We start from the raw sequence: 72,089 nt of genomic DNA on the forward strand, positions 1-72,089 counted from the left end.
CTTTTGTAAATGTGATATTTCAGTTTTTTGGGGGGTTTTTTGCAAAAAAGTCTACAAACCTGTTTTTGCTTTGTCATTATGGGGTATTGTGTGTAGATTTATGATAAAACTGTTTTAATCCAGCTTAGAATAAGGCTGTAATGTAACAAAATGTGGAAAAAGTCAAGGGGTCTAAATACTTTCCGAATGCACTGTATATCCCTAGCTAATATTGGCTGCTAAAATGAATGACTTTCAGCTCCAAAGGCAGGTGTAAAACAGTTTATTTCTGTAGCCTGTCTTGTGTTTCGAAAAAGCATCACGATTTATGGCTGTAATTACATGCTACATTTGATCAGCAATTGTGTGCGCATGTTCGCGCAAACTCCTTTTTGGGGGTCAAGGGTCAAAACGTTTGAAAACATTGATAGTTTACTTGATAGTGGCAACAAATAGAGTTGGGTGGATATTGTCATGATAGGCCACAGTATTTCTGACAATCTTCTATTTTGACTGGAATTGTGTCAGTCATTGTTAATAAGTGCAGCATTTATTCCAGTTCAAAATAGTCTTGCAAAATAATTTACTCATCAGATTGTCCTACTTTACCCTCTTCCTGTAATAATTGCTCAACGAGTCTGTGGGAATTATGGGAATTGTGGGAATTATTTTTTTGCTTGAGCACATGCCCCCCTAAAGGTCTGTGCATGGCCCTGCACACACACTTACACCCTTACAAACACACTAGTGCTGAGCAATTAACTGAAATGTATGCTATTTTTAACAACGAATTGACCTACATCGGTTCAATAATTTGAATTCTATTTATTTATTTTTGCTCAATGTACAGTTTCTCTAGAGATAAATCAGATCAAGCCCGAACTGTGCGATGTAGTAGGGAGTTATAGTTTCCAACAGGCCAATGTTCTACATAATTTAGCGCAGAAAACGTGGTAATTAACTACAATGACGGTAATCCCTTGCGCGCTGGTTTGTGTGGGCACAGAGAGAGCAGTTGCTTTTTGAGGTATCTGTATCTGAAAATGCCTTATTCGCTTACTGTACCACCATATGAATCTCTAAATGGAGTAGCCCTAAAATCCCTCAGGAGTAAATGTCAGTTGGCTTTTCATGGCCAAGCATTCAGAGGTCGAGACAGCAGGTGCGGTATAGAGAGAATCAAAAACAGCAGGTCCGGGACAAGTTAGCACGTCCAGTGAACAGGTCCGGTTTCTACAGCCGCAGGCAGAACAGTTGAAACTGGAGCATCAGCAAGACCAGGTGGACTGGGGACAGCTAGGAGTCATCAGGCCAGGTAGTCCTGAGGCATGGTCCTAGGGCTCAGGTCCTCCGGGATGGAGAGAGGGATTTTAGCAGTCATGTGCATTTTACCAGTAAGCCTAAGGTCTCATGAGTCATAAGTAACCCCTGTGGATAGGCCAAGTCCTAGTAGACTACCCCTGGTTGAGAAACACTGATCTAAGTGATTGATAGTTGGTATTCAGCAGTCATAAAATTATGCCTTATTTACTTTGAAGAACTACTACAATTTAGATTTTGTCAGACAGCATTCACAGCAGCTCTATAGAGATGAGATGATGACTTGGAATGAAATAATAAAGTCATCAAATAAAACAAGTAATAAAGTAAAGTAATGTGAATAAATGATGGTTAATAAGAGATCAGCAGTAATGGCAGTGACTACCATCATTGGACTTTTATTCATTGTTTTATTCTATGTTGTTACAGCATTCAACACACATAATGCATAGTGCATTTAATGTAAAAAAAGATCATCGAAACCGAAATCGAAAACCGTTGTAATAATCAAACTGACACCGAACCTACCTCAAAAAGTACTAATCTCTCAGCACACACACACACACCATGCTTTAATCCAGGAAGCTTGCCGTCTAGCAGAGCTGAATAAATACCCAGTTATATCATGTTGTACTTTGTTTATAGCTCATTTCAAACACTGGGTAGATTTATTTTCAGAGGCGATGGAGGGGAAGGAAAAAATCAATAGGCAGAATAATGATGCGAGTCCCGTCTGTACTACCTTTTCTCCTTTAAATTCAGAATCATCAGTCAAACCAGCGTTTTCCAAACCAGGGGTCGCGACCCCATGTGGGGTTGCCTGATTTGAAAATGGCGTTGTGTGAGAAACTCGCTAGATGCAGTTGTAATAAACAGACCGGTTTCAGTTTTCGTCCTACAAATGTGGCTCTATCTTTTGAACAGTTTAAGATACAAAATATTATGACCCCATCACTGAAAGATAAGACTCTCATGTATGTGTCTTCTGTTTCATTCTACAATGCCCACAAGCCACGCAGGAGTCATTAGAACAGAGTGGATAAGACCAGGCACTAAATCAGATTGGGGGAAAGAAGATCATACAAAATTGTTGCCTGATGATCTTCTGAAATTCCCAATACCTTCCTGACGCATTTCAGTCACTTCAACCCATACTTCCTTCAGATTTAAATACTGTCAAAAGTACTGTCAGACTGATTTGCAATAGACTGTCATAGCCCACATTAAAAAAGATCACATTGGCCATTCATTACATGTAAAAACTTTTTTTTTTAATCAATGGCCAATGTGAACTTTTTAAATTGTGACTATGACAGTCTATTACAAATCAGTCTGACAGTACTTTTGACAGTATTTCAATCTGAAGGAAGTATGGGTTGAATCAAGTCATGAGTTTTGAGGTCCAAAGTCTTTGTCTTCCCTTAAATAAAAAAAAATGTTGTCAAATATGCAGTTTAACATGCGATTTCCACATGTTAAACTGCACATTTGACGTGTGTGTGTGTGTGTGTGTGTGTGTGTGTGTGTGTGTGTGTGTGTGTGTGTGTGTGTGTGTGTGTGTGTGTGTGTGTGTGTGTGTGTGCGAGAAGGAGAGAGAGTGTGATGAAGAGAAGAGAGAAGCCAAGAAGCTGCTCAGTGTGCTTTTCAAAGCCTCCTCAATGTAGCAAAAACAGCAACAGAAAATAAACACAATTTTAGCTAATGAGGTGTTTAGCGGTCCATGGGCTTTCCTCCCTGCATAATGATGGGGGAATGAGGAAATGTATTTACACAGAGGGGAGATAAAAGGATTTGTAAGGGTATGTAAGTACAGAAGAGGAGCCGAGAAGGCGATCAATAATTAATTTACTTTCAGCCAGTCAAGGGCAATTAAAATGCACCCCCCACCACCCATCCACCCATCACCCACTAATCTCACTGACCATTGTCCCAAACAGGGATTACAGCATTTATGGATCGATACTACGAAACACAAAACCCCCCACAAACACTGTAGAGCTGGATTACAAGTGTTTTGATACCATTACAAATGTATAACACACTGTTGTTGATGGATTTCTGTTTACCTTGAGTATGTAACTGGAAACAACACCTATGTACATAGAATGTACTCACTGACTGTTTATAGCCTATATGATGTATATGGTACATCACCACACACACAGGGGCTATGTTACCTTTCTAAAACAGTTGAAATATTTAGTGCACAGTAGTAGGCTAGAAAAAAAGGCAAAACACATTTTTTTAACAGATTTTTTTCCATTAAACACCATGTTCAGCTTTCATGGCATCGTGTAGGCTAGGGCCATACATTTACACCAATGGGAACATAAGCTATCCTAGTGATCTCTAGACTTCTCCCATATGTTCCAACTTCCACCACATAATCTAAATACATTGACATACTATGTGCTGGATATGAAACACCACCACTATCTAGACTAGATATCTGACTGCGTCTGTTGAAGATCAGGGGGATGTACAGAAAGCATTTTCACCGCCTCATCCCAGGCATTACCTGATATAAATGTAACGTGGGGGATATACACATAAAATATCTATTCCTATAGCCATACTATACCATCTTTTTTACATGTGAGGTGAGGTCTTCAGGACTAATCTAAAATACATAGGTTCTTTACATCAGGGAGTGGAGCACTGGAATGATCAGGTCAGAAATATACAAAAATATATGTTTTATTCACAATCTTAATTACTCAAGCAACTCAATGAAAGCTTTTCATAGATGCCATCTTCAGTGCCTAGTGCTCTATACAATCACTGCTGGCACACACAACAGGATTAGATCATCTCATAGTCGCACACCCCCTAGCCACATCGACGGGACCACAGTGGAGAAGGTGGAACACTTCAAGTTCCTCAGCGTACACATCACTGACAAACTGAAATGATCCACCCACACAGACAGTGTGGTGAAGAAGGCGCAACAGCGCTTCTTCAACCTCAGGAGGCTGAAGACATTTCCTGTCGGGCTGTATCCCCGCCTGGTACGGCAACTGTACCGCCTACAACCGCAGGGCTATCAAGAGGGTGCGGTCTGCCCAACGTGATGCGGTCTGCCCAAACTACCTGCCCTCCAGGACTCTTACAGCACCTAATGTCACAGGAAGGACAAAAAGATCATCAAGGACAACAACCACCTGAGCCACTGCCTGTTCACCCCGCTATCATCCAGAAGGTGAGGTCAGTACAGGTGCATCAAAGCTGGGACCGAGAGACTGAAAAACAGCTTCTATCACAAGGCCATCAGACTGTTAAATAGCCATCACTAGCACATTAGAGGCTGCTACCTATATGCATAGACTTGAAATTACTGGCCACCATAACAAATAAAACACTAGTCACTTTAATAATGTTTACATATTTTCATTAATCATCTCATGTGTATATACTGTGTTCTATTATATTCTACTGTATCTTAGTCTATACAGCTCTGACATTGCTCGTCCATTTATATTTATATATTCTTAATTCCATTCCTTTACTTAGATTTGTGTGTATTGGGTATATGTTGTGAAATTGTTAGATATTTGTTAGATTTAGTCGGAGCTAAAAACACAAGCATTTCACTACACCCGCAATAACATTTGCTGACCAATAAAATGTGATTTGATTTGATTTGACATAGGCATTCAATCGTCAATCAATTTATTACGTTCCTGGCCAACACACAAAAGACATACCTAGGGAGGCGTGCCATGGGAGAAGGGGAACGTGTACCAGAGGCCACGGTCGCCAAACCCGTCCTCCCAAGGCACGCCAGCCTGCACATAGTAAGGGGATCCGCTGAATGACACAAACAGGATGGCTTAATTAACAATCATGCCCATAATTAACCATCACGCCCTTAATTAACAATTACATACGCCTGGCACTAGCAGACCAACAAGGGTGCGGTCACATTAGGGCAACGGTTCTACCCAGTTACATAAATATAAAGCACCTTCAAACAACACCAGTGTAAAAGTGGGTCAGAAAATTCTGACTGTGAGATGAGACTCAAAGATGGATGATAGGGGAGGCTTTGGGGAATATATCTCACGCCCGGGGATAGTTGGCTTTCAGCCTTCCACACCATGGCACCAGGCAGTTACTGTCTGCAGACACTGATGAAGGCTCATTTAACTAAGTAACTGCATGCCCCTGACATCTGATCTGGGCTAGTTAATGCACACATCTGTACAGTTATAGATGGAGAGGAAGAGAGGGAGGTGGGAGGGAGAGAGAAACAGAGAAAGAGAAACAGACAGAGAGAGAAAAGAGAGAGAACAGAGGAGAGAAGAGAGAGAAACCAACCAAGAGAGAGAGACAGATGGAGAGAATAGATAGAGAAGCAGAGAGAGTGAGAGAAACAGACAGAGAGAAAGAGAGAGAGAAACATGGAAAGAATAGATAGAGAGAAAGAGAAACACAGAGAAACAGAGAGAGAAACACAGAGAAACAGAGAGGAGAGAGAGAGAGACAGAAAGAAAGAGAAACACAGAGAAACAGAGAGAGAAGCAAAGACAGAGAGAGAAACAGAGAGAGAAACACAGAGAAACAGAGAGAGAGAGAGAGAGAGAGAGAGAGAGAGAGAGAGAGAGAGAGAGAGAGAGAGAGAGAGAGAGAGAGAGAGAGAGAGAGAGAGAGAGAGAGAGAGAGAGAGAGAGAGAGAGAGAGAGAGAGAGAGAGAGAGAGAGAGAGAGAGAGAGAGAGAGAGAGAGAGAGAGAGAGAGAGAGAGAGAGAGAGAGAGAAACAGAGAGAGAGAGAGAGAAACAGAGAGAGAGAAACAGAGAGAGAAACAGAGAGAGAAACAGAGAGAGAGACGCTGAGAAAGAGAGTGGGAGAAACTGGCCAAAAGAGAGAGAAACAGATAAAGTGAGAGAGAAACAGATAGAAAGAATAGATAGAGAGAAACAGAGAAAGAAGCAGAGAGAGTGAGAGAAAGAAGCAGAGAGAGAGAGAAACAGAGAGAGAAACACAGAGAAACAGAGAGAGAGAAAAAAAACTGAGAGAAACAGAGAGACAAAGAAAACTGAGAGAAACAGAGAGACAAAAAAAACTGAGAGAAACAGAGCGAAACAGAGCGAAAAACAGAGCTATATGAACTATCTGTCTAGGGATTTGGGGCAATATAAACTCTCCACCACTCCTTGAATGGAAATGCATTAGTTATTTGTTTCTTTGGAGGTCAAACACTTTTTAAACTTTAAGAGCTTGTGGATATAGGCCTGTGTGTGTGTGTGTGTGTGTGTGTGTGTGGTGTGTGTGTGTGCGTGCATGCGTAATTAGCATAAACAAGCCTTGCATTTTATAAACTGGGACCTATGTAAATGTAGGTCCCAGAACCAGACGTCTCAGTTACAAGATTAACAAGTAGATGTGCGTTTGTCATCCCACAATGAGAGTGAGACAGAAACAGGCTGAGATCATTACAGCTGTGAGAAGCTGTGAGACACTGCCAGCTATGTCTTGGATAACAGTAAGTCTAGTGACCCTCTGGGCCACTTCAATCCAGTCTACCGAGACAGCCAAAGCATAGTGGGACTGAACATCTCACTCTCGAACTGCAAGGCAGGTGACATCCCCTTACATGGGAGCCAGAAGGGGACTTAGGCTACACCTCTTGAGCACCGCTAGACTATAACTACTTGGAGCCTCTTATGTTGAGCATGCCTAGATAGTGTGTTGAGTGCATGGGGTTAGAACTCATCTGTGTTCAATGGACCCATAGAAGAAAAAAAATTGCTCGGAGAGCAGTGCAATGCTTGACTCTCTCTGTCCCCCTTGGTACGCGATACACAAGTTGCCCTAGCAGGAAGTTGATAGTTGCCTAAGGCAATGGGGGGAAATTGAAAAGTGGGACTGAAAAAAGAAAATGCACTCCAGCTGCTATTCACAGATATTTCTTTCCCAGGTGCGTCAGTGGAAATGGAGACAGTCTGTGATTGGAATCCTAATTTCCTTTTTTCAAAGCAAGTCTTCACAATGGAAAGTCATACCAGCTAGAAGAGTACACAGATGGAGTTAGCCGTTGATATAGCAACAGACGCTAACAACTCATCAAAACCCATTGTGACGCCAGGGTGGACATATTTTGGCGAGCGGACACTATTTGGCATTACAGGCCCATACTGCCTCCATGTGGATGATGGAAATAACTTCAGATTTCAGTGAATTTCCCATGATCCAGGAGGATGTCAACACTGGGGGTCTGTTCAGAAGAGTGACTAAACCAGCTAGCCAGCCTTGATGAAGAACTACAACAACAACAAAATATTATATATATGCAGTACCACCTACTCATTCCAGGGCAAGAACAGCTCAAATAAGCAAAGAGAAACAACAGTCCATCATTACTTTAAAACACGAAGGTCAGTCAATCAGAAACATTTCAAGAACTTTGAAAGTTTCTTCACGTGCAGTCGCAAAAACCATCAAGCGCTATGATGAAACTGGCTCTCATGAGGACCGCCACAGGAAAGAACAACCCAGAGTTGCCTCTGCTGCAGAGGATAAATTCATTACCAGCCTCAAAAATTGCAGCCCAAATAAATGGTTCAGAGTTCAAGTAACAGACACATCCCAACCCCGCTCCTCCGCTCTCTCCACTGGCTTCCAGTTGAAGCTCGCATCCGCTACAAGACCATGGTGCTTGCCTACGGAGCTGTGAGGGGAACGGCACCTCCGTACCTTCAGGCTCTGATCAGGCCCTACACCCAAACAAGGGCACTGCGTTCATCCACCTCTGGCCTGCTCGCCTCCCTACCTCTGAGGAAGTACAGTTCCCGCTCAGCCCAGTCAAAACTATTCGCTGCTCTGGCACCCCAATGGTGGAACAAACTCCCTCACGACGCCAGGTCAGCGGAGTCAATCACCACCTTCCGGAGACACCTGAAACCCCACCTCTTTAAGGAATACCTAGGATAGGATAAAGTAATCCTTCTAACCCCCCCCCTTAAAAGAGTTAGATGCACTATTGTAAAGTGGTTGTTCCACTGGATATCATAAGGTGAATGCACCAATTTGTAAGTCGCTCTGGATAAGAGCGTCTGCTAAATGACTTAAATGTAAATGTAAATGTAACATCTCAACATCAACTGTTCAGAGGAGACTGTGTGAATCAGGCCTTCATGGTCGAATTGCTGCAAAGAAACCACTATTAAAGGACACCAATAAGAAGAAGAGACTTTCTTGGGCCAAGAATTACGAGCAATGGACTGAATGGTGGAAATTTGTCCTTTGGTCTGATGAGCCAAATGTGAGATTTTTGGTTCCAACAACCGTGTCTTTGTGAGACGTAGAGTAGGTGAACGGATGATCTCCGCATGTGTGGTTCCCACCCTGAAACATGGAGGAGCTGTGATGGTGTGGGGGTGCTTTGCTGGTGACACTGTCAGTGATTTATTTAGAATTCAAGGCACACTTAACCAGCGTGGCTACCACAGCATTCTGCAGCAATACGCTATCCCATCTGGATTGCGCTTAGTGGGACTATCATTTGTTTTTCAACAGGATGTGTAAAGAGAGTGATGTAGTGCTGCATTAGATGATCTGGCCTCCACAATTACCGGACCTCAACCCAATTGAGATGGTTTGGGATGCGTTGGACCACAGAGTGAAGGAAAAGCAGTCAACAAGTGCTCAGCATATGTGGGAACTCCTTCAAGACGGTTGGAAAAGCATTCCAGGTAAAGCTGGTTCAGAGAATGCCAAGTGTGTGCAAAGCTGTCATCAAGGCAAAGGGTGGCTACTTTGAAGAATCTAAAATATAAAGTATGTTTTGATTTGTTGAACACTTTTATGGTTACTAATTGACTCCATATGTGTTATTTCCTAGTTTTGATATCTTCACTATTATTCTACAATGTAGATAAATAGTAAAAATAAAGAAAAACCCTTTAATGAGTAGTTGTGTCCAAACTTTTGACTGGAACTGCAAATATTATTTTATTGTATTTTTTTTATTGGTCCGCGGGTCTACTAAAGGGGGGCGCAGGTCGCCAGTTGAGGTCAGAAGTGGGAGAAGGTAAGCTGCCTTGGCAAAGAAAGACTACACTGGCCCGCGTACTCTGACTTCTACTTATTTTGCATACATTTATAGCAGGTTACACATTTATAGCAGGTTTCAACCATTGATGTATATAAACCCTGGCTTGTTTATGCTATGTATTGGCCATTGAGAGACTTTGAAGCCACCGGTCGGCCATATTGGCACTCCCCAGTAGGAGCAGTCCTCCATAAGAATGAATGGAATTCTACAGTATTTCAATCAAATGTTTCAAGGACAAAATTAAATGTATTTAAGTACTTTTGTTGTAGTAGGGACAGTAACATTAGCTATCTCAAAAAACTGATATCTAAGGAAATTGAACTTAAAAGTATTTATTAAGGTGTCTAATAGAATAAATGTGTGGATGTGGGTACGCAGACCCACAAGCCACTGCCACTGCTTGTGGGTCTGCGTACCCTCATGATGAGTTGCCTGATAGTTCACATCATTTAAAGCATAATAAAAAAAGAATACATCTGTCTTTTTAAGCTAGAGATATCTATTTTTTTGCATGGGGTACGTCTCAATCTACCGCATTTGTCAGACCAGGAGATATCTTGAAAATCGGTCTTCTCACGAAAACGTCTGTAACGTCCAACTGTTCAATCTGTAACGTCCAACTGGTTTGGTCGACTGGTATTACCCCTCTATGGAAAGAACACAATGGTGATCTCCGTTTTGCTCTACGACCCCCACAAGTGTCAGGGGACCTATCTGAAGGTAACCCGGTACCGGGACAAAAAATGAAAGGACATGAATATGGTATACAGGTAATTCCACTGTAAAAAAAAAAGAAAATCGATCCAGTTTTTTTTTAAATATCTCAGATATAGGACCGATACTTCAAAACATACATCCTTTTGACTACAGTTTAACTATCCATTTTTCCATGCATGAATCTCTTATTCAATTAGTTTTTACGGGTTAATAGCAGTAAGGCCAAATTCAATGTTTCGTCAAATAATTGTTTTATATATATTGTTTTTATACCTACAGGGGTGCTAAATGAAATATAACTCTTGGGGAACATGTCCGTTGGTGCTACGTGTTATTTTTGTCACTGTTTTCAGACTGGGAAGGACACATTTAGCAGAAAGTTGTTCCGTTTGCTAGTTTGCAACATTGCAGAGAATTGAAGAAAACCTGGGGGGAAAAAAGTCATTGTCAGAAGTGCGCTCTATACACAAAATCGACATACCGGTACAATGTTGCACCTACGATACTAATCTGCTGAGCACTAATGGAGCTCCGCTCAATCAAGGCATTTGATAGGTTTGACATGTAGTGAGGCGTCACCAATTTACACAGGGTCTCCATCCCTATTTATCGATTTTTCTGCCATGAACTTCCCCAGGCTTACCCGTATTAGGGAAGCCTGGATCTCGAAGAGGCTAGCTTAGTAGAAACCCAACCCCGGGCCCTTAGAATCTAGGGGGATACAATATACATTTCTTTATTAAAAGACAGGTTCTGCTGATAATACTACCATCGTTATCGAGGCAGAGGACATGTATGTGTAGCCAATGGGTCTGATGCTGTCTGGACAAAAAGAGTATGGCATGTTATACACATTTTTTGGCCAGACAGCATCAGATACATGGGACACATACAGTAAGACAGAGGGGCGCTGTTTCGCGGTGTGTGTGTGTGTGGGGGGGGGGGGCTCAGATTGGCCTGGGGTCTCCAAATCACTAAGTCTGCCCCAGCTCACCGAGGCCACCCAGTTCCAATGTTACTTTGTAGTTTTGTCCATCTAGGCCAACCAGCTCCAACGTTGCTTGGTAGTTTGGTCCATCTAGGCCAGCGATTCCCAAACTTTTTCAGTTACTGTACCACTAACTGTATTTTTTCTCTGCCCGAAGTACCCCCTCATGTGCATTTTACCAGTAAGCCTATGGTCTCATAAGCCTTCTCAATTACCACCTATGAATAGGCCAAGTACACCAAGGGGTCCTAGTACCACTGGTTGGGAACCACTAATCTAGGCCAACCAGCTCCAATGTTGCTTGGTAGTTTAGTCCATCTAGGCCAACCAGCTCCAAGTCGCTTGGTACTTCAATGGTTTAAATTGAGCTGACACAAATACACTAAATACAAGGTCATTGAAAAGGACTGAGGTCCCACATTGGTCCATATAGTCTCCATGAGTAGGAGCACACCAAACCCAAACCAGAGTGGCTAGACAAGGGACTGCCTAAAAACACGCCACTTCGATAGAGTTACAACCAGAAGGGAGTTTTCATAGCAGGTTAGGAGAGAAGTTTTGATAACCCTAACCCTTATCCTAAAACTAACCTAATTCTCCTAACCTGCTACCAAAAAGTAACTTCCTGTCATAGGAGTATCAAAGTGTTTTTAGGAAATCTCAGGTAGACACATCCTTCCTTTTATCAACTCCAAACAGGAAATTGCCTCAGATTAGCCTTGTGAGTATACCTACTGCCATCTACTGGTGTGGTAGTGCTATCTTAACGAAATGCACTCTGAACTGCCAAGCTAGGCATACGTCAAACAACGATGAAAAGTCTTTACATCGTTGGAGCAACTTACATTATGCGAATTGTCTGCATAATCTTGTCATCCTGAAGTCTGTGGCCGGTGTGCTCACATTACACCAATTTGCTCACATTGAGACCTGTCTAGACCCCTCCCTGTCCTGTGCTTTCCAGATGTGTCGTGGCCTGCCTGTACAAGTTGCAAGTCGCATCGTAGTACCCCAGTAGTACCACCCCACTACACAAGATACAACAAACATTTCTGGCATGTCAGAAAATTTATTGGGACCTAAGATGCGGATTGGGACAATGCAAGACCCATAATCGCACATCTTTCACCCGCTCACATTATGCGACCTATGACGTCTTGGTCGGAGTTTACGACCGACGTTAGGATTTAAATTGGCTGTACACTACACGATTTTGGCTCCGATTTAGCCATCCCAGACAGTTTTGGATATTGGAAACAAAATCCCCATGTCTTTGCCTACCCATCACCAACAGTTGTTTTATGTGAGAGGGTCAGAGCATTTTATCAGTACAAAATCTGCAATACTCCTGTAGTGTGAAATGTGCAGTGACAAGATTTGAGAACGATGGTCAGCAACAGCCAATGAGAGCTCGCCAGAGAAAAGCCAGTGAGTTGTTGACGTTGTTTCGCATCACGCAGAATGTGTAGACCAGGGATGGGCAACTTTGATGGGAGTGGGGGCCACAAAAAACCTCAACTCATCATGAGGGGCCGCAGTGGCTCGCGGGTCTGCATACCCACATCCATACCACACCCCAAACAACCCGCTCCCCTACTTGGTGAGCAAAACAAATTTGCGACCCCCCTTGACAGCAGAGACATCCTTTTTTCATGCAATTCTACTCATTTTGACATGGGGCGTAGAGAAAATGTTGCCGTTTTAAAGCATGTTTGCTGCAATTCTACACATTTCATGTAATTCTACTCGGCAGAGAGGGAAATTAGTAGTTTTACAGCTAATTTCCTGCAATGTTACACATTGTTTACATGATATCTAAGTGAGAGTGACTAACAAAATCAATGGGGAACCCCTCAGTCTGTAATTTGACAATGATTAGGCCTACAAGTTTCGATAGCTGGCTGCTAGACTAATTTACCAATCTCCTAAAAAAAAATGTAGCTGACATGGGCTAATTGAGTGACTGTCAGTGACTGACAAGAGAAAAACTGCTAATGCACCACATTTCAAAATTGCACCCTGTGTATTCTACTGTTCTAACACGCAACAGTAAGTTGAGACCTCGACTGCGTCCGCGGGCCACCATTTGCCCATGCCTGGTGTACTCTCAAACTATGACTACTAGTATGCGTTTGTACTTGCCTTTACCCAAAGCATCAAATCGTTACAGCTCTGAAGTTCACAAGCAATGTTATTCAATTCAAAATGTTGGCTAGATATTTCAAGTCTGTATGCCAAGTGTGAATGTTTGACTGAAAATGTTTGAGTCGCATCACTGTTTTCGCGAGTCAACGAGGTATCGAGAATCCTCAATCAATCAAGAATCTTATTAGTGTGTGACATCCTGTCTGTGCCAGATTGTTAAGTGCACACACCATTACATTGGCAAGACAAAAAACTACAGGAAAGACGGTTGTTTAATGTGAGATGCTAAGCGATGTTAGGATTTTGAAAGTCGTGTAGTGTACACCCGGCATTACATGCAAGCCCAGAAATATGTGATGGATCCTAAATCACAGTTCAAAATAGTGTAATGCATGGCCACACAACATTCAGATCTAAGCCTGCGTTTACACAGGTAGCCGAAGTCAGATTTTCCCCACTAATTGGTATTTTGACAGATCTTTTTCAGAACTGATCTGATTGGTCAAAAGATAAATTTGTGAAACAAATATCAGAATTGGGCAGCATGTGGATTACATTTCAAAGATTCTGAACGTTTCATAGTCTATATTTCATACACTATTGGTATACACTAATCTGCAAACAAAAATCGAAAACTTAAAACTAGCTGGATGACTTCGGGTGGTTACAGTTAAACGTACATAAAAGGTTTCCCTCAATAGCTTTATTAAACAAGTTCACACGGATTAACACCATATTTGCTCTTCTGGTCTGTTCTCAATTTGTCAGATATCAGAAATGCTTAATGACATGTTTTGTGGAAGGAAATGGCTTGTCATTAATTATAGGTGTTCATCAGGGCTACCAAGAAATCTCAGGTATTGCAGTACATCCAGACATCAGAAAGGAGCAGAAGATTTTTATTCAGTAAATGAAAACGTAAGCAAAAGAGTGCACGACATCATCACGCACTGACTTTTATCCACAGCAAGTCTGTTTTGTAGAAGCACCACTGGTGGGAAAATCCACATTTTCCTTTTGCGGATTTTAGAATATTTGCATGAAAATGAGAATTAACAACGCACTCTGAAACATTAGTATAATTTCAGCCAGCCAGTAGTTTTGAAAGTGGTGCTCAGGAGCTAAAAGTGGTCCCTGTTTTTTGTGTAGTATGTCAAATTGTGCACTAAGTCATCCATATTTTATATTACATCCTGCAAAAAAAGTTACTATTTTTTTTGGCAATTTGGGTGATTTGTTACGATTCGAATTCAAATGATTTTTGTGCTTAAGATCCTGGAGTACATCATTAAGAGGTTTATCTTGATGTGTTCTTTTGAATGGCTCATGGAAAATAAGTTAAATACCTTTATCACCTTTTTAGGCATACAATTGCACTGTGAATGAGTCTGGTTGGGCTTGATACAGATGAAGAAAGCTTCTCTGAAACAGTAGTTTTGGACAAGACTACAGGCATCAACATCCATTTAAACAGAATAATCTCTCAATTTCCAGCTTCAAAACAACACACTTTACATTTATTTACAGTCATCTTTTGTACCATGTTCATAGGAGCAGGACAAGGTGCCAAAGCAAGGCATTCAGTTACACCTAATACACCTCCAATGAATACAAGTACAGTTTTACATACACTTTATCAAAGCATCTTGATGTCCTTAAAAAATGTTTTTTTTTAAAACAATACAGGTTTACATGAAGAATACAATATTGTGAGAGAAATAAAAATAACACTAAATAGATCTGCAATACCAAAAGTTGTGAACGTTTTACTGAAAGCAAACTATAGTACCGGTCAACTTTGACCACTTAAGGCTAAACCAATTGAAAATATGGTTGGAAATGGAGGAAACTACAGCACTTCTTTAGATCTGGTAAAACGAACTACATTTGGCAAAAAGATAACCCTGGCGGCGCTTTTTAGGGATCAAAAAGGAGCTTAGGTGGTGGGCTTGGAAAGGGGGCGTGGTCAGTGCTGCTGAATTTAGTAAACAGATTATAGGCCCCCCATATTGATGTTTTTTGGTTGACATTTTTGCAGTTTTAAAGTTAATTTCTTCCAATTCTAAACATTTTGCCATGGACCCGAGAGAACATTTAGCAGTTAAGGAACAACCTGCAATTCTATGCATTTTGCCATGGCTAATACTGTCTTATTCTGCTCAAATTTAACAAATACTGATAAATTGTTCTGGGAATTTTAAATTCCCCTGACTGTTCAGTGTTTATTTTGATAATTGTTAGTCCTCAAAGATGGTATTATATTGCTGCTTAAGTTTATATTCCAAAAATGTAGATCTCTACATTTTACACATACACTACCAGTCAAAAGTTTGGACACACCTACTCATTCCAGGGGTTCTCTGTATTTTTACTATTTTCTACATTGTAGAATAATAGTGAAGACATCAAAACTATGAAATAACATATGAAATCATGTAATAACCAAAAATATATCATTTACATTTGAGAAGTAGCCACCCTTTGCCTTGATGACAGCTTTGCACACTCTTGGCATTCTCTCAACCAGCTTCATGATGTAGTCACATGGAATGCATTTCAATTAACTGGTGTGATTTGTTAAAGTTAATTTGTAGAATTTATTTCCTCCTTAATGCATTTGAGCCAATCAGCTGTGTTGTGTCAAGGTATGGGTGGTATACAGACGATAGCCCCATTTGGTAAAATACCAAGTCCATATTATGGCAAGAAAAGCTCAAATAAGCAAAGAGAAATGACAGTCCATCATTACTTTAAGACAGTCAGTCAATCCGGAAAATATCAACTTTGAAAGTGTCTTCAAGTGCAGTCGCAAAAACCATCAAGCACTATGATTAAACTGGCTCTCATGAGTACCGCCACAGGAAAGGAAGAACCAGAGTTACCTCTGCTGCAGAAGATAAGTTCATTAGTTAACAGCCTCAGAAATTGCTGCCCAAATAAATGCTTCACAGAGTTCAAGTAACAGACATCTCAACATCAACTGTTCAGAGGAGACTGCGTGAATCAGGCCTTCGCCAAACAGAAGAACAGACTTGCTTGGGCCAAGAAACACAAGCAATGGACATTACACCGGTGGAAATCTGTCCTTTGGTCTGATGAGTCCAAATGAGATTTTTGCATCCAACCGCTGTGTCTTTGTGAGACAAAGTGTAGGTGAACAGATCATCTGTGCCTGTGTGGTTCCCACCGTGAAGCATGGACGAGGTCGTGTGACAGTGCTTTGCTGGGGACAGTCAGTGATTTATTAAGAATTCAAGGCACGCTTAACCAGCATGGCTACCACAACATTCTGCAGCAATACGCCATCCTATCTGGTTTGCGCTTAGTGGGACTATCATTTGTTTTTCAACAGGACAATGACCCAAAACACACCTCCAGGCTGTGTAAGGGCTATTTGACCAAGGAGGAGAGTGATGGAGTGCTGCATCAGATGATCTGGCCTCCACAATCACCCGACCTCAACCCAATTGAGATGGTTTGGGAATTTTTTATTATTCTCCTGACTGTTCAGCGTTTATTTTGATGATTGATAGATTATATTAAATAAATAAAAAACATTTTATATATCCTTATTTGGTTTTTGCTGTTTAAGTTTACACTGAAAGCAATTTTACATTCCGAAAATGTATTATAGTGCTCAGCATTTGTCAAGACTGCATTCCAGATGAAGCTGGTTGAGAGAATGCCAAGTGTGTGCAAAGCTGTCATCAAGGCAAAGGGTGGCTACTTTGAAGAATCTTAAATATAAAATATATTTTGATTTGTTTAACACTTTTTTGGTTACCACATGATTCCATATGTGTTATTTTATAGTTGATGTCTTCACTATTATTTTACAAAGTATAAAATAGTAAAAATATAGAAAAACCCTTGAATGAGTAGGTGTGTCCAAAATTTTGACTGGTACTAATATATATATATTTTTTTACAATTTGGAATTAGGCATCCCAAAAACACGCTTACGCAGAGAAATCCCTGGCAGCTACGAGTGTGATGCTGTTAAATATAAAACATATCAACAAAAAGCCAACTAGTATATCCTCAGTAAGAAAAGTGAAATGGCTCATAAAAAAAGAACATGGTTAACTTTTTGGGGGGTATTTCAATTCTCATGGTTATTCCCACCCTTCATCGAAGGTATAGGTTTGTTTCAGGGCAAATATGAATGAGACCATTTTGTCGTGAAATCATATTGTAATTGATTGAATAAAGGCAATTGTCTGTGTTGAAGCTTTGGTTTCAATTGGGTAGCAGATTAAACTTCGCAACAGCATTTCAACAAACGCCATGGAAACGGAAAGGAAAAACAACCAACCAACAAAAAAAACTCCTTAGACAACAAACTTGTTCTTGGTGGTGGAACCACTCTTGGTGGCAGTGTCCGCGTGTGATTGATATCCGATGATCACCTTGTGTGGCACACCTAACCTCTCCTTCCACCCTTGTCTACAGAGGGGGGAAAATACACAGTCTAGTAAAAATATCTGGATATGGATAAAAACAAGAGATGGTCAACATCTTTCTGGGCTAACTAAATGGTATGGCGACGCCGGCTCACCCTATGTGTGTAATGGCATCCTTGTTTTCGTAGTCTGTTGTCCATATCGCAAGTTTGTCTCCTTTTGTTCGGATGTTGACTACTGCCCCGCATACATCATCACTGTGGTCATCGAAGGCTTCGCCCACTAGGCACAGGAGCTGAAACGCACATGGACAGCCAGATGTTTAAATACTTTAATGACAGCTAGACATAATCAACTTTCTGAGACATATATTGCATGTCCAAGTAATGCATTTGTAGATGTGTACTTCTGGGAAAAGGGCTGTGTGAATATACACTGCTCAAAAAAATAAAGGGAACACTTAAACAACACAATGTAACTCCAAGTCAATCACACTTCTGTGAAATCAAACTGTCCACTTAGGAAGCAACACTGATTGACAATAAATTTCACATGCTGTTGTGCAAATGGAATAGACAAAAGGTGGAAATTATAGGCAATTAGCAAGACACCCCCAATAAAGGAGTGATTCTGCAGGTGGTGACCACAGACCACTTCTCAGTTCCTATGCTTCCTGGCTGATGTTTTGGTCACTTTTGAATGCTGGCGGTGCTCTCACTCTAGTGGTAGCATGAGACGGAGTCTACAACCCACACAAGTGGCTCAGGTAGTGCAGCTCATCCAGGATGGCACATCAATGCAAGCTGTGGCAAGAAGGTTTGCTGTGTCTGTCAGCGTAGTGTCCAGAGCATGGAGGCGCTACCAGGAGACAGGCCAGTACATCAGGAGATGTGGAGGAGGCCGTAGGAGGGCAACAACCCAGCAGCAGGACCGCTACCTCCGCCTTTGTGCAAGGAGGAGCACTGCCAGAGCCCTGCACAATGACCTCCAGCAGGCCACAAATGTGCATGTGTCTGCTCAAACGGGCAGAAACAGACTCCATGAGGGTGGTATGAGGGCCCGACGTCCACAGGTGGGGGTTGTGCTTACAGCCCAACACCGTGCAGGACGTTTGGCATTTGCCAGAGAACACCAAGATTGGCAAATTCGCCACCGGCGCCCTGTGCTCTTCACAGATGAAAGCAGGTTCACACTGAGCACATGAGACAGACGTGACAGAGTCTGGAGACACCGTGGAGAACGTTCTGCTGCCTGCAACATCCTCCAGCATGACCGGTTTGGAGGTGGGTCAGTCATGATGTGGGGTGGCATTTCTTTGTGAGGCCGCACAGCCCTCCATGTGCTCGCCAGAGGTAGCCTGACTGCCATTAGGTACCGAGATGAGATCCTCAGAGCCCTTGTGAGACCATATGCTGACACATGCACATTTGTGGCCTGCTGGAGGTCATTTTGCAGGGCTCTGGCAGTGCTCCTCCTTGCACAAAGGCGGAGGTAGCGGTCCTGCTACTGGGTTGTTGCCCTCCTACGGCCTCCTCCACGTCTCCTGATGTACTGGCCTGTCTCCTGGTAGCGCCTCCATGCTCTGGACACTACGCTGACAGACACAGCAAACCTTCTTGCCACAGCTCGCATTAATGTGCCATCCTGGATGAGCTGCACTACCTGAGCCACTTGTGTGGGTTGTAGACTCCGTCTCATGCTACCACTAGAGTGAGAGCACCGCCAGCATTCAAAAGTGACCAAAACATCAGCCAGGAAGCATAGGAACCGAGAAGTGGTCTGTGGTCACCACCTGCAGAATCACTCCTTTATTGGGGGTGTCTTGCTAATTGCCTATAATTTCCACCTTTTGTCTATTCCATTTGCACAACAGCATGTGAAATTTATTGTCAATCAGTGTTGCTTCCTAAGTGGACAGTTTGATTTCACAGAAGTGTGATTGACTTGGAGTTACATTGTGTTGTTTAAGTGTTCCCTTTATTTTTTTGAGCAGTGTATATATTGTGTGTGTGTGTGTGAGAGACAGGCCACTAGATAGCAGAGTTATGTCCCACACACTTAACATGAGATAAATACACCAACCTTTACAGAGTAGGGTTACATACAAATAGTTAATACATCTTTGTGTAGTTATGCCCTTTGTGCATGTAATCAGACCTGTAGGGGTGGGGTACTAACCGTTTCCAGCCAGAAGCGGTCGAGGTCGGCCCTGCGCTGCTGTTTGGAAAGTGTGATGAGCCACCTGCCACCACGCTTGTTCCTCTCGTCCTCCCACATGGGCTCGATACCATCCTGCAGCACAAAAACAGACCAGACTCAGGGGTTAAAGGGCAAAGTTCAATTCATGACTTTTTTTGCCTTTATAGGTCAGGGGTTGCTTGTCTGCAAAGATCAGCCTCGACATTTGCTTGTTTTGGTTGCAGAACTTGATACTACATGATAGATGAGCTTTGGATTAAACTTGTTTTCAGATAAAGGGATTAAGCTATACCCAAGAACAACTCTGTTCGTTTGGTTGTTACTTAAGAGGAATAGATGAAACCTAAAACTGAAATCTAGTTCGACATAAGGAATGGAACTGAAAGCTGACTGAAGTGAAAAGCAGCCAACCAATACTAGTATAAGATCATGACATTGAATTATGACTGATAGAGTAGTGGTCTATTTATGGCAGACTGACCTCCTTGGGTGGGGTCATAACCCTTGCAGTGAAAGCTAAAGCCACAGGCTGAAACGAGACCTTGGGAGACATGACAACTCGCTGTCATAGTGTAGCCCTCTGTCTAAAAGGCACTGAGCAAGTCAATAACTCAACTGAATTTGTGAATTAACATAATTGTTTTATGGACAATTCATTGGTTGCTGCTACTGGCCACAACCTCGAGAAAAATGTGCTGTTATGGATGTAGAAAAGGGTATGGAAGAAAAAGGAGCATGTGTGAGATTACAGATAGGGAAAAATCATCCGTACCTTGAAAAGTGAGTAGTCACAGCCGGAGATCAAGTTACTTGATAGTTGGATGTGATTATACAGACTGGGAAAACAGGAGGAAAGGCATAGTAGTGACGCAGTAAGACGCTCAGAGTCTGAATATATGTAAGATGTTGTAGGTGACTTTCTACAATAAAATACTTACGCCCAGAAGTCTTCCACTGTGTCAAACTTGGAGATGAGACGGAGGTTTGCTTGCCAGGTTTTCGTTTTGTCATTCTTAAAGAACCACAGAGCCCATCTGCATAGCAAACAAAATACAACGATTTTATGTCAACACTATAGATGGATTGGCTGACGTCACAAAAATAATGTGTGAGCATCAATGTGGCCGGAAGCCATGATTTGTTACGATTCTGAACGGTCAGATAGCTAGCAACAGGTGTTTTGACTGATTTCATGGCAATGCTAATATGGCAAGAATTCACTAGCTAGCTAACCAACAACGATGTATTTGAAAGACAAGAGCTCATTGTGCAAATGTATTTATATTTTCAATCAACATTTGGCGACTAAATATAGTTTACATGTCAACGTTCTAAGCCAACCCTGTCAGTTTTGCCCCATAGTTGCACATGCGTCGGTTTTGTTGCTGAACAACCAACCTGTCTATAGCCTATAAGCGTATATTGACAATGCATCAGGCAAAACACACTCCCAGTCAACCTTATGACAGTTTTCAGTTTACTATGTACGTTTCTTACATATTGTGTAGCGATTGAGGGAGAAGATGTTGGTCCTGTGTGGCTGGTAGAGCATGGCGCTTGCAATGCCAAAGGTTGTGGGTTTGATTCCCGCTGGGGCCACCCATATGTAAAATGCATTCACTCATGACTAAGACGCTTTGGATAAAAGTGTCTGTTATATGGCATATAATAAGATGAGTAGTACTTGAACCAGCAACCTTGTGGTAACAGGGCAAGTGGTCTGTGGATAATGGTGCAGATAAGCACCACAGTACACTTAGGGATATACAGTGCTTCCTGTAATATTTTAACCCATGCCTGACAAGACTGGTAGAAACCATAGTCAGGCATTAACATTAGTGCATACTGATATCCCAATGGATATAGCTAGTTGTGTATTTTCATGTGGAACTAGCTAGGTAAGTAGCTATAGTACTTACCTATTTTGTAGTGGATGTTTGATGTAATCTTCAGGATTTACAACTTCTTGACCAGTTGCTTCACTTTTTTCCCCCTCGGAATTAGGGGGATTCAAACTTGATTCCTGGAGAGATGGGGAAGAGATCTCAAAAAGCGACCTAGCATTTGAGATAAACCTTCTTCTTTTTTTTTTAAACACCCAACTGGCGCAACTTGTCCCTGGAACGCACCAAGAAGGTCAACACGCTAGCCACCTTTCTTGAAGGGGCGGTGGCGATCATGCCAGTTACTAATACTGTTAACGGTTGACACTGCTGGGCATAGATATTTTTTACCTTCAATACTTATGAAGGTATAGTGACTAACATTGAGACGTCTTGTAACTTGCTATATCCCCAACTCCAGCATGCAGAATCGATTAGCTAGCGACAGCTCGTGGTTCACTTAGGAGCCCTCGAAGAGCCGAACATTCCAACAATCATTCTCACATTTGCGGTGGTCGTGCACTCGCAGCAACACCCACCATACATTTGCATCACTAGCTAATATATCACATTTTATATATTTGTGTATAACTGTAACCTAAAACTGCCCGTTATCTTACAAAATGTAGAGTTAATGCAATCACTCACCGACTCAGCTGTCGCCATCTTCTGATTATCTGATTCACAATTCTGTAATGTGAAACATAAAAGCGGATTGGATTGCGCTTTCCAACGTGACAACCAAGTATGGTAAACCTAACTGCGCATGCTCACAGATGTGAGCTCTTCCAACTTCAAAATTGCTTGGAACACTTGCAAAGTACAGTAATTAAGTCTATGACCACTATTTATTTTGTGAATCGTTTTATTTTTACACTAGTTTAAGGCATTAGGGTTTACCCACCAATTTTATTACCACTTCATCTGTACACAATGCAGACATTTTATTTAGTCTCCATTAATCAGTGCATGCATTTTCATATGCTTTGATACCAGGGTGACTCCGTGACAATCTTACTACATAAGTCCATATCAAAACATGCCAATATTCTGCTCAAAATAGTGCCTACGTTGTTTTGCTCCATCATATTTTACCTGTTAAGTCCCTATCAATGATGCATCCATGATCAATCAAAAAGTAAACCATAAGTAAACCAGATGATTGCCAGATTTCAATAGGATTAAATGGTTGAGATTTAGTCTGGAAAGCCCTTTGTCCAATTTCTGAGTCATCCAGAAAAAAATATATTTTCAAAAGTATAGCCAGTACCTATGGCACATTTCATTTCAAACTGTAAAGAAAACAGAAGAGAGGACTATTGCTTTTTTGAAAATGTTTATTGATCCTAATTGACATGGACAGAGCCACATCTGTACGCAACTGGACTGGAGAGCTAATTCTGAAAGTTGAATGACATTAAGTGCACAGGGTTAAGTGCTACAGTGTATGAAAGGTGATTGTTTTATAAAGGCCTGGACGTGAGTGTGATGCTCAACATGGCAGGGAGGCACTTCAGAACTTCAAGACGGTACGGATACTGTAAAGGACAAATTAAAATACGGTTATTAGCATACGGCTTTAAAGGCCTTTAATATACTTTGTGTTGGAAGTATATATTTTTATAAACTAACATCACACTGATGTAATATGATGCAACACCTGATCTATTTACCTCTTTCCAGCATGCATGAGGTCAAAGCCCTCATTGATCTGGTCAAAGGGCAAGGTGTGGGTCACAAACTCATCCACCTTCAGCTTCTTGTTCATGTAGTCAGTCACTAGTTTGGGGACGCTATCCACACTCTTCCAACCTGGGACAAAGGAACAGGAAAACATAATGAAGAATCTATGCATTACCTTACTTATCATACTTCCATAAAAAAGTCTCATAACTAATGCCACATTACTGCTCATTTATTCAAAAAACAGGTGACTTTACAGAGTAAAATACATTTACGTCAAAAAAGGCAAGTTTCCTTATGAAAATAATCCACGACATTAACCTCCAAATGCTGTGCCCCTCCACACACGACCGGTAACCAGCTGGAACGGACGTGTGGAGATCTCCTGTCCCGCGCCTGCCACCCCGATGATGATGCTCTCGCCCCAGCCTTTGTGGCACGCCTCCAGAGCTGCCCTCTGAAACAACAAATTGAGCATAATCATTAGATTGGCTTCCCTAAATACTCATCTGCTTAGCAAAGTGACATGTATTTTGCAGATGTGGTCCAAGCAGGAAGTACCCCCCACAGTGACCTCTGGTGGTGAAGAGTATAACACCTTCCATAGTGTTGGAGAGTGTCTTTATTTTGTTAGACAACCATAAGAACTGAGGACAATGTACATAACAATAGACAGAAAGACACAATACAACAATGCCATGGCGTAGCCTAATACAAAAATAAGGACAAAACATTGTTAGCTTACATTCCATGGCATACGGAACATTTTGCCCTTATAATAACATACAGTATATTTGCTTTAATTAACATTGTTCAATAGAACTCTAGTCAACTTAGTCAAATAAACATGCCTAAAGAGTTAACCAACACTCCCACTTTCTTTGATGCTGTTGAATTTTCTGTTTTCTAATAGTAATTGTACTTTCAAGGATGAATCGGTGTCTTAACAAATTGTTTAAAAAGGTTGGGTGTTTTGAATATTAATATTTTACCTAGCAGAAAATATTGTGTTGTTAATTGAATAACTATGGACATTGAGGTCACCAAAGATGATAAGCTGAGGGTTAATATGTTGCTTGATGGAGTGATGGGAAAGCCAGCCTAGAACCTGTAGCAAGGACGGCACACAGTTATGTTGTGCTTTTCTATCTTCATCTTAACCTTCCATGTGAGGGGTATAGCAGACACCAACTCAGCATATATGACTTGTTCAAATATATGTTCGACACAATGTTCCAAAATCAAGCAACGTTCCATCCTTGTCCACAAAGTCATTTGGAAAATAAATGTGTTTTTAAATAAAAGGTTGCCAAAAAAGAGGTTGTCCATCAATTTCAATATTTGTGTTGTACCAAATAAGTTGCTGAAGAATTTCCTCAGGGTTTTCAGGTAGATAGAATTGTAACTGTAACCATGCTTTTATTGCCTCCTGGAGGAATGGAGATGCACTGCTAAAAATACTGTTGTTTTGGTAGAGAAATGTTTAAGAAAAGGTAGGAGGTTTTGTGTGAAAATCAGAATGGCGCATTTAGTTAATTTAGCTGAAATCCAGTTTGGATTGGAATATAGTTTCTGTATCCAGGACACCTTCAAGGTCACATCCAGGGCCTTTAAATGAGTCCGTTTTAGCCCACCCTCTTGAAATCAGTAACATATTTTATTAAAATATTCTCAGTTTTATTGTTCCATATAAATATAAAATATTTTCTGTTCATATCGTCTGAAAAAACTATTCTCTGGTGAAGAAAGAGACATAAGAAGATAATTGAATTGAGAGACAGCAAAATAATTTATTAACGTGACATTATTAACTTTATTAAATGGAGTCTTACCATAACAGCCACGTTGCCGATGCATTCAAAGGAGTAGTCCACCCCACCGTCGGTCATCTCCACCAGCACCTCCTGGATGGGCTTGCTGTGGTCCTTGGGGTTCACCAACTCAGTGGCCCCAAACTCTTTGCCCTTGTCAAACTTGTCTGGGTTTATGTCCACGCCGATTATCCTGGTCGCCCCGGCAACCTTGCAGCCCATGATGACGGCAAGGCCGATGGCGCCCAGGCCAAAAATGGCACAGGTGGAGCCAGGCTCAACCTGGAGGTAGGTTGGGAACGCAAGAGACAGAATGGCTTTTGTCAGTAAAACAATGTGATACAGTTTTAGTGTCAGATGTGTGTTATTATGATCATTGCCTATTCATTTGCTTTCCTAAATTTGAAACCAGTGGACATATTAACTAAGTATTTGCACGATTGGAAAGTTACTTTACAGAGGATAGAAAACAAAGTGATTAAACAAATGACACAAAGCTGTAACTCTTCGCTTGTGCTTTCCACTTCTAGACAAGGTACTTTGTCTTGCAGCCTGGCGTCACCCACCAACCTTGGCAGTGTTGAGGGCAGCTCCGTAGCCCGTGGAGATGCCGCAGCCCAGCAAGCACACCTTGTCCAGGGGGGCCTTCTCATCCACCTTTGCCAACGAGATGTCGGCCACCACTGTGTACTCAGAGAAGGTGCTGGTCCCCATGAAGTGGAACAGCTGCTTGCCCTTGCAGGTGAACCGCGAGGTGTTGTCAGGCATCAGACCCCGGCCCTGGGTTAGTCTGGAGGGGGCGAATGATTATCAGTAACAGACAGTTGTAATAGTATAATGCACAAGGTGCAATTTCAAAATTGGGTAGTACATCATCAGTTGATCTTGTCATGTTAGTCATTGCATAGCTTAGAGGGCTAATTATAACTTGTCCGAAATGTCCAGATCAACTAGCCAATGTCAGCTAACCTTGTTTATTTAGGTTTTTTAGCAATTTTGTCACCCAAATATCACATGAATACACATTAGACGTGAAAAAAAAAGAAAAAGAAAATTTGCATTAAAACAACATTTTCTTTGCGCCCCCATGACAAAACACGTAGAATTGCAGGAAACAAGCTTTAAACCGGCAAAATTCTCTCCACCAACAGGGGTGTAAACTGTTTCTGTCATGAACAGTGCTTGTGCCCATAGAAACAGATGTAGTGCGTGCGCACGCGCGCAGGATGTCCCCCCCCCCCCCCCCGGAGTGAAACATTTTTGTCAACTATTTCAGACCTCTGCCTGACAGAATTTGCCCTTGATTTGGTTTAAGTTGCAATGTTGGTGTTCGCAACACTGGTTGCTTCTTCGCCCGCACAGCAGCTATTTCAATCCCAAGACTGGAGTAGGATACGTTCCTACTATATCTGAGATTATTCTAACTGTCATTACAAATATGCTCAGTCCTTCACTACCTACCTGGCTGACTTTGAAAATAGAATGAGCTTGACCTCAACCTTCCAAGCTATAATTGACTCATCCTGCACTAATGACGGGCCAGATTCCCTTCTAGTTACCTGATCTTCCCGCAGAGGTTGGTCTTGGGGTTTTTGCAGAATTTGCACTCACCACACTGTGGCACATACAATGGGATGACAGTGTCACCTAGGAAATAAAAATGACTTTTAGTAAGGAGACAGTTCAGGAGGACGATTTAATTCAAACATAATTTCATTCCAGCCCAGTACCAAAACATCTGATTCGACTGGTCATCTGATTCAACTGATCAAGTCCTTGTATTATTTGATTCTGGCATGTTAGTCCTGGGCTAAAATAAAATAAAAACGTTTTTTTATAGTCACATACACAAGATACAGAGCCTTCAGAAAGTATTCGCAGCCCTTGACTTTTTCCACATCTTGTTGTGTTACAGCCTGAATATAAAAGGAAATACATGTAGATTTTGTGTCACTGGCCTACACACACAATACCCCATCTTGTCAAAGTGGAAATATGTTTTTAGAAATGTTTACAAGTTAATAAAAATGAAAAGACTGAGTCTTGAGTCAATAAGTATTCAACCCCTTAGTTATGGCAAGCCTAAATAAGTTCAGGAGTAAAAATCTGCTTAACAAGTCACATAATAAGGTGCATGGACTCACTGTGTGTGCAATAATAGTGTTTAACTTGATTTTTGAATGACTACCTCATCTCTGTACCCAACACATACAGATAACTGTAAAGTCCCTCAGTCGAGCAGTGAATTTCAAACACAGATTCAGCCACAAAGACCAGGGAGGTTTTCCAATGCCTCGCAAAGGGCACTTTTTGGTAGATGGGTAAACATTTTAAAAGAGACATTGAATATCCCTTTGAGCATGGTTAAGTTATTAATTACACTTCAGATGGTGTATCTATACACCCAGTCACTACAAAGATACAGGCATCCTTCCTAACTCAGTTGCCGGAGAGGAAAGAAACCACTCAGGGATTTCACCACAAAGCCAATGGTGATTTTAAAACATTTAGACTTTAATGGCTATGATAGTTTTCTCCAAAGGATGGCTCAACAACATTGCAGTTACTCCACAATACTAATCTAAATAGAGTGAAAAGAAGGAAGCCTGTACATAATAAATATATTCCGAAACATGCATCCTGTTTGCAAAAAGGCAGTAAATTAATACTGCAAAAATGTGGCAAAGAAATGTCTGTTCTGAATACAAAGCGTTATACTTGGGGCAAGTCCAAGACAACACATCACAGAGTACCACTCTTCATATTTTCAAGCATGGCGGTGGCTGCATCATGTTATGGGTATGCTCGTCATCGGCAAGTACTAGAGAGTTGTTTTAGCATAAAGCCAGGTTTTCCTCTAGGATTTTTCCTGTGCTTAGCTCTATTCTGTTTATCTTTATGCAAAAACAACTCTTTCCAATAGACACTAGGAGACAAATTCACCTTTCAGCAGGACAAGATCCTAAAACACAAGGACAAATATAAAATGGAGTTGGTTACCAAGACAACACTGAATGTTCCTGAGTGGACTAGTTACAGTTTTGACTTAAATCAGCTTGAAAATCTATAGCAAGACTTGAAAATGGCTGTCTAGCAATGATCAACAACCAACTTGACAGAGCTTAAAATATATTTTTCTCAAAAATAATGTACAAATATTGTACAATCCAGGTGTGCAAAGCTTTTAGAGATTTACCCAGAAAGACTCACAGCTGTAATCGCTGCGAAAGGTGATTCTAACATGTAGACTCAGGGGTGTGAACACTTATGTTAATGAGGGGGAATCTATTAAGGCTGTCACACAACAAAATGTGGAATGAGTCAAGGGGTATGAATACACTATAGGTGCAGTGAAATGTGTTGTTGACAGGGTCAGCCATAGTAGTACAGCGCCCCTGGTGCAAATTAGGGTTAAGTGCCTTTCTCAAGTACACAGACAGATTTTTCACCTTGTCGGCTCTGGAATTTGAACCAGTGACCTTTCGGTTACTGGCCCAATACTCTAACCGCTGTTTTAGGGATAATACCTTTGTTGATATTCACAGTCCCTCACCTGGTTTGAACTTGGTGACTCCCTCTCCCACGCTTTCGACTGTCCCGGCGCCCTCATGACCTAGGATGACAGGGAAAAGTCCCTCGGGGTCGTTGCCACTCAAGGTGAAGGCATCTGTGTGACAAACCCCTGTCGCAAAGACCTGAAAGACAACATTGCCATTAGTTAATTCATTCATCACACCCAGTAGGCTATGAAGCATGTGTGCCAACTAGCCTAAAACATCCCTAATTGTTGAACCACATCTCAACCTACCAGGACTATTCCCTACAGTACAATACCAACTACTATGTTGACCATTGAAACTATCACATGGTTCTCTCAAAGGTGCAAGACAGACGGCTAGCTATTAGAGGAATGTGGTAAAATGCTTATAGTATACCATATTGACATTCTCTAGTCTAAACACTGGGCCAGATAGGCCCTGTTAAACATATTCCAAAGATGACTTCCTCACAGCTGGCCCAATTAATCTATTTGGGCGGGGAGACAGGGAAACACAAGAAGCTCCCCACGGTATTCCAGCTGCTGAACAGTTCATCCCTGCCGAAGAGCAGCCTGCCTCAAACAGTATGTTATGTTTTACAGATCGAGAGCTCACTGACATGGTTCTAGGAATATATATTGTATTCACACACACAAACCAAAGATACAGCAGTCTATTGCAGGATGAGGTTGTTGGTTATGTTGTTGCTGGACATGTAATACAAGTACAATACAGGAGCATTAGTCTTAGACATTTTTGGCAAAGTGAAGGGTTACCTTGATGCGTACTTCGTTGGCCTTCGGTGGGGCCACCTCCACCTCCTCAATGGACAGAGGTTTCCCAGCCTCCCAAGCTACTGCTGCCTTGCACTTGATCACCTGGAAGAGATAAGCCCAGTGTGTCAACAGTCAACTTCATACACAGAAAATATGATTTGGAAGATTGATTGTGGCGTCTGTGGTGAGTGCAGTTGAAGAGAGGAAGGTGGTATGTGCAGTGACTGGGCCTCTTAGCAGTTGGACGGACTTTAATCTGTAGTCTAGAGCCAGGCCTACTAAAACCAGTATACAATCTCTAGTTTAATCTGGAGGGGACTGGTTCGAACATGAGACAACTTGAAACAGCAATGAACCGTTTGTGATTCTAGCTGATGTTACTGTCCTGAGAGGCCAAAGCAATGTGGTCTCTACTACTCTCTATTTTAGTTATGGTCACAAAAAGACCCATAATAAATTGTAGTATACTGAACAAAAATATAAATGCAACACGGAACAATTTCATTGGTTTTACTGAGTTACAGTTCATATAAGGAAATCAGTGAATTGAAATAAAATCATTAGGCCATAACCTATCAAAATATACTTTATATTTGAGATTCTTCAAAGTAGCCACCCTTTGCCTTGACAGCTTTGCACACTCTTGGCATTCTCTCAACCAGCTTCATGAGGTAGTCACCTGGAATGCATTTCAATTAATAGGTGTGCCTTGTTAAAAGTTCATGTGGAATTTCTTACCATCTATACATATAAAAGTGGGTGAAACAGTATGTAAACATTATTATAAAGTGACCAGTGTTTGTCTATGTACCAGAGGAGGCTGGTGGGAGGAGCTATAAGAAGACAGGCACATTGTAATGGCTGGAATGGAATCAATGGAACACGTTATTTCTATGTGTGTGATGTGTTTTAATTAGTACCATTCCGTTGATTTCATTCCAGCCATTCCAATTAGCCCTTCCTCCTTTAGCTCCTCCCACCTGCCCCCTCTGCTATGTACATAGGACAGCAGGCTACGTTGTCGGGTGGTAGCCGGCTAGTAACAGTGATTAAGTTCAGTTGCCTCCGGCGGAGGCCGGCTAGTGGTGAATATTTAACAGTCTGATGGCCTGGAGAAAGAAGCTGTTTTTCCAGTCTCTCAGCTCCAGCATTGATGCACCTGTACTGTCTCCGTCTTCTAGATGGTAGCAGGGTGAACAGGCCGTGGTTTGGGTGGCTGAAGTAATGATCTTATTGGCCTTCCTGTGACATTAGGTGCTGTAGATATCCTGGAGGGAAGGCAGTGTGCGTTGCTGACAGTGTGGTTGCCGTACCAGGCGGTGATACAGCCTGACTAATTGCTCTTAATGGTGCATTTGTAGAAGCTTGTGAGGGTCATGGGGGGCCAAGCCGAATTTCTTCAGCCTTCTGAGGTTGAAGAGGCGCTGTTGCACCTTCTCCACACTGTATGTGTGAAGGGACCATTTCAGGTTGTCAGTGATGTGCACACCGATGAACTTGAAGCTTTTGACCCTCTCCACTGCAATCTGTCGATGTGGATGAAGCGTGAACTTTCTGCTGTCTCCTCAAGTCTTGTATTATTTTTAGGTGGAGCTTCTTTTGCTCCCATCACTCTGCCAGGGCTCTCCACCTATGCTGTCTCGTCGTTGTTGGGAATCAGGCCTACCACTGTTTTGTCGTCAGAAAACTTGATGATTGAGTTGGAAACGTGAATTGTCATGTTGAACGTATACTGTAAATCCATATTATGGTTTAATTGCGGGCTAGCTTTGGGTGCTGAAATCAAGTTTTTAATAACTTAATTGTATGTGACATCGGAGCTCCAGTCCGCCCACAACTCCGTTGTAAATAGTGGAGTTAGGTCGGCTATTGCCTACCTAAAGTCATTCAAAGCCCATGACCCCTCTAATTGCATAACGGTAGTTTAACTTGATTCATATCCGCTTAAAATGAAAGACTACAATGTTTCTTGGAATCGCTCGCTGGCTATACGTGGAACTTCTACGGCCAGGTCACTGTCCATTCAAAATCTGCCTTTGCGAGCAAAATACACGCTTTAATGTCGTTTCAACGGCAAAATATTAACATTGCACATTTTAAAAGCGCAAAATGTAAACGTATACAATGTTGATTTTTCATATACTTCGAGCTTACCTTCCCAGCTGCCTCCATGTTCTTTCTTCAGCACGAGAGAAAGGGGTGGTTGCAGTTCAAGAACTTCCGTCTAGACCAATCAGGATAGGTGTTGGCGCCCATGACGATGCGTTCCATGATTTGTGGAAACCCATGGAATCCTCAGCCAACCGCATATGCAGTGACTCCACACGGTCATGACATTTATTGGAGGATATTATCCAATTATAGCTAACCTTATTATACAGTAGATCACATTGTCAATTGGTGAAGGGGTATGCTTGAACCAGCAACCCTGTGGTTTGTGGTTTATGGGGGGGGGGGACGACGACGACCCACCTAGCTGTGCCGAAAAACCCTAGGCCTCACAAACTGAACAGGGATATCGGCCCCTGAGGTGAGGCATTGACACTGCAATGTAATTTCCTCACTGTGGAGTATATCTCATCTGTTGACCAGATAGCTATTATTACAGCAAGTATCACAAGATTAGTCACAGTAGCCACATTACAGCCTGATATGGGACATCAATGAGCTTTACAGAAATGAGAATGACAAAAATGTATCCTGGAGACATAAATGATCACATTTAACCCACACAAACAGCTAACAAATGTCAAAGATTAATAAATTGCCTTTGCAGAGAACGGCAGGATTATTTGCTTTTGGCAGTGGAACTAGCAAACTTTCGGTACATGACCAGTTGACAAAAGGTGTTGAAATAAACACAAAATCGCCCTGAATTTGAAGGTATTGTTCCAATTCTGGAACACTTGTTTATTTTGCATGAGCAAAAATAAGACATTAAGTTAGATGTCCAAATAAAAACTGGAGAAACTTCTACAGAGCACTGTTTAATCAAAGGCTTTTCTTTACAAAAGGTGTCAGTACTCTGTAACCACATTGGATTTCTGGGGTAAATACAATATTTTCCACTGATTGTAATGAATACTAATGTCCATCATATCTTCCACTTTCAAAACCAAGCCTTATATGTTTTATAAAATTCCAGGTATTATCAATTTCTGTCTCTTATCAACATTGCACTCCAACATGAAAGCTCTCAATCATATTCAACAGTATAATACAGTGACACATCCTAAATGTACCCCAAAACCATCCAGTGTGAACAATGTTGAAGAGTTGCAAAAACTTGGATATTAATGATACTATTCCCTGTGACAGCAGAGTGCTTTCAAGGTTCATTAAATAAAAAGCCATTAATTCACACATCATAGATTGGTATACAAAAACAAAACTAATTGATAATTGAGCAGTATAAAAAGATGCAATGTTCGTTCTCCATGTCAATTCCTACAGAGCCAATCTCCAGCATCGCATTGCACTGATTTGCTTCCTGTAGGGATTGACACTTGGTGAGGATCCCACGAGGCATACAGTGTTTGTCATCATCTGCCACCTGGATGACAGAAAAAGGCATCAACGCCACAGGAACACACATCATGAAATCTAAAAACGGAAAATTGTCTATACAGTCACTTGGATTCCTTTTCCAGGATTTGGACTTACCTCTAAATCCTCGTCCGCCTCCACCTCCTCTTCCTCTGAATCCTCCTCCTCCTCCTCCCCGCCCACCACCGAAGCCTCCTCTTCCAAACCCGCCACGGTCACCACCACCCCTGCCACCACGGAATCCACCTGGGAGGACAAATTCATTTTGTTTGAATATCAATGGACTAACATTCTTCCACTTTTATTCACAAGAGAAAAAACACCCATGGGGCAGAGCGGTTGACATTTCACTCTTACCTCCGCGGGGACCTCCTCTTCCACCTCTACCTCCTCTGCCTCCCCTTGGGGGACCCTTTTCACCCGGGGGTCTGGGAAGAAACCTCTGTAGTGGTAGGAGTTTCATTGGGTCTACGTAGAACTGTGGACCAGAATATGCTGTTACACAATACAGGTCAAGACATTTATATGCAATAACTAAAGCAGATTTATGGTCAATCCAGTGTCCATGGCGCAAAGGTTCCACAGGGGGATTATGATGCAACTGTGGTAAAAACAGAAGTACACATTGGCTGTGCAGAGGGGCCGCACTGAGCTCCTGCTAAAAAAATTGATAAACAAAGATTTGTGAATCTGTGTTTGATTCAAGATGATGATTGGTTGACAGGAGAGTTAAGGTGTTTCTGTAATTTCTGTTCCAAAAAGCACGAGAAGCATGAATGCACTGCCATTCACAAAGCTCCTCATTCTCAGATAACCCCACTGATGCCAGATTGGGTATCATAGACAAGAAAAAAAAAAGTACTTAAGCAACTACTGGTCAAGCTCTGCTACATGTAACAAACTGATATAGCTTACCTTTTGTAATTTTTTGAACGAGGATGCCTTCATATTATCAGAGAGTTTGACAGAGAAATACTGTAGCTTTAGGTTAAGGGGCCAACCAGTGTCACAAATGACATGAAATTCAGTGTTAAACAGTAGAACAATTATCTTAGCATGGAACTTTTTACATTGAGAGTAGTATTTTGTATCACTGAAGAATGTAATGATATAAATCAACCACAAATACAATACAGGTTAGACAACAAAACATTGAAAGGATACAAAGTCACGTAGCTGACCGAAGATTTCATCCACCTTCCCGATCTGCTCCTTGTTTTCCAAGTACACGGGCGCGTTGAAGTAGGGAACTTTGTTCTCCTCCGTTACACACTTGCACACAATTTCATCCTCACAGGGGTGCATAAACTCCCCTAGTGCTGGAGGAAAGAACAAGGACATATGGTCAGTACAGAAAAAAACATGGATCATCACCTGCAAGTAAACCTACGACAACAGAGGTTGCAACACCTGGCAGACATCATGGACATTAATAGACAACTGGAGTAAATTCTGGATGCCAAGCATCAACAATGCCCCCTACATCACGAGAAAGTGTTTAATCAATATGGGTGCATCATCACATTGCCAAATCATTCATCTTACCAACAACATATTCTGGAGGGCCATAGTCCTGGAAGCCTCCTCGTCCACCACCTCGGAAACCACCGCCGCCACCTCGACCGCCACTATATCCTCCACCACCACCGTATCCTCCTCTTCCCCCTCCACCACGGTTGAATCCGCCACCACGGCCACCTCTTCCACCACCTCCTCGGAAAGACATGTTCTTGTGCGCCTGTGATAGATAGATGATATTAGCTAAGTGGCATAGCAACAATTCATTGCATTTCATTTTCAAAGACTAGATATGTTTTTCAAACAATGTCAGTAATAAACTTTTCCAAATGCCATAATAAAACTAGCTAGCTACGCCAGTGTTTCTAAAATGGGGTCCCGTGAAGGTAATATTTGGTTTTTAAAAAATTACATTTTAAAATACATTTTTGAAAACATTTCTCAGTTTTTAAACGAATATTACTGACAGATTACATTTTGTCCAAGGGATCCATTTTCACCTTGCTGGCTCAGGAATTCTAACCAGCGACCTAACAATAGAATGGGTTGTTCCACGAAATTGTGCACCAATATTGAACTTGAAAAGCCTGCTATATTAAATTAAGTACCGTTTAATATAGACCACATGGAAAATGTATTAAAAATAAGAAAAAAAGGGGGGAATAAAGCCTTGCTAAAGTGCCAAAACTCAGCATTTTGACTAGCGGACTAAACACCACCTCCATCGTGAAGGAAGTTTATGATGAATTTCCCCAACAGAGAGGAGCAGAGACCAGGCTTTGTGGAATCTAGCTCCTACTACATTGATTCTCTCAAGGTCAATACTTAAAGCCATACTTTTTCAATAAAACATTAATGAAATACAAATCCCAGCTTTTTGCTAATTTCTGTTTCTCGAAGATGGCAACTCAGCGTAAATGTGCATGTGTCTATTGAATCTCCAATGTTTGTAAATGAAACCTAGGCTATAAAATTATTGTAATATGTAAAACCACTATGATTTCACTCTCTCTCGTTGTTATTTTTCAGTATCTCTGTAGAGGAAATGTGACAAATTTAGTGTTTGGCGCATAACTTGATAAAAAAGCTGTTCTTCATAGAATTATATTTTCGCATTTCATTATTTGTCCTGAAGAGGGCACTCTTTGCATGGCTATAAGCCTATGTTGCTTTTGCCCTCTACTGCAAGACTGGACACTATACCAACAACGCAACTATATACACATCAGTCAGAGGTGAGTGAACTATATTACTGCTTCTAAGGTGAGTGCTGAATAGATAGAAGCTTGCCAGGTCATGTTGGGTGATGTGACAAACAATGGATGCTACGCTCAAAAGTAAAGCAAGTGCTTTACATGCACCGTTACAGCGGTGAAGCCTGCAAAATCTGGTGCGTTATATTAGCTTTTTGCAAAGGGTATTCCTCAAGCTCTGTCATTAAAATGTTTTGGGAGACCAAAAAACACAGAAGGTTACAAAGCAGCACTTTGTAGCTATGTTTTGATGTTTGCGATGTCATTGGTCAGGGACTGGTCCAAATTCACATTTTGCCACCATCTAGCCTGCTAACTAGCTGTGAGAGTACTTGATGCCGTTCACTTAGGGTTGGTGCTAAATACCAATACATTGAAAATGTGTCCTGTGTTGTTGTTTTCAAGGTGGCTGGTATGAGGCAGTTCAGTCTTCAGAGCCTTGTAAATGTTTTTGCTGGAATCAGTGCAGTTTACCCTCCTTTCACTAGAGTAACACATTTTCTATTTTAAAAGACTGTCATACCGGTGACCTCAAATTTTATGTGGTGCTTACATTGTTAATTCCTCAAATTGATTAAATCAGGCTTGTGAGTTTTTTTATTATATTTTTTATTCCAGCTATTTTTACTATTATATTAGCAGATATCAGTTATTGGTTAATATTTTCACTCGGATCCAAAAGTCCCATGTCAGTCGTGCTCTAGTTTTCATATGGTGAAACTATTCCTTTTTAAATAATTTTTTTTCTATAATAAAAACATTTCAGATCTAAAACTCAAATCATAGAGTAAAAGCAGGTGAGCTGACTATGTTTGGCCATTTGCTTGTGAAAAACTGAGCGGGCAGAGCATAACAAATCAACCCTGAAAGTAGAAATGTGTAGTATTATGGCAGGATATTAGCTTTAACGCTGCAACAACAAAGCTCTCTGACAAGGGACAAAAATTTGTAAAATTGCCGGAAATTAGTTTGAAAAATGAATTTATAACAAACGGGGACCCCAGCCCCAAAAAGGTTTGAGAACCCCTTTTTGGGGCTACGTTACGTAGTTAGCGCAGGGGTTCTCAAACCTTTTTGGGGCTGGGGACCCCGTTTGTTATAAATTCATCAGGGACCCCCTCATAATCAAAACAACTTGAGAGAGGAAAACATAACATACAAGTACTGTAGTTTTACTATAACGTCAGCAGTGCTTGGCTGGATGAACCAAGTCTCGGGCCTTGGAAGGAACTCTTGGCATCGGAGAAGTTAGTTAATTAATTGACTTGATCGATGCATTATATCACGTTTATGAGTGATACCAGTTATCAGTACAGTGACTTGTAATGGCTGTAACGTTTTAGTTGACATTAACAAATTAAGCTACTACTGTTACACTGCAACTTTACAGAAGGGATCAATTGAACAAGCTAGCTAACAGTTAACTAGACTTAGCTAGGGTTAGCCAACATGGATTTCTTATTTACAACAAATCAAAAGACTATCACGTTATGCTTTGCTGAGCACATTGTGGTAGCCTCTTGCAACTGATGAAATACACAAAATATATATTTGAAAAACATAGCTACCTTCGTAGAACAAATAAGATCAGCTGCCGGAGCAAATTGTGCCAGAAACTATTTCCACGCGATGCAAACGCATGTGGCTTTTTTGTGGTGCTGTAAATCAAAACCAGAACTGAAGCACTAGTTACCACAGCCACAAAGTTAAATTTCCAATATCCTAAAAATGAGTTTTTTTGTCTTAATTTAAGATTAATGTTAGGCATACGGTTAGCAGTGTGATTGGGTTTAAAATCAGATTTTAATCAAATAAAATTTAGGAATGGGCGGGAGTTTTGACTTTGTGGCTGAGTTAACTAGCGACCACACTGAAAAACAGAAGAAAACTGGACTGTCGTAAAACTTAGACTGTCGTAAAACAAATGTGCTTAATTCACGCTGAGGAAATGCTCACAACACACGCGCGAATTGATACTTAAAAGAAAGGCTCACAACACTGGAATTGCTACCAAGTTAACAATACTTTTGAGACATACATTTATACTTTACGTAGAGTAGGCTAATTGAAATAAGACTGTTTCACAATAATGCTTTTTAAAAACGACTTATTGTTGTAAAACTGGAATTTTGTACAGCTCTGGTGGTCGCGAGTGTTACATGCATCTTGACCCTCAAGCCACGTGTAACAACCTGTACCAGAGCTATCGTGTTTAATGTGTACATCTTTGATATATTTATATTCACCAGCCTACTTGTTGATGTGCATTTTCCCTCTAGACTCATCTAGAAGAAGCCATAATGAATATTGAGGGCCAGGTAAGCAATGACGTGTCTGTCTTGTTAGGGTCAGATCGACATTTACAGAATGGTTACCTGGAGGATTTTTTTCTCTTCTCAATTTCAGTCAACGGGAGGATTTAGTATTATTTTAATAGGGGACGAGAGGCGGCAGTGTTTTAGAATTACGTTCTTATTAGGCTATGTATCGTTGTGTCCCTAATGCCGCCCCTCGTCCCTGATTATCCGATGGGCACTGGGCACTCAATATCATGTTCCCCTGTAGGCTATTAAGTGTGGTCTCAATCAAATGATCCATAGCCTATAGCCTACGAAGTGCATGCTTGGGAGAAGCACAGAGCAAAGTTATATTTCTAAGATAGCTGCTGGGATGGTATAAATACAACCAGGCTGCATGAAATCCAATTTAATTTGTCACATGCGCTGAATACAACTGAATTACAGTGAAATGCTAACAAGTCCTTAACCAACAATGCCGTTTTAAGGAAAAATAATTGTTAAGTAAAAAATAGATAAGTTAAAAATAACAAATAATTAAAGAGCAGCAGTAAAATAACAGTAGTGAGGCTATATACAGGGGGTACCGGTACAGAGTCAATGTGCGGGGGCACAGGTAGAGTTAAAGTGACTATGCATAGATAATAAATGGAGAGTAGCAGCAGTGTAAAATAGGGGGGAGGGGGGGAACAATGCAAATAGTCTGGGTATCCATTTGATTAGCTGTTCGGGAGTCTTATGGCTTGGGGGTAGAAGCTGTTTAGAAGCCTTTTGGACCTAGACTTGGCGCTCCAGTACCGCTTGCCCTGCGGTAGCAGAGAGAACAGTCTATGACTAGGGTGGCTGGAGTCTTTGACAATGTTTAGGGCCTTCCTCTGACACCGCCTGGTATAGAGGTCCTGGATGGCAGGAAGTTTGACCCCAGTGATGTACTGGGCCGTACGATCAGACCTACCACTGTTGTGTCGTCAGCAAACTTAATGGTGTTGGAGTCGTGCCTGGCCATGCAATGTATATATTCCAACCCTGAGCCCCCTCCTGTTCTGCTCTTGCCGATAAAACGTTTTTTTTCTTCGTGCTGCTTAACCAATGGCTGTGCTGTATAGGGTTATGGTGGCAGTGCAGGAGGAGAGTCAAAGGTTTCTCCCCCAATTTCTATTTTATTTGGCCTAGTTCAAAAAATGCGCTATCTTGCGAGGAACTAGTTTATAGCCTATGTTCTGTTCAGTTTGAGAAGAGTGTGAAGATGAGGAAGACATGGAGGTAGGCTATTCGGATGGGATACGTTTTACCGGGGGAACTCAGGTAATGTAATTATGTGCACGAGCACAAATCGCCACATCTGTAATTTTAGTCCAGTCCGAATCTGCCATGTCAGTAATTTTTACTTGGCAGGAAGGTTATTATCCCAGCCCTAAATCCTATTCGGATGGGATTAGTTTTACTCGGGGAGGTCAGGTAGTGTGAAAACAGACATCTGTAATTTGAGTCCCGTCCAAATCTGCCATGGCAGCAGTAGCGGTGCGTGGGTAAAATCAATAGGGAAGCCACCCCCCCATATTACAACCTACACTGTATGTGTTGTGATAATTGCATTGTTTGCTATTAATTCATATGCCTTGTGACCGTGATATATAGGCCTAAAGGCTGAGACAATAAGGAGACAGTGGCAGAATGATCACACCTTGCAAGTAGAAAAACATGTTGACTCACCCTACTTGTAGAGAAACGCCAATGCCATCCTCCTCTCTTTCATGTTGACAAAACCATCTATCACTGTCTTACAGTATTTTTTGTTGTCCTAGGCTACCTTGCTAAAATCTTTGCTCGCTAGCCTAACATCCATTAATGCAGAACGTTAGCTAGTTAACATTAGCCTTCTACATCTAGCTGCTGTATATATTGAACTTTCATCCTCAGGCCAGGGGCACAACAATGTATGAATGAATGGTTGGATCAAAATCACCGTTATAATCGTTACTTTACTGACTTTATTGTTCCCATGGGGACATTTTGTTGCAGTGTCATGTACATGTTTAAAGTGGCGTTTAAATAACAAAACAAATTGACAATGCAACTTTCATAACAGTTACCTACCAATAAAATGAGACTAGCCTGCTGGCCTTACTGGGTCGATAGGAACATTAGCCCGAGCTATTTAGGAGGGATGTCACACCTGGCACAAATGACTGTCTAGTTCTGTTTTTCCTGCCGAGGGGTGCCCTATACCTGCGCCCAGAGGGGAGTAGTTCAAAGTCCGGGTCTCTTGGGTCTAAAATCATTTTGTGAGCCCTGCGGAGGTCCATGACCTTACAGATTTCATCCAGGCCTGTCTGTTTGACTTCAAGTACCTTGCTTGCTGTGGTGATAATCCTTCTCAACATATTTCTCTGGCTGACAGTGGAATTGCCAAACCAACAAACAATACAAAAAGTTAAAATACTATCAATGAAAGATTTGTAAAACAGAGTCAGTATAGTACAATTAACATTAAAAGAGCCCAGCTTTTTGAGAAAGTACAGTCTCTGTTGACTCATTGTCCATGGATAATTAAGTAAAACCACAAGTCCAAATCCCTATCCCCATCCATGGCTAATTTAGGAAAGGGCCAAATTTAGCTACCTGAGGACAACAACACAAAGAGATACAACAATTCAAGTTGTTTCTGTTAATGATGTATGCTCTCAAAGTGATTTGATAGGAGAGACGCCAAATCCAAGCTGGATTCCCTTAACCATTTATTTTCTTGCCAGGACATTCACAGTTGAGCTCGCTCAGTTTAGCTCAAAGCTGATTGGCTAATTTTGTAAACCTTTTTTTTTTCAAGGGAGGCCAAATGCTCGCTGGCTTCCCTTGCATTCAATGCAACGGGCGGCAACAATATCATACTTGTTTGAAACAGACAGCACCAGATAGGTGCAAATTAATTACTTAAAAATCATACAATGTGATTTTCTGGATTTTTGTTTTAGATTCCGTCTCTCATAGTTGAAGTGTACCTATGATAAAAATTACAGACCTCTACATGCTTTGTAAGTAGGAAAACCTGCAAAATCGGCAGTGTATCAAATACTTCTTCTCCCCACTGTACATTCAGCCTCTTGCGAATTGAAGGAAAATTATGAAACAGAGACGAAAGATAAAATATTTTACATGTTATTATTTATTTTGTTGGTAAATTTACCCTTGGCGTCCATGAATACACACCACTGCATGGCAGTCATTTTTACATGGCAGAAGAGTACCAATTCCAGACAGTTTTGGCAAACTCCAAAGTCCTCTGATAGCCATACTAGTCCAGTGAGAATTGACATCCCTGTGTTTTGAGAGAAATGTCTGAGTTTGGCAGTAGTGATGGGAAAAGAGACGCCTCGTTCGGCTCAGCTCACTAAAAAGAGACGGCTCTTTTGGCTCCCAAACAGCTCCTTTAAAAAATATATTTTTGTATTTTTTCAAGTTAAACAGTTTGTGAGAGTTTGACTATGATTGGTGTTAAAACAATTCTAATTAAATTATTAAATGAAATCATACTCTACCTTAACCACAATGTATTTAAAAATGTATTGGTTTGTTATGAAAAAGAATGCTATTAAACATTTGCATTTTAAGTATAACTTTTTAATGTATATAAACAAATTGCATATAAATCTAACCATTCAAAACGAATACAATCTGAACAGCATAATAGAATATTGCACCATATCAAATAAAAATAATTAACAATTTAGCATCCCACAATTTGAAATAAATGTAAAAAAGAAGGATGCTATTACACATGTGCATTTAAAGTATAGCTTTTTTAATGTATATCAACAAAGTACATCCAGAAGGTGCTGTTATAACCAGCAGCACACAGCAATGCTGACCATGTTTTGCTTTTATGAGAGATTTGCATTCAGAAATGCAAGCTGCCTCACTTTAGAGGGGCTGATGCGGTTTCTTCTCTCAGTAATTATTTGTCTGTTTAAAGGCTCAGTCAACTTAGTGTATGTAAACTTCTGACCCACTGGATTTGTGATTCAGATAATTATAAGTGAAATAAGGACAACAAAGTCAAGGTTTTGGAGTGGCCATCACAAAGCCCTGACCTCAATCATGCAGAACTGTGGGCAGAACTTAAAAAGTGTGCGAGCAAGGAGGCCTACAAACCTGACTCAGTTACACCAGCTCTTGTCAGGAGAAATGGGCCAAAATTCACCCAACTTATTGTGGGAAGCTTGTGGAAGGCTACCTGAAACGTTTGACCCAAGTTAAACAATTGAAAGGCAATGCTACCAAATACTAATTGAGTGTATGTAAACTTCTGACCCACTGGGAATGTGATGAAAGAAAGAAAAGCTGAAATAAATCATTCTCTCTACTATTATTCTGACATTTCACATTCTTAAAGTGGTGATCCTAACTGACCTAAGAAAGGGAATTTTTACTACGATTAAATGTCAGGAATTGTGAAAAACTGAGTTTAAATATATTTGGCTAAGGTGTATGTAAACTTCCGACTTCAACTGTAATACTGGATTAAATAATGATGCAGTAATAACTGCTTACTGTACCTTTCTCCACTGATCTCCACAGTGACCTGCTCAAAGGGTTCCAGGACTCTGCACACCTCCACCACCTCCCATTCGTCTTGGGTCAGAGCATCAACAGGTGCATTGACAATGGCCAGGGTAAAGATGATGGCATCCTTTGACTCATGAAACCGCTTCAACATATAACATGTTGAAGTCCACCTTGTAGTGCAGTCTTGTTAAGGCCTCAGCTCAGGCATCCCCACCTGGCGTTGTGTAGACTTTAGTTTTTTAGCACCTACTGTGCTCCTGTGGAAGTATTCCACAGCTTCTTTCACTTTGTCCACAATGGGCTTCATCACCTTCAGAGCATATCTTACAATCAGGTTGTTTGTGTGGGCAAGACATGGATGATGGGTCCATTTTTAAATTTTCATCAGTTCTCTGAGGTGTGTCTGTCGCTGAACTCAAAGCAGTCCAGAAGCAGACAGATAGACATCGAAAAATCTTCAATGAAGTGACATGTAACCAACATGTAAGAAGTGGTTACCCTTGATGTCCAGCAGTGAGTGGTAAGACAAACTGCAGTAGCTTATTGGACTCTTTCCCAGTCTGAAGCCCGTGTGCTCTCGTACAGTAGTGGAATAAGTGATTTTGAAAGGGTTTTCCTGCTTGGAATTGTGTACATTGGATTTAGACTATTGCTATAATTTCTAAAACCTCTGTCCTCCACGGTCGAAAATGTCTGTAAATCGGTGGAAATCATTTTAGCCAATGCAATATCAATTTGGCCTTGTTTCACTACAGACATAGACTTTGGCATAAACTGGTCAATAGAAGACTGCGTTGCTGTGGGTCGCGGAGTAGGCCTACTTGACTGAGTGGATACATCTCCACGTGTGGAGGTGCTGGCTCCACCGCTATCACTAGCCGGCCCGCTAGTTTCTCAAAGCTCCGCTACAGCTAGCTTCACAGTTGGGTGCACAGTTTGCATATGCCGGTGTCGGTTGTGCGTAGAACAGGCTTTATATGAGATTTTGTTTTGGCAAATTCTACAATGTGCTCTAACATCGACTACATTATTAAAATGCATCCAAATGCTACTGTGCTTCCGACTCATTTTCCAGCTGTTGTTTTCACAGCTGTCCTTCCTCTCTCTCCTCGGCTGCTAAGTGTGTGACTGTGAGTGAGTTGGCTCGGCCCTCCCTCACGCATCTTTGGTTCATTGGTTGACACTGCGTGTCTGATTGACAGGAACAAAAGGTGAGGCTGTTACACGGAACCCAAACCGGCTGCGCGCGTGCGCTAGCTATTGTGCATAAATGTATTTTTGTCCCCCTACACCAAACGCGATCACGACACGCAGGTTAAAATATCAAAACAAACTCTGAACCAATGACATGAATCTGGGGACAGGTCGAAAAGCATTAAACATGTAGGGAAATTTAGCTCGTTAGCTTGCACTTGCTAGCTGATTTGTCCTATTTAGCTAGCTTGCTGTTGCTAGCTAATTTGTCCTGGGATATAAACATTGAGTTGTTATTTTACCTGAAATGCACAAGGTCCTCTACTCCGACAATTAATCCACACATAAAACGGTCAACCAAATCGTTTCTAGTCATCTCTCCTCCTTCCAGGCTTTTTCATCTTTGAACCTATATGGTGATTGGCATCTACACTTTCATAGTATTACCACGACAACCGGCAAAACAGTTCGTCTTTCAATCACCCACGTGGGTATAACCAATGAGGAGATGGCACGTGGGTACCTGCTTCTATCAACCAATGAGGAGATGGGAGAGGCAGGACTTGCAGCGCAATCTGCGTCAGAAATAGGAATGACTTCTATTTTAGCCCTTGGCAACGCAGACGCTTGTTGGCGTGCGCGAGCAGTGTGGGTGCAGTAATTGAATAACATATATTCCTAAATTTATTTCGCACGCGACGCGAGCGGTGTTGTCAGCGTGCGCGAGCGGTGTTGTCAGGGTATGACACGGAACCCAAACCGGCTGCGCGCGTGCGCTATTGTGCATAAATTTATTTTGTCCCCCTACACCAAACGCGATCACGACACGCAGGTTAAAAATATCAAAATAAACTCTGAACCAATGACAATAATTTGGGGACAGGTCGAAAAGCATTAAACATGTATGGCAATTTAGCTCGTTAGCTTGCACTTGCTAACTAATTTGTCCTATTTAGCTAGCTTGCTGTTGCTAGCTAATTTGTCCTGGGATATAAACATTGAGTTATTATTTTACCTGAAATGCACAAGGTCTTCTACTCCGACAATTAATCCACACATAAAACGGCCAACCGAATCAATTCTAGTCATCTCTCCTTCCAGGCTTTTTCATCTTTGAACATATATGGTGATTGGCATCTACACTTTTACCACGACAACTGGCAAAACATTTCATCTTTCAATCACCCACGTGGGTATAACCAATGAGGAGATGGCACGTGGGTACCTGCTTCTATAAACGGGCGGCGGCATTTAGGACGTCTACTGCGGATCGCTAAAGTATCCTTTAATGATTATGATCACACTTCCTCAATTCAAATATTATGGCGACACTATACCAAAGATGGTTTGGTATGGTTTATAAACTTGTTCGAGTTATAAGTGTTGCCTGTTATCGCCCGGAAATATCTTCACGCCTAGAAAAAAACCTACAGGCTTTCGTCATCTTTCAATATATTGAAGGAAAAAAAAGAACTAATTACATGGGTTAGTTTGGAAACTAATCCCGTCTCTTATCGTCCTCTGGAATAAAGGTAATACATACATAACCAACGTTCTCTAGTGATACTAGTCCCGTTCTAAAACACTATCATCCCGTCATCCCTGTGTTTTTAGGGATATCCCAGAGTTTAACTAGGTGCTGCACCCAGGTTGGATAAAATAAACATGGAACTGAAGGCCATTAGCCCAATATTAGGCTATCCCTAGACATATGAAATGTGTTCATGTGTCATAATGGTCGATTTTGGAATAAGGGAAAAAATCTTATTACAGGGGTAGTTTGGTCAAACTAATCCCGTCCGTGTTGTCCACTGGAAAAACAGGCATGCTATAATTACATAACCGACGTTATATAGTAATGCTATTCCCGTGCGAATAGGCCTGTTAAAAACAAGACTCGAATTGAGGGGGTATGAGGGTATGCCATCTTTTATTAAAGAATACAGCACACAAGTCTAATTCAACCAGTGGTGGGCCGTCAGGGCCAGCAAGGCCTTCTCTGCTGGCCTAAACATCAGAATATAATTTTTTTTTAAATATATTTTCCCACAAATATGTATTAAATTATTCCCCAGAGTAAGAGTTATACTCTTCATTTCATAGCTTTCCTCTTGGTTGCACTGCTTCCAGCCCCAGGTTGAGATTTGGAGGGCTGGTCTTTATGTTAGATCTTTTATCCAATCATATTCAGCCATCATGTGTTGCCAGGGGTCTAAAATCTGCCCTCAGGCCTTCAGAATCAACAGTGCGGGTGCTTGTAGCTTAAAGTGAATGTAAATGAAAATTTAGTGTCAACCAATCAGCTTTAGAGTTGGCTATTGTACGCCTGCTGGCTGGCTCCAGTGTTACACAGGAGCCAGCTAGCAGGCGTAGTGCGTGCACGTCTTTTGATTGGATTACCAATATTGAGAGGCAGGTCCTATGGGCAGGTCTATGCAGAACCTCAGAACTAGGAAACTGAATTTGATAAACGAATTAATTCGCGTACTACTAAGCTGTTTTTTCAACCCACAATGGCGGAAGGAGGAGAAGATATCGATTTGGTCGAGGATATAATTATAACGCCATTCTCAAGACGAACTTTTCAAGAAAAGTTAGACATTGTAAGGAGAGGTCGCCCGACGCCGACGCTACAAAGCCTGTCACAGGCGGGAAAGGGGTTCGTTCGCCACTTTCAAAGTTCCAACTACGAGCGCTATCAATGGCTCACAGGCTCCGAGAAGCACTGCAAACTGTACTGCTGGGAATGCCTATTATTTGCAAGTGATCGATTTGGTGTTTGGAGCCACACTGGCTTTGCAAACTTGAGTTGTCTAACCAAGGCAGCAACGAGACACCAAAGTACGGCTGGGCACTTACAAGCAATGGTGCTTTTGAAAACTTTTGGGGACACCCGAGTGGATCTACAGCTCAACGAACAAGCGTGCAGGGCAACGGAGAAGAAAAATAGGGAAATATTGAAAAGACTCATTGACTGTGTCATGTTTTTGGGTAAACACTGTTTAAACACTGTTCAATTTCAAGGTGACGCAACGCCTGGTTATACTGCGTTTCTGTCTAAATGTATAGTGTCTAGAGCCATGGCATCATAATGATGGTAATAAGAGGTGGATTAATTCGGGTGGGACTGTGTAGGACCTCACTGAAGGCCCAGGCCCACGACACGCCACTGAATTCAACTGACTTGATGGAATTGACCCCCACTACAAAGTAGTTTGTCAGTAGTTCACGTTATTTGCCTCTAACAGCAACATCGACAAGTAATTTTATTTCAGGGGTAATTATGGAGTGATTTCAGTGCCAACAGATTGTATTAGAATTTTCAATTTTTTTGAATGTTTAATGCACGAATTGAATAATTGAATTAATGTTTTTTACCAAGATGTTGTCTCTGGTTTTTAATCTAAATTTAGAGACCTGAATTTGAAAACTGAATCTAAAGTGCATCTGGTTACGGTGCCTCTCTCATCACTGCCAAGTTAGGAATTTCAGACTTCCGCCATACTCATGGGCGTGTAATCATGACAAACTTAGCCAACGTATGAATGCCATTAAATAAGGCTTCAAACACCATGCATTCATGCTAAGACAAAACAAAATAAGTCTTCTCAGTGCTGTTAATTGCTTAGTGCAGTCTTGTGTCTCAACAGGCTTAAATGGGATGTCAATATAATTATAAAGTTGTTCCTTATCCCTCTTCATGTCGAGCCCGGATCCAAATGTGTAGTGTTCAGGTAGGAGGCCGTGGGCCTAGTTACGGTCATGGGCTGCAAGGTGGATATCAACCCGGACAAGTTTAACAAGGCGGAGGCATTTGGGGCCACTGAGTTTGTGACCTCCAAGGGCCACAGCAAGCCCATCCAGAAGGTGCTGGTGGAGATAAACAACGGAGGGGTGGACTTCGCCCTGAAGTTTTTGGGGAATGTGACTGTCATGGTTGGCATTCAGCAAGTCACATTTTTATTCCATCAAATGGTAAAATACAAAGCAATTAGGCTACATGTAAGACGGATTGTGTGGCCACAAACCTTCCTTGTAAATCGGCAAGCTGAAGTCTAGTGGTATCAGTGTGGCTCCCGAGCCGCGCAGCGGTCTAAGGCACTGCATCACAGTGCTAGAGAGATCACTACAGACCCTGGTTCGATTCCAGGCTGTATCGCACCTGGCCGTGATTGGTAGTGCCATAGGGCGGCACGCAATTGGCCCAATGTCGTCCAAGTTAGGGTTTGGCCGGGGTAGGCGGTCATTGTAAATAAGAATTTGTTCTTTACTGACTTGCCTAGTTAAATAAAGGTTAAATAAAAAATAAATCAGTATCCAGAAGGGCCAGATATACACTGAGTATACAAAACATTAAGAACACCTGCTCTTTGATTTGACTTATTAGGATCCCCATTAGCTGACGCCAATGGCGACAGCTAGTCTTACTGGGGTCCGACATATAACAAAAAATACATTACAGACAAAATACTTTACAATTGACATATATATATTTTTTTAAATAACATGTAGTGTGTGTGTGCGTGTGCGCCTATCAGTTACACATACACTACATGTCAGTACATACACACAACAAGTAGGTCACATGGGGGAGAGGTGTTGTGCCGTGAGGTGTTGCTTTATTTGTTTTTTGAAACCAGGTTTGCTGTTCACTTGCGCTAAATAACATGGAAGGGAGTTCCATGCACTCGTGACTGTATAATTCTGTACGTTTCCTTGAATTTGTTCTGGACCTGGGGACTGTGGAAAGACCCTTGGTGTCATGTCTGGTTGGGTTAACTATCCAGGTGAAGCTATGATCCCTTATAGATGTCACTTGTTAAATTCACTTCAATCAGTGTAGATGAAGGGGAGGAGAAAGGTTAAAGAAGGATTTTCAATCCTTGAGGCAATTGAGACATGGATTGTGTAAGTGTGCCATTCAAAGGGTGAATGGCCAAGACAAAATATTTAAGTGCCTTTGAACAGGGTATGGTAGTAGGTGCCAGGCTCACCGGTTTGTGTCAAGAACTACAACGCTGCTGGGTTTTTCACGCTCAACAGTCTACCATGTGTATCAAGAATTGTCCATCAACCAAAGGACATCCAGCCAACTTGATACAACTGTTGGAAGCATTGGAGTCAAGCTGGGCCAGCATCCCTGTGTAACGCTTTCAACACCTTGTAGAGTCTATGCCCCGACGAACTGAGGCTGTTCTGAGGGCAAGGGGGGGGGGGGGGGGTGATTAGGAGAGACATGTAAAATCTAGACTAAGTTTAGCTGATCTAAACATTGTTATTGCCATTGAAGAGCGTCCCCAAACTCGTTGAGGAGTACATGAACAAGAAACTGAAGCTGGATGAACTCTGTCCCTGTATCAGATCAATGAGGCCGTTGACCTCCTGCACAGCGGGAAGAGGTAAGGGTTCTGAAAGTGTGTGTGTGTGTACTCAGTCACTGGATAGCTGAGTTATGTCCCACACACTTAACATGGGATAATTACATCACAGCTTCAGAGCAGGAGTTGTAGAGTAAAATTACTTACAAATAACTCATATTATATCTTAGTGTAGTTGTGCCTTTAGTTGTTGGCTAAAGAGGATGGAGTCTTTCAGTGATTGCCTTTTATTAAGTCATAAGGGAGAACTTCCACATCAATACAATATGGTATGTGGTAACATTACAGGATGTGATACATTGTAGTTGTCTCAAATAAATGCTCTTTAGCTCACCTATGGGTTTTTGTTCTTTGAACACTTTCTCCCCATCCCCGTCTATCATTCGAACGATTATCAAAAGGTGGTACTGACAGGCCTGAGCCAGCTGGAGGAAGATGAATTTCATAGGTTGATTATTATCCTGACCAGGGACTTCAGATAAGCCATATGCTTGTTAAGCCATATCGCTTATAAACTACCTTCTAATTACTATCTAGGCTCCTACGGTCCAAATATTTTAATTATCTCTACAAAGTGCACTGAAACTTAGGAAATGCCCAATACCGACCTCATTATATTCCCATAATTTCACTGTAATGGAAGATTTTAATAGTTTGATATTTGTATCGACATGTGTATTGATTTAACTGTTATTTAATCAGGTTGTTTTAGTCGTAGGTCTACTCCACTTTATATGAGTGGACAATGGACCTATTAAGGGTCCAGATTCTATTATGGGATTCTGTTATGGGGAAATGTATCAGATATGTTATAGCATGACTTTAAATGCACTACATGTTCTGTTCACAGCTGATTTTTATGTTGTCCCTGCATTGGCTATATCTACCAGTAGATGGCAGGCACACCCCACAAAAAGCCTCTGATAACACCATCCTCAAGCACAGAATGAATCAAATACTGACGGATATATTAGACCCTACTGTGACTAAATTGATTGAGACTACGTGTTGAAATGTGTCGTATTGTCACTGATAGAGATTTCATTAATTGTGACAATCAATGGTTTTATTCAATCATGAAAAATGATCAACTATTAATTCAGGCAAAAGCTATTCACTTGATACAATCAAAGAACTTCAACATTCCCCCCTATGTAACACTTTAATAGAGCTTGCTAGTACGTAATGCTACGCTTGTTTAATGGGAGACACAAGACAAATTTCCCCAAGGGGATTCAATGTCAAATAAATTAAAGTATTACATACATTTGCATTGAGGAGAAGGTGGAAGAAGCAGCGAGAATGTTTTGCCACAGAGAGACAAATGGGACAGTGTCACCAGCGGTTGAGAAATATATGCTTCATGTGGCCGGGGTATAGTTTCGACCTTGGTAATATTACATATTGATTTAATATAGAGCGCTCTGGCGGGAAAAAATAACAGTTGCAGCCTGTCAGGGCCCAAGACAAAACGTTGCTTGGGGAATGCCTCCCAATGATGAACTGAAATAGCTGTCTCGAAATGTGCTTTATTGAAGTTCCATTCAGATCAAATGAATACCCTTGGCAGTTTCCCTGCTTTTCCATCTTTATTTAAAATGGAAAATGAACCGGTGCCTCCCCTCTCCACATTCAGCTCCGCGTTCTGTGTGTAATCAATCAGAGATCCAAAGCTTCGAAAGTTAGCAAAAAAGAGAAGAAGGGAGAGAGAATGGGGTATGGGTACGAGGGGGGAGAGAGAGAGATCAAAAGGCGAGAGAAGAAAGGAGACAAGTTTTGACAGGTGCTTATGTGACTTGGCACTCTCATTTATAAATGTTGGATGAGCCCACCCTTCCAGATTTATAAGGCTTGCTTTGGGGACAAATGTCTATGTGTCTGTCTCATCTGTGGGAAAATATCCACGTTGAAGTCTAGAAGTCTGTCTTCTTTTCTTTAGGGTGTGTTTGAATTTCTCAACCTTTAGATTGTCACTGTGCTAAGACACTGATACACCAAGGAACTGGTGTTTGGATTACATACATCACTACCGCACTACATGTTTGAGAGACTTGGGCCATATCTCGTTCCCTATTTCATCATGTATCTCTCTGTGTAATATGCTGCGGAGTCACGTCTCTTAAAGCATCAACCATCTCAACCACTGATCTCCTTCAATCCGTCCATGTTTTTATCTTCTTGTGAATTATGAGATCTGTCTTTTTTGTTTTACTATGAGAATACATAGGCAATGTATTGCAATACAAATTATTTCACTACTTGATCAAAACATTCTGTTGTAATATAATGAGTGAACCAATCTACAATGTCTGCCTGTCTCTGATGTAAATCCATCTCCTGAGTATAGTAGAACATGTATTTCAAACTTCGATAGTATTTCCACAGGAGAAGTGACAATCCTGAGGAAGGTACCATTCGGACTCGAGTCTATGTTTAAAAATAATTAATAACGAAATGTAATTATATTTTCTGTTTTTCCACAAATATCAAGCTTTCAACCTGCTGTCGAGGTGTTGTTCGTTTTTGCTTCATTCCCGACAGATATTAGAGACTCATAAGGAAAATTTACAAACAACAGAAATGCCAGCGTGGGTAAATACTGCATGGTGAACAAACAGACCCTCGTAGGAAAAAAATGTCAAAGGGCTGCATTGTCTTCCACAATATTTAGATTGGGATCAAGAGATTTCCTCCTTAATTATAATATTATTGTATATATGACACAGACAGATGGTGGCACAAACCAACCAGGTTCTAGACCTCAAAACTATGGGCACTTTATGATTTTGAGTAGAAATGTAAATTAAAGATTGAGCACTGTGCACTTATGGCCTTCTTAGTGTGGTTTAGTCAGTGTATGAGACTTTACTGATACCAATCATTGCATGTGTGAGATGCGCACATTTCCAGGATGTGCAAAACTCCTTAAGACCCATTTACTATGCTATTCTACGTTCAGGCCTGCTGCTCTTTTAAAGACGTGGGCTATTTCATGCCACATTCCGTAGAAACGGCATCTTTTTAATGAATGGGTAAATTATGAAAGATGATGAATGACTGACCAGACAGTGGTGATTGTACATCTGGTACTGAAGCACGACAATGAATTCAAGAGCATCCAATAGTGTAGCATAATCAAGAGGAGGTACTGTAGGCCGTTAGTTGTGGTTCACATGTAGACACACCTTGGTGATTTCTCTTCTGATGAATGTCTTTGTCTATTTTCTACTATTACATGTAAGTTAAAGATAAAGTTAACTCACAGTTATTCACATGGGTGTGACCCTATATGGTAAAAAATTGCATGCAAATTCAGACATGGGTACGTAAAGAACATGTATTGTTCAGTCTTCAGATTGGAATAGGAAAATAAATCCACAGTGGTGAAAGATAACCCATTTTGCCTGGGATTTTTAGCACCAAAACAAAATATTTATGGAGGTTGAATTACCGTTAGGCTTAAACCCACAAAGTAAAACAACAAATGTGACATGTTTAATGAACACGGAGTAGAGCATACTCACTGAGCTCTCACCCTTAATCGTCATAAAGGAGGAAATACATGTACCTGTTTGAGAGTTTCTTAAAGAAAGAGAGAGGAAAGTGAGAGAGAGAGAGATAGTGGGATGGATACAAAGCCGCAACTGCTATGGAAGAACACGTAACTTAAGTCACTAAATACTAGCAGTGGAGGCCCCTGTTTAATCAGCAGATCCTGGCCATTACTGCTAAGGCCAGGCATAGCCTGTGACATCCCCAGCCTTGCTCTTACACCGTAACAAGGCTTTAGCTTCTTTGTCACTGGCACACTCTGCATCAATGGAGGAAACCCCAGGCCCGAGCATAGAAATAGAATGATAGAATATAATCCTATATTATATAATTATAATTAAATGGACCCAAGCCTCTCTGTGTCGTGTGAGGTCAAGCCATTGGATTGTTTTGAAGACGTGGACATTGGAGGAGTGTATTTCTTGTCATATCTATTCTGTTTAGTCTGTTATGTTGTTAGTCAGAATATAGCTTTAGCCTATTGTGCATGGACCACTCTTGATATACCTATTTCAGACTGGCAGCTTCTTATTATGAGTCAGCAAAGGATAGACAACAAAGGCCTTAAACAGGATTATAGCAACCCACACTTGGTTCACAATGCATATTCTTTCTCTTTGCGCACACACACACACACACACACTTTTCTGCATGACAGGCTAAGCTGTTGTTGTGTCTGTCAACAACAGTAAAGTAGTAATTGTGAGATTACTACTGTATGTCCGTGCCACGCCTCTGTCTGGTTTGATCCCTATCCCTCGCTGTAATTGACGTAGTAAATAATGAGTCACCTGAAGACATTGTGGCTTGTTGTCAATATGGTCTGTGATAGGCTACTCCCTTTTTTTTGTTACACTGGGGACATAAAAAAAACACGAACATTCAATATAGTTATTAATATACATTTTAAAGTGTGATTCAAATATGAAGTAATATTTACTTGCTTTTACCGTTTTAAAAATTGAAGTTATAGGTAAAACACAAAATGACAGACAGTATATTAAAAACAGATGCAATTTGACTGGAAATGTTTTGAATGTGAGAAAAATGTTGAACTATGATCACCAAACAAATACATTTTTAAATTCAAACTCCATATTATTGTCATACAAACATCTGATAACTCTTAGTTGTCATACAAATGTCATACAAATGTCACGAAATACTACAATTAGCTAGCATAATTTAGCGAAATTGCTAGCAATGCTCGATGGTCACTCAAAGTTCAAATCTCCTATGGTCATTTTGAAAGATGTTTGAGAAAGTGTTTTAGCTTGCTGAGTGAGGTGAGAAAATACTATTTTTGACAAACCTTTTACCTGATTTGGTGAAATGTTTTTAAATAGCTAGATCCCAATATGGTCTGACTACGCCAAGCGACAGTAAAGCCAACTAGCTATCCACCATAGGCACAACTGTACTTCTTTAAATTTAGTATTTGTTTTATTTTAAAATTAAAACTATAGTTCAACTCTCCTTTGACCTTGTAAACTAAGAGCTGGACAGCTGTATGGACTTGAAGTTGGTTAGAGCTGTTTGAAAGTTTCTAAGAGTAGACCTAGTGTTCTCAGAACACTCTGAAAACTGGAGAAAGAGACTTTCGAAGAGCATTATCTCCAAACCCAATCCTAAACATTCTGGGAGCCACAATCTCTATCTTCTCATTTGTGTAATATTCACCTGAAAGGCTAGAAGATGAGAGAGGGAGTCTATGATGATGGCCTATAGGCCTACTCAGTAAACCCCTCTTCTCAACTGTTCACTCAACATCATCATAGCATGTGGTTGGGAGATGGAGTGGGATAAGACAGCTTTCTCAGCCTTCCGTGTTTACCCCCTAATCCTGGGGAAGAACTTCACAAGCCAGGGGAATACTGGGTTTCTTTAGATCCCAAAACCAGGCATGCCCCCTTTTTAATGGAGAGCAGGAATTTGGTTAATTACGGGGAATGTTTTTTAAGATCATTAGTGGGAATTTACATTCTAGTCATTTAGCAGTCCCTCTTATCCAGAGCGAATTACAGGAGTAATTAGGGTTAAGTGCCTTGCACAAGGGCACATACATTTTCACCTAGTCGGCACGGAGATTCAAACCACCGACCTTTCGGTTACTGGCCCAACGCTCTTAACCGGTATGCTTCCTGTCGCCCTCATTTGTGTGTGTGTGTGTGTGCGCAAGCATTACAGTTGTATTTTTGAAATATGACACTTGATACACTCAAATTGGTAACATTCATCACAAATTAATTTCATTGTTGTGGTACGACAAAACAAATATTGAGATGAGTAGATCATGAGTAATGGATTCCCCACTGACAGATCAGTGTAGTCCAAAGATGAGCTTCCCAAAACACTATTCCTTAGCCTTTTTCCAGTCCACAAAATGGATTAACGCCCGTCCCTAAATATGGTTGCAACTAAATACAGTTGAAATGTTACTTTGGCTTGTGGTCATGGTAAAAAACAAAACAAAACCCAAATTATACGCTACAGAGGTTTGTGGCCATCACTCACTGTCTGCCTCCCACAGATTTCAATTATACACAGCCTAAACAGAACAATTGCACAATTTACACCATCAATACGTTCAATTGAGCTTGTCCTCACGCCAAAGAGGTGTCTCAAGCTCAAGGTAGGCCTATACACCTATTGTATGTCTTTGTTGTTGATCTGTTGTTGTTGTTGCCTGGCATTTCTGTTCAGGAACTAGGCCTGCATTACAGCCAGGCCCACTTAGCTTTGATTCGTTTTTGAGAAGAACACAGCAGAAAGATTGAATGACTTTTGGAAGATGGTTGGTTTCAGGCAAAGCACAAAAAGGACAGTCAACTTGAGTTATGTTAAAACACAAACACATTTAACCTTAAAATAAGGATTTATTCGTGAATGTGAAATTCTGGTAGGGGACTTTAGGATGTGGAGAGTACTCTTACCACATACAGTGAAAACCAACAACCCATCCGGCCTCTATCCGAGCTATGTTGTTTCAGCAAAAGCGGATCCGCTCGAGTGCGCTGGAACTTCTCCTGTTCATGTTTGCTTATACTTTTAGATTCCCGCTTAGAGCATCGGCAGATTTGCTTAATATCATCCTGGGCACAAGATACACAGACAGGGAATGTCATTCAGGTCCCAAGGTACAGAGTCAAAATCAAAAAGTCAAACAAGTAGTTTGTGAGAAGAACCGTATAGGCTGGAAGTTAGAGAAGATAGGTGAACACAAACACACATTCCTCTGTGCACCCGCCCGTTCCTCCCCTCATCCCCTTTCACTTCACCAACACAACTCCATCTTTCCTGGCTGGATTAGTTAGAGTGAAAGCCTCTCATATTAAATTGATCATATTTGAGGTTAACATAAATTAGCACTGCTACGCAGACAGCATAGCCAATGAGGCCCCTGAAAAGGAAGGAAGCTCCTCAGATGGGCGCTAAAGCTAATAAGCAGGCCAATCACTAATCTTGTAAACAAACTCACTATGTGGCCCTCTCCTCTCTCGCCTCATAAATAATGTATATTTTGCCAGAACTCCCAATGTCTCTTTTGACTTTTGATTTGCCGGTAGAGTTCAATCTGTTCTCCAAACACATCTCTTTTTCCGTCCCCCCACCTCTTTCTTACTCCTATTGGTTTACTTTAATTAGTGATATGGAAGGTGGGGGGGAAGGGGGTTTGGGAGGAGGGCAAATTCTGAAAACAAACACTGCCTTGAATGGTAGGATGCCGGTGGATGCAGCCAGTGCCATTTCACAGACGGCAGGGACACATGGTTTAAGTCAACACTACTAATTACATTAGATCCCCTTGGCACATGGGGTAATTTTGCCTCCGTCCCATGGTACAATAGGACTGATCCTTTTTTACCCAAAGCAGTGTCTCTTGAAAGATTTGAACAATCTATTCGTAATGGAGATAAGGGCCACCACAATCTAGGAACTGTACTGGGTGAATATGTATGTGTGGGGGGTGTTGTGTCTGTATATGCACAGGAGTTCTTTCATCGTGTGTGCACGTCATGCACATCCCGTTAAACAGTTGTCCTGTTTGATATTTCAGTCCCCAGCCCACATGTCTGGGGAGTATGAGCAAACACATTTGGTTGAGAGGATGTTCCTCGAGCAAACATTGCGAAATTCTGGCCTTGATATGAATGTCAGCCTCTGTCATTGATAATTGGGAGGGTATGAATATTTTACTCTGATTTTATAGAAATGTCTCACACACAGGTCCATCGTAACATAAGCTAACATAACATAAGTCCTTTCCTAGCTTTAGATTACTTCCATCCCATTTTGATATGACATTTTTGTAATATCGCTGAAAAAGTAGTCTGAATTTAAACATGCTATACCTGTAGGGACTGTAGCACCCACTAGAGGGACATTTTATATCCAGAAGCCTATAGCTTACTGTTGTATTGTATTAGCCTATTACTTTTTCCCATGTTGACTTCTAGCATTTATAAAGACTGTTCTGTGAGTGACAGACACCAGTGTCCAAGTTGAGACACCATCAAACTGGTGGATCTCTAGTGGCAAATCCTAGGGCTTTAATTGAGTGTGGTCCCAGGGTTAGTGTGATAGAAAACAAACAGGACTCCCCTCCTTCAAGTGATTAGGACTTAATTAAGTAGGACAAAGTCAAAAGAGCAGGTTTTGTTTATGTCTGCAGGAAGATCTCAAATGCTAGGAATTGATTTAATAACAACAATATAGAGAGCTAATAACAACAATGCCACCAAAATCAATTTACCCTCAAACCAATTATTAGTTATTTACACATTGGATTTGTTCATTTATTTTGTTTAATTTGAAAGTATATAAAGTGTAGATCAAGCCTTTTATTGAAAGATCATGGTCACACACGCACACACACACACACGCACACGCACACGCACACGCACACACACACACACACACACACACACACACACACACACACACACACACACACACACACACACACACACAACCATACACAACCATATGAACCATACCCCATTGAAACAAACAAAAATAAAAAAAATAAAATAGTAATGCAGCAAGAACAGCCATGCTGATTGCTAACGCTTTTAAATCAAATCCCCTAATCCAGGCACCACCACACCTCCGTCACTCCACTTTCTAAAGCACCCTGCTCCTCTCATCACCGTTTCCCCTGAAATCAACCCAGCCCACAGACAAATAGACAGACAGGCCTATCCTGTCAAGTGGCCTATACCTAATCCCCATACTCGCTGAGTCCTGGGGCCACCATCCCAGCCATCCCCGCCCCAGAGCTTTCCTCTCCTGCCCTAACAGGCTACACACCCTCCGACCAAGAGGGGAACACCCACAGTCACCGCCATCTGAAAAGGCTACCTGCTCCTTCAAACAACCCCTTCAACCCCATTCAAAATCCGGGATGCTGCAATTCACTCATTCTGTTGTGGGGGAGGTAGGGTGTGGGACTTTGATTGTGGAGAGTCAGGAGAGTCTGTGTGTGGCAAGGTGGCCAACTCCAGGCTTGCCCTGCGGTAAAGGCCTAGATCCATCCATTCCATTTAGGAAGCTTTTGTACCTGTCTCACCCTGCCATTCTGCCATTCAAAGAGGCTGCTATAGTCATTTCTCGGTCTCGGCTCATTAACAAAGGAGGTTTACCGGCTTCAGAACCAAGAGCTGAGGGATCAGAGCTCCCACGGATAATTGAGCTATTTGGAAGAGAGTGAAAAAAACTGAAAATATTGCTTAATGGCGGGTTTCAATGTTGAGCAATCTTTGAAAAGAGGTTTTGAAAGCTGTTTCATGGAGAAAAAAATGTTTAATGGTAAGGCACCCAACAAGGTGAAGATATGATTTGCAGCCTAATACTGGATCATTTTATCTCACCTTTATGACAAATATAAATGACAGCTTTTACTCATAATGTCAGACTGGTGTATAATATAAGTTAAATTATGAGGTAAATATTTATAAAATGATCCAATGCCAAGGCTGGCAAGACTAAGTAACAGACTGGTGGTAGTACTAGTAGTACTAGAAATATGAGTTATACTGTAGTTTTTACCGTACACAAAACCAATCTGTGATGTTATTTGACCATTACTGTGTAAATACTGTAATTAAATAACTGCGGTTTGGATGGATTTGAGCCTCAGCTCTTTTCTCAGCTCAGTGCCAGTGTGTCAAAGCTAATTTAACACCACTAGAGGGAGCACTGATGCACCAAATCACGGCAGCCATTGCACTGGTGTTGTAGAAATCGCTGACTGACTACTACAATTGAAGATGTACTGCAGACAATGCTGTGTTTTTGTAGCATTTAAACAGTGTAAGCAATGCTAGGGAAGGTTTAATTGAATTCCATGACCGGTTGAGTAAGTATGAACACTATAGGCTATGATAATGAGATTCAATACAGCATGTAGGACCTGCAGAAAATCCATAGAGCATAGAGATATTCAGAGATGAAATTGTATACCAAAAGATAGGACTTGGGACCATTACATATGTTCTGTGTAGGAGCCAGTTAGTCTACTTTATGGCACTGCAATGCAGCACCACAACTCAGTAGCAGTGACAGTATGGAGTATGAAGTTAGAAAATGTCTACTTCCACACACAGTCCCCTACTAATTCAGGCTGTAAAAGTAGAGCTCTTCACCAGACAGTTTGCTCTCTGTCTCTCTCTTATCAGTAGACTCCATGAGCATTCATCTTAGGCCCTGGTCAAACCTTTTAAAATGATCTGAACCTTTTGTGTGCTTCACCGTTTGTTTGAATAATCGGGAAACCAAGATACATTTTTAAAAGTGACATCATCATTAAATATGAGGCCTGTACATTTCTCCACGATAGAGAGTAGACCATCTGTCATGATTAGGACAAACGACTTAAGACTCCTGATCCAAATGCTTTCTCTCTAATGGTCTTGTACTGACTGTATGTGTGTGTCCATCATAACCTGGTGAGGTAAGGAGATCGGGAGCTAGTTGAGGTGTAAACACTAAAGAACAAACTGTAACCCCTGTCGTTTGAGCTCAGCTAAAGTCCAAGAGATGTGAACTATTAGAGCTGATTTTTAGTAGCCATTGAATACTGTTGGGGAAGAGTAAATCTGTGACTCACTCACGCTGTAGGCCTAGCTAAAGACTGCAACCCCCTGAAAAAATCCAAACCAGAACCAAATATTCAAGAGAAGCAGCGATGGACGTGCCGTTATGTTTCACGTAGGAGCAGGTTCAGATTAATGCTTTGAAACGCTGCCTCAGTAAATTACGACCAGAAGTGAGTTATATCTCTGTGGTCTGGTAAAGATGTGCTTAAAAAAATTCACCCTTAAAATCATAAAATGTTATGACATCAAGGCGTGGGTGCAATGAAAGTATAATAAATCTTGGATCTCCTCCACCTATACAGGGCCATTCCTTGACCATATGACTCCCTTGTCAGTCTGAGATGTTCTCAATAAAGCTGTCTGACCTCACAGTGGTGTTAGGACACCTCACTTTGCTCCCTCATCAGGAGATGTGGATGTGGGGTCCAGGTTTTCTCCCATGGCCTCTTCCCTCCCTGGGCCTGTATTAACACAGTTCTGATCTAGGATCAGGTCCTCCTGGGCCTGTATTCACACAGTTCTGATCTAGGATCAGGTCCTCCTGGGCCTGTATTCACACAGTTCTGATCTAGGATCAGGTCCCCCTGGGCCTGTGTTCACACATTGCTGATCTAGGATCAGGTCCCCCTGGGTCTGTTTTCACACAGTATCAGGTCCCCCTGTCTATTATATCATCCTATTCATTATCATCTGAATGACTAAACTGATCCCAGATCAGCACTCTTACTCTGAGACTGTTTGTGAATACGGCCGTGGTTCAAATCAATCAAATGTTTTAATATAATATATCCCTTTTCGCATCAGGAGCTGTTCCAAAGTGCTTTCCAGTGCCCGGCCTCAACCCCAAAGAGCCAGCAGAAGCAGAAGTATAGCGGCCAGGAGAACTGGAGGAAGAAATCTAGAGAGGAACCAGGCGATGGGTAAGTGGGGTCATTCCCGTTGTTTTAAAAATTTTGTGAACCTTGGTGATACAACGTCACCCCAGAAAAGGGGTTTTCCTGTGACATCATAGGGAAGCGTGTAGTAACCTGGAGTGGTGAGAGAGGCTGAACGTTCAAAGGGTTCTGTCAATGGTAGTGTATAATTAGGGATATCTGGGGGCTTATGGGTAAAAATCAACACTGTTTGTCTACTGTACTTAGAGTGAGGTTACTGTTTACTGTTTAGTCAACAACAACAATAAAGTTAGCCTGTGTAATCAACGGATTCCTTACTTTGACTCAAAATAACCGATTGATCAAGAGCGCTAAGATTGATGTAATTACGCAAAGAAGATGTTAAAAAATATTTTGTTTTTTAAAATATTCAATGCTAGTACGTGTTTATTTTGCCAGTCCACACAGTTTTTAGTTATAACTTCAATAACACTATAGTAAAATTGACCAGAACTGAATGAAACAACATGATCTGTAATCTCAGTGTGAGACATTACAATTTGACATGGCCTAATAAAAACATGCAGTCATCACCCCTTGGCCTATCCAACTATTTCAGCCATTTTGTTTTGTTCCCCTCTCTCCCCGTGCACTTGTCATCATAGTGAGCACACAGCACCGCCAAACATCTTAACACTCACTCACTCACTCACTCACTCACTCACACTGCAATCAGAGGGTGCTCAGTATTACATGTCACTGGCCATGTTAAGACATACAACAGGTTTGTGCTAAGGTCAGGGCTATAGCCACAGTCTAGGAATAGCCAGGCTCAGGCCCCTGTTGATTGAAGGATCGTGAGTGTAATGAGATGTTGTGGCCAAACCTCAAGGTGTGGAGATGGAGATAAATTGCTCTGGAGCTCTGGCCCTCCTCTGCATTTCTCTCGGCACGGAGTGCGGAGGGGGAGTCAGTACTCGAGGTGAGAGGAACGCTTCTCACCCCAGTGGGCGTGGTGGTAGTATGCATGTATGTGAAAGAGAGAGCATGTGTGCGTGTTTGTGTGTGTGTGGGGGTGTGTGTGCACTTGGCGAAATCGCTTCGACGACAGGTAAAAGACACAGCTGACACAACCTGTCACCCAACCCATCCAATCCCAGAGTGCACTAGGGCTGGAGATTTGCACTTTGCAAAATTGGCACAACTTCTATTGCTGTCCCCCAGTCTAACAGAGGGAGGTAGTGGACCCTCAAAGCTCCCCAGTAATGCTGAGAAGAGAGTATATGTGGTGGTAATGAATCCCTAATGAGACTGACACACTCTTTACACTGTTAGGACATTAATAAGGCTCTGTTGTCAGGCTAGCCCATGCCAAGGGGACTCATATGGCCAAGGTGCTGATCCAGGATAGCTGAGATATCAATACACTTCACAGCTTATAATAGTTTACACAAAGTATAATGTCAGGATTGTTTTTCTTCCAATTGTGCAGAATCTGCAAGTATTGGACAGAAAGCTATCCTTGTTTTGTTGTCAAGTATTCATACCACTTGACTTATTTCACATTCTGTTGTGTTACAGCCTGAATTCAAAACAGATTCAATTGATATTTTATCTCACCAATCTGCAGAAAATACTCCATAATGACAGTGAAAACATGTTTTTAGAAATTTTAGCACACTTATTCAAATTGAAATGCTGAAATATTTAATTTACATAAGTATGAGTCGATACTTTTTAGAAGCACCTATTATTTCTGGGTATGTCTGTAAGAGCGTTCCACACCTGGATTGTGCAGCATTTGCCCGTTATTCTTTTTAAAATTCTTTAAGACTAGTCAAATTGGTTGTTGATCATTGCTAGACAACCATTTTCACGTCTTGTTGTAGATTTAAGTCAAAACAGGAACATTGACTCTCTTCTTGGTAAGCAACTCCAGTGTAGATTTGGCATTATTTTTTAGGTTATTGTCCTGCTGAAGGGTGAATTCATCTCCCAGTGTCTGGTGGAAGGCAGACTGAACCAGGTTTTCCTCTAGGATTTTGCCTCTGCTTAGTTCCATTCCATATCTTATTTTTTCTTAAAAACTATCCAGTCCTTAACGATTACAAGCATACCCATAACATGATGCAGCCACCACTATGCTTGAAAATATGGAGAGTGGTACTCAGTAATGTGTTGAAATGGATTTGCCCCAAACAGAACACTTTGTATTCAGGACAAAAAGTTAATTTCTTTACCACATTTATTTCAGTATTACTTTAGTGCCTTGTTGCAAACAGGATCCATGTTTTGGAATATTCGTATTCTGTACAGGCTTTCATCTTTTCACTCAGTCAATTAGGTTATTATTGTGGAGTAACTACAATGTTGTTGATCCATCCTCAGTTTTTTCCTATCACAGTCATTAAACTCTGTAACTGTTTTAAAGTCACCATTAGCCTAATGGTGAATTCCCTGAGTGGTTTCCATCCTCTCCGGCAACTGAGTTAGGAAGGACGCCTGTATCTTTGTAGTGACTGGGTGTGTTGATACACCATTGAAAGTGTTATTAATAACTTCACCATGCTCAAAGGGATATTCAATCTCTTTTTATGTTATTTTTACTTCTCTACCAATAGGTGGTCTTCTTTGCGAGCAATTGGAAAACCTCCCTGGTCTTTGTGGTTGAATCTGTGTTTGAAAATCACTGCTCGACTGAGGCACCTTACAGATAATTGTATGTGTGGGGTACAGAGATGAGGTAGTCATTCAAAAATCATGTTAAACATTATTATTGCACACAGAGTGAGTCCATGCAACTTATTATGTGACTTGTTAAGCAGATTTTTACTCCTGAACTTATTTAGGCTTGCCATAACAAAGGAGTTGAATACTTATTGACTCAGATTTTACTTTGTAAAAATCTTGACACAATTCTACTTTGACATTATTGGGTATTGTGTTTAGGCTAGTGACAAACAAATCTAAATTCAATCCATTTCTGTAATGCAACAAAATGTTGAAAAAGCCAAGGAGTGTGAATTCTACTGAAGGCACTGTATGTACAGCAATACATTAAACCACTGTAACTCCATAAAACCATAATGCTATCCCTGTATATTTATCTCCCATCTTGGCCTCCTGCTGCAGCTTCTCAAAGGGAGGGAATTCATTCATTCAACAACAGATTCCTCCTGTAGAGAATAATTGCATTGCTCTGCTAGATATGCTGCCGGGTTGGACAGATGTCCCACTGATGTCCTCGACCCGGGGCAGGGCCCTATGTGACCCTGGCAGCGTGGCCCTGCGGGGCCCGAAGATAATATGACATGATGAATCTGGTGGAGTAACTGAAGCCAGCGGCCCCTGTCGGCCCCAGTCGCCCCCTGTCGTCCACTGATCAGGTTCCATAATGTTTCTGGGAGCACCACAAAGGTTCCCCACGTGTTTGCTTGATGTTCACAAAAACAGAATGTATCCTAGCCTATTATACATGTTATTAATAAGCTATTATATAGTGCCTTTGGAAAGTATTCAGACCCCTTGACTTTTTTCACATTTTGTTAGGTTACAGCCTTATTCTAAAATGTATTAAATTCTTTGTTTTTTCGTAGCAATCTAGAAATATTTTCTAATTTATAAAACATAAAAACTGAAATATCACATCTACATAACTATTCAGACCCTTTACTCAGTACTTTGTTGAAGGACCTTTGGCAGCGATTACAGCCTAGAGTTTTCTTGGGTATGACGCTACAAGATTGGGATACCTGTATTTGGGGAGTTTCTCCCATTCTATTCTGCAGATCCTCTCAAACTCTATCAGTTTGAATGGGGTGCGTTGCGGCACAGCTATTTTCAGGTCTCTCCAGAGATGTCGATCGGGTTCAAGTCCGGGCTCTGTCTGGGCCACTCAATGACATTCAGAGACTTGTCCCGAAGCCACTCCTGCGTTGTCTTGGCTGTGTGCTTTGGGTTGTTGTCCTGTTGGAAGGTGAACCTTCGTCCCAGTCTGAGGTCCTGAGCGCTCTGAAGCAGGTTTTCATCAAAGATGTCTCTACACTTTGAAAAACACCCCCACAGCAGGATGCTGCCACCCCCAGGATGGTGACAGGTTTCCTCCAGACGTGACGCTTGGCATTCAGGCCAAAGAGTTACATTTAGGTTTCATCAGACCAGAGAATCTTGTTTCTCATTGTCTGAAAGTCTTTAGGTGCCTTTTGACAAACTCCAAGAGGGCTGTCATGTGCCTTTTACTGAGAAGTGGCTTCCGTCTGGCCACTACCATAAAGGCCTGATTGGTGGAGTGCTGCACAGATGGTTGTCCTTCTGGAAGGTTCTCCAATCTCAACAGAGGAACTCTAGAGCTCTGTCAGAGTGACCATTGTGTTCTTGGTCACCTCCCTGACCAAGGCCCTTCTTCCCAGATTGCTCAGTTTTCCTGGGCGGCTAGCTCTAGGAAGACTCTTGGTGGTTCCAAACTTCTTCCATTTAAGAATGATGGAGGCCACTGTGTTCTTGGGGACCTTCAATGCTGCAGACATTTTTGGTACCCTTCCCCAGATCTGTTCCTCGACACAATCCTGTCTCGGAGCTCTACGGACAATTCCTTCCACCTCATGGCTTGGTATTTGCTCTGACATGCACTGTCAACTGTGGGACCTTATATAGACAGGTGTATGCCTTTCCAAATCATGTTCATCCAAATGAATTTACCACAGGTGGACTCCAATCAAGTTGTAGAAAACATCTCAAGGAATATTTTTAATACATTTGCAAAAATGTCTAAAAACCTGTTTTCGCTTTGTCATTATAGGGTATTGTGTGTAGATTGCTGAGAATTGTTTTTTTATTTAATCCATTTTAGATTAAGACTGTAACATAACAAAATGTGGAAAACGTAAAGGGGCCTGAATACTTTCCAAAGGCACTGTAAATACCTATGAACATTTATGCTTCTGCTATACATTAGTGACATGTATAGATTTCTACAGAACGCACCACAAGCAATATTTGGCAGTAGCTGCAGGCTTCAACAAAAACAAAAGGAGAAAAAAGTACAGAAATGCATTATTCATTATTTAAACAAACACAAAGGTAGAGTATGTAGAAGTCTTATCCAAATACAGTGGCGACAACTTTGTAGTCCACAACAATATGCTACGCTTCGTGAAGGCGTTTCATTTTTAGCTGTGGTAACAGTTAGCACTTAGGATGAAACTCTGCAATTCCCGATCCAAGGTTTATCTTTCGCCAAATATCTGTCAAATTGCTTGGCACAAAGTCCCCCTCACACTCAATAAGCTAAAATGAGATGTCAAGTGCTCGAGCCGTTCGTTTGTACCAAACGCAGCTGGCTGAATTTGTACAGGGATTCCTATGAGGTCTGCCAGTTGGAAACTAAAAACCTGCTTGAGATGGATTAAAGGAGACCTCTCACCCCCTAAGGCATGCTCACCTTTTTACAAACACAAATGATTACACACATGCATCACACACTCACACACATGAACATGCTTGCACACACGCACACACACACACCGTCAAAGCAGACAACATTTTATCCTAGACACTAAACATAGACAGCATAGCATAGGTGATGACAACACAACATAAAATAGCCAGGCCAATATACCTATTTCAGACCGCTGTGAATGCAGTAGCCTACACCGTGTCTATGCACAAGACCTACAGTATAGTGCCTTTGGAAAGTATTCAGACCCTGTAACAGATTTCCTCTTCGTCTGAAGAGGAGTAGCAAGGATCGGACCAATGTGCAGCGTGGTAAGTGTCCATAATAGATTTTTAATAAATCAAAATGAACACGAACAAACAACCGAAACAGTCCCGTATGGTGCAAACACTGAAACAGGAAACAACCACCCACAAAACACAATAGAAAACAGGCTACCTAAATATGGCTCGACTGACACCTGCCTCGTCGACTGACGACTGACACCTGCCTCTGATTGAGAACCATACTAGGCCAAACACATAGAAATATAACAACAGAACAAAACATAGAAAAACAACATAGAATGCCCACCCCAACTCACGCCCTGACCAACTAAAATAAAGACATAAAAAAGGAACTAAGGTCAGAACGTGACAGACCCCTTGACCTTTTCCACATTTTGTTACATTACGACCTTATTCTAAAATAGATTTTTTTTTTAATCTTCAGCAATCTACACACAAACTCCATAATGACAAAGCAAAAACATTTTTTTTTTATTGAACTTTTTTTTTTAAATACCTTATTTACATAAGTGGTCAGACCCTTTGCTATAAGACTTGAAATTGAGCTCATGTGCATCCTGTTTCCATTGATCATCCTTGAGATGGTTCTACAACTTAATTGGAGTCCACTTGTGGTAAATTCAATTGATTCAACATTATTTGGAAAGGCACATACCTGTCTATATAAAGGCCCACAGTTGACAGTGCATGTCAGAGCAAAAATCAAGCCATGAGGTCGAAGGAATTGTCCGTAGAGATTGTGTTGATTGTGTTGAGGCACAGAACTGGGGAAGGGTACCATAAAATGTCTGCAGCATTGAAGGTCCCCAGTGGCCTCCATCATTCTTAAATGGAAGAAGCTTGTAACCACCAAGAGTCTTCCTAGAGCTAGCCGCCCAGCCAAACTGAGCAATCGAAGGAGAAGGGCCTTGGTCAGGGAGGTGAGATAGGAGAAGATGGAAGTCACTCAGTAAAAAAGCACATGACAGCCCGCTCGGAGTTTGCCAAAATGCACCTAAAGATTCTCAGACCATGAGAAACAAGATTCTCTGGTCTGAATAAACCAAGATTGAACTCTTTGGCCTGAATGCCAAGCATCACGTCTGGGGGAAACCTGGCACCATCCCTACGGTGAAGCATGGTGGTGGCAGCATCAGGCTGTGGGGATGTTTTTCAGCGGCAGAGACTGGGAGACTAGTCAGGATTGAGGCATTGCTGAACGGAGCAAAGTACAGAGAGGTTATTGATGAAAACCTGCTCCAGAGCGCTCAGGACCTCAGACTGGGGCGAAGGTTCACCTTCCAACGGGACAACGAACCTAAGCACACAACCATGACAACGCAAGAGTGGCTTCGGGACAAGTCTCTGAATGTCCTTGAGTGGCCCAGACAGAGCCTGGACTTCCGATCGAACATCTCTGGAGAGACCTGAAAATAGCTGTGCAGCGATGCTCCCCATCCAACCTGACAGAACTTGAGAGGATCTGAAGAGAAGAGTGGGAGAAACTCCCCATATACGGGTGTGCCAAGCTTGTAGCGTCATCCCCAAGAAGACTGCAATCGCTGCCAAAGGTGCTTCAACAAAGTACTGAGTAAAGGGTCTGAATAGTTATGTAAATGTCATGTTTCTGTTTTGTTTTTTAAATATAACATTTACAAAAAGTTTCTAGAACATTGTTTTTTGCTCTGTCATTATTCATAATTTTTTAATAAGGCTGTAACGTAAAAAAAAGGGAAAAGTCAAGGGGTTTGAATACTTTCCGAAGGCGCTGTATATGTCTGATAGGCTACAGTATAGTATCTTTGCAGCTTATATCTCTATCTCCACATTGGGCTGTCCGTAAACTAAGTAGGCTAAACAGTGAAGGCAAGATGTGGAGAACTCATATCAATGTTCCATCAGCAACCTTGCAGGATCCCAATGACTTTTTTGTATCACATCTTTTCCCAATCATCAGTGAATATTTTCAGGGTTGATGATCACCATCATACTGTACTGAATAGTGCTTGAAGGGAGTTTAGTGGAGTTGGGAGTCAGGGGACAGTCCTTCTTTTCTTTTCTTTTTTACAATGGTCCAATATGGTGGAGAGCACAGGAGGTTGGTGGCACCTTAATTGGGGAGTATGGGCTCGTGGTATTGACTGGAGCGGAATCAGTGGAATGGTATCAGTCGAGGCTCACATCAACACCATCATCCCGGAAACCCTAGAGACTGTGTATTGCCAAGCATATGGAGTAAAATACATGTAAAAAAACATTCTTTTTTTTTTGCTGATCTCTCAGATATAGGATAGACACTTCAGGAAAAAAATCCCTTAAAAAAAATGTGGGGGACTATCTGTTGTTCCATATAGTGAATCTGTTATTCATTGCATTTGTATGGGCTAACAGCAGTAAGGACAAATACATTTTTCCATAGGAAATATGTTTATAACCTTTTTTGATACTTCAAGGGTTCTTAAAATTCCAAATCAAATAGCAAAATTATCCTTTGTATGACCTTCTTAATGATCCTTAGTATGGCATTTTATGTCTGGTCTACTTTCAAAGAAACCCCCCTATGTTAAATGCATACAGTATGGGATTGGCCCCTTTTTTTCAATTTTTGCCTAAAATGACATACCCAAATCTAACTGCCTGCACCTCAGGCCCTAAAGCAAGGATAAGCATCTTGGTACCATTTGAAAGGAAACACTTTGAAGTTTGTGGAAATGTGAAAGGAATGTAGGAGAATATAACACATTCGATCTGGTAAAAGCAAATACAATAATTCTGTACCATCATCTTTGAAATGCAAGATAAAGGCCATAATGTAGTATTACAGCCCAGGTGCAATTCGATATTGGCCACTAGATGGCAGCAGTGTATGTGCAAAGTTTTAGTCAGATCCAATGCACCATTGCATTTCTGTTAAAAATTTGAATCTAGACTACCCAAATGTGCCTAATTTGTTCATTAATAACTTTTCATGTTCAAAACTGTGCACTCTCCTCAAACAATAGCATGGTATTATTTCACTGTAATAGCTACTGAGAATTGGAGAGTGCAGTTAGATTAACAAGAATTTATGCTTTCTGCCAATATCAGATATGTCTATGTCCTGGGCAATTTTCTTGTTACTTACAACCTCACGCTAATCGCATTAGCCTACGTTAGCTCAACCGTCCCGCAGGGGACCCACCAATCCTGCAGAAGTCAAAGGGCATAAAGGACACATTTTAAGAAATCAAAATATCAATTAGTTATTTCTCATCGAAACAAAATGGCTAGTCCTTTCCCCCTCTCCAATAAATGCTGAAAGAAACCTCAAAACAAAACAGTGATGAGGATAATCATTGATCCCCATCTAAGCCGCGTTCAATCACACTTAAATGGGGCGGCTCTTCCTACCAGAGGAACATGCAAAAACCTTTAATTCTGCAACTAATGCACGGTTTAGTCCAGTCCCTCGAACCTCGGTTACGCTACAACTTAATACCAGACGAACTCACGCTGGGAGGCTAAGTCGGAATCAATGGCAGAGTCCAGACACTGAGCGCCGCTTTTAGTTCCTCATTTTGTCGCCCCCATTCTCCGTCCAGTGCTCCCCTTTGTGGGTCACCATACCCTGGGACAAAGCCCCCCGTCCCCCCCCTGCCCATGGGCCTTACAGAGCCAAGCCTAATGCAACCACCACACCACAACCACACACAGGCCAACACTGAAAGATGACATTTCCTCACCCCGCTCTCCCCATGCCCTCCCCCGCCCACCCCCTTCTCATAATCCAATCAGCAAGGTCTTAGCTTTTCTAATATAGTGGTGCTCTCACTCTAACTTTATCCCTGCAGCTGTGCCGGTCTGCTCATTGGCAAGATTAGGGGCTCCTGCAACTCCTATGATCATTCATTTCAATATGAATGGGACCAATAAGGGGGTGGATTACGCCCTGGTTACTTTGGATATCCAACTCTGTCCTTTGATGCCCTCGGGTTTGAACAGCGAGGTCGGAGGCTGCCAGGTCACATGGTGCGGCGGCACCACCACCTGGCAGCTCGCTCTTTCCTCATATGTGCTTATTAAACACGCCACACTGGCACCAGGGCCCATGGGCACCGAACAGGCCAATCGTGGGCCACCGGCGGGACCAGATGGCGTTGCCGTCGTCTTCGCGCCTAGCCAGGTGGGGCCTTCGCTGTGAGTGAGCGGCTTGCTGGGCCGGGTCCCACTGAGAGTGGCCAGGCACAGGCAGGAGGGTGGCCAGAATGCAGTGCCAAGCCAGGGAGTAAAGCAAACAATGCCACATTCCAGTCCTCCCTCTCTCTCTCTCACACACACACACACACACACACACACACACACACACACACACACACACACACACACACACACACACACACACACACACACACACACACACACACACACACACACACACACACACACATACATATACAGACGTGTGTGAATATGCTTTCACCAGTATACACAAAAAACATAGACAGATTGTCACACACTCATCCATAGACCACCTTATTCATATACTGTACCTACAGTATTAAGGAGTTTAAACATACGCTGCACACCACATACAAAACACTTGTAACCACACACATAGACAGCCGCCCTCGGGCTCCACTAGTATTTCATTAGTCCCCTTGACTTGTGTTATCTGCTCCACTGGCCCTACTGACAACTCCAGGGGCCCGGGGCCCATTGTGTGTGTAGTAGAGGTGATTAATATCTGTTTTTCCTCCTTTGTGGGAGAGGAAGACACAGCTGATCCACCGTGACCCCCTTAATACATACTGGGGTCGACGCACTCTCTCTTTTTACCCTAGCGGGTAGGCTACTGCTACTCCATGGTGGGTTTGGTTCCTGGCTGTATCACAACCGGCCATGATTGGGAGTCCCATAGGTTAGCACACAATTGGCCCAGCATCGTTAGGGTTTGGCCGGGGTAGGCCGTCATTGTAAATATGAATTTGTTCATAACTGACCTGTTTTGACAGGTGAAGGGAAACGTCTTTCTTTGTGTCAATTTAGGGAATAGCCCATCTGAATTGGCTAAGATGGCCAGGTTGAGAGGTTGTGTGGGGTGGAAGGGGTGTTTGAGCGATTGACTGGCTTGCTGTGTCTATTGAGGACTTGGTCCTGTTGACAGATATACTGCTCCCTTTGTGACCACCGCTTTGATGGAAATGGCAGGTGGAGTATGTGTAGTTGGCATGAAAATCTTCCACAGCTGTTTTGGGCTTTGTGAACTTGCTACGGCGCTTGGTGTCCAATTCTCTCCCGCTCCGTGTTGTTGCCTTGTTGACGTAGTCTCTAAACTCGCAAGCATGGTCTTATGGACTTAGCTCTTAATAACAACTTTTGGTTGGAATAAATGTCCAGGCCACTATTAACACTCAACACTGTTGGATGAGAGCTCTTAGCAACTGGTTTAGACCTCTTTCCAGGGTGACGGATAGCAATGGGAACTGGTTTAGACATCTTTCCAGAGTGACGGATAGCATTGGGAACTGGTTTAGACCTCTTTCAATGGTAACAGTTAGCAATGGGAACTGGTTTAAACCTCTTTCAATGGTAACAGTTAGCAATGGGAACTGGTTTAGA

General features: G+C 41.6%; 3 protein-coding genes across 3 annotated transcripts; all 3 read right to left on the reverse strand.

Moving 5' to 3' along the window:
• Nucleotides 1-17,290: 17,290 nt before the first annotated feature.
• eif4ea (eukaryotic translation initiation factor 4ea) lies at nt 17,291-22,443 on the reverse strand. The gene is made up of 7 exons (XM_071399001.1): nt 22,337-22,443; nt 21,725-21,828; nt 20,744-20,839; nt 20,578-20,641; nt 19,785-19,898; nt 17,762-17,901; nt 17,291-17,649 (listed from the first exon to the last, which is right to left on the reverse strand). Exons 1-7 carry the CDS (start codon nt 22,352-22,354, stop codon nt 17,535-17,537), a joined length of 651 nt encoding a protein of 216 aa, XP_071255102.1. The 5' UTR covers nt 22,355-22,443; the 3' UTR covers nt 17,291-17,534.
• Nucleotides 22,444-23,007: 564 nt separating this feature from the next.
• LOC139574439 (alcohol dehydrogenase class-3) lies at nt 23,008-31,791 on the reverse strand. The gene is made up of 9 exons (XM_071399002.1): nt 31,652-31,791; nt 29,498-29,599; nt 28,736-28,877; nt 26,742-26,829; nt 25,753-25,972; nt 25,204-25,464; nt 23,693-23,828; nt 23,362-23,500; nt 23,008-23,226 (listed from the first exon to the last, which is right to left on the reverse strand). The coding sequence occupies exons 1-9, from the start codon at nt 31,667-31,669 to the stop codon at nt 23,202-23,204; spliced, it is 1,131 nt and encodes a 376-aa protein (XP_071255103.1). The 5' UTR covers nt 31,670-31,791; the 3' UTR covers nt 23,008-23,201.
• Nucleotides 31,792-32,369: 578 nt separating this feature from the next.
• LOC139574440 (H/ACA ribonucleoprotein complex subunit 1-like) lies at nt 32,370-37,706 on the reverse strand. Its single transcript, XM_071399003.1, has 7 exons — nt 37,383-37,706; nt 34,589-34,781; nt 34,208-34,362; nt 33,959-34,018; nt 33,401-33,521; nt 33,161-33,289; nt 32,370-33,050 (listed from the first exon to the last, which is right to left on the reverse strand). The coding sequence occupies exons 2-7, from the start codon at nt 34,767-34,769 to the stop codon at nt 33,040-33,042; spliced, it is 657 nt and encodes a 218-aa protein (XP_071255104.1). The 5' UTR covers nt 34,770-34,781; nt 37,383-37,706; the 3' UTR covers nt 32,370-33,039.
• Nucleotides 37,707-72,089: the final 34,383 nt, after the last annotated feature.

This window comes from Salvelinus alpinus, chromosome 4 (assembly GCF_045679555.1).
Source record: "Salvelinus alpinus chromosome 4, SLU_Salpinus.1, whole genome shotgun sequence".
Lineage (NCBI taxonomy): Eukaryota > Metazoa > Chordata > Actinopteri > Salmoniformes > Salmonidae > Salvelinus > Salvelinus alpinus.

Bases quoted from the DNA above. Each gene is read 5' to 3' on its own strand.
- LOC139574440 (XM_071399003.1), bottom strand. From the start codon at position 34,769: ATGTCTTTCCGAGGAGGTGGTGGAAGAGGTGGCCGTGGTGGCGGATTC. The intron at 34,363-34,588 runs GTAAGATGAATG...TCTTTCCTCCAG, and splicing joins CCCTCCAGAATATGTTGTTG to CACTAGGGGAGTTTATGCAC. The intron at 33,522-33,958 runs GTAAGCTATATC...TCTGGTCCACAG, and splicing joins CGTTCAAAAAATTACAAAAG to TTCTACGTAGACCCAATGAA.
- LOC139574439 (XM_071399002.1), bottom strand. The intron at 23,501-23,692 runs GTTAATGTCGTG...CCTTTGTCCCAG, and splicing joins GAGGGGCACAGCATTTGGAG to GTTGGAAGAGTGTGGATAGC. The intron at 23,227-23,361 runs GTAAATAGATCA...TGTCCTTTACAG, and splicing joins CTCATGCATGCTGGAAAGAG to TATCCGTACCGTCTTGAAGT.
- eif4ea (XM_071399001.1), bottom strand. The intron at 20,840-21,724 runs GTAAGTACTATA...TTTGCTATGCAG, and splicing joins AAACATCCACTACAAAATAG to ATGGGCTCTGTGGTTCTTTA. The intron at 17,650-17,761 runs GTGAGCCGGCGT...CCCCCTCTGTAG, and splicing joins GATGCCATTACACACATAGG to ACAAGGGTGGAAGGAGAGGT.